At 36.5% G+C, this 72,089-nt stretch overlaps 1 protein-coding gene across 1 annotated transcript; it reads right to left on the bottom strand.

The window, feature by feature from the left end:
• Nucleotides 1-27,713: 27,713 nt before the first annotated feature.
• On the bottom strand, nt 27,714-59,480 carry LOC138074812 (uncharacterized). The gene is made up of 3 exons (XM_068966791.1): nt 59,466-59,480; nt 55,456-55,932; nt 27,714-28,115 (listed from the first exon to the last, which is right to left on the bottom strand). Exons 1-3 carry the CDS (start codon nt 59,478-59,480, stop codon nt 27,714-27,716), a joined length of 894 nt encoding a protein of 297 aa, XP_068822892.1.
• Nucleotides 59,481-72,089: the final 12,609 nt, after the last annotated feature.

Raw genomic sequence — 72,089 nt, 5'->3', positions numbered from 1 at the left:
TATCAATTTGTGAAAAGTATACACACAAATCATTATAATTTATGGGACTGAGATCTCCAAGAGCAAGAAAAATTACTTTGGCAAAGTCAAACTTGAAATTTTCAAACTGATTTGCTTTTTAAAATATTCAAAAATTTCAGATTTTAAAACTAGGGCAAAACCAGTGATTGGGATCAATCATTGGAAGGGAATCCACACTGAACACTAGTAAGAATCCTGTTTGGGAGAGAATTGAACTGATTTAACTACCAGAGCATGAAGACTTTATATGTACAAGCATATAAATGATGAGTGATATATCATTTATCAGTCAGACTGTATTTGATTTCTTCTTCTTTTACATAGTGACAGCAAGGAAGCTGGAATGACACCAAATCTTCAGTATGTTCATGAAAATTAGAATTCAAAATATGACTTCAAACATAATGTATATTAGAAGGAATATATTTAATGAATAAACAAGTAAAATAAGCGTGAAAAAATAATGTGCATTCCGCTGATATTGAGAAGAAGATAAAAACTGGAATTATCACAAAGAAAAGCACCAAGGAAGAAGCTTGAAAATCTGTTTTTGGAACAGTTTTCCTCAAAGAATTAGATTTGTCAGAGGCAAAAGGAAAACCACAGTTAGCAAGTTAAAAAAAAGTCAGAATTTGGTACGTGAACAAAAAGTAAAACTCAGACTTTGAAATAAGAACATCAGAAACTCAGGAAGATATAGGATCAACTTAAAAACAAATTTTGATCTTGTGGTCAAGAAAAAAATTCTGAGCTAGACAGAGAAAAGAGGATCCAACAAATTCTTTTAACCTACATGTGGTAAAAGAAGAAAGGGACCAAGTTAAGCAAGAGGTAAAATTTTTAAAACAGATAAACTTTCATAAAGAAGGTAGATACACACCATGCAGAAATAAAATGTAAGAGAAAGCTTTTGCTTTTATTTGAAAAGAGAGTGTGCCTAGGAGTGTTTATGCAGTTTCATTGTGAAGAATTTTTAACAAGGTCTTGGATATTCATGTTCAGAAATGTGTATCGAAGTACAGGGTAAGCATGTTATTCCTTACAGCTTTAGGTTGCATATCCTCAATTCAATAATTTATTATTGTGAATTCTAGACAGGAAGAGTTGGAGATTAAAAGTTGGGGATCTGTCTCTCGTAGATCAAATTTAAAGGCTGAAGGAACTTAGAACCAAAGAAGGAAGGCTTGCAAAAGTGTTAGTGGATGAAATAAAGTCAGATTTAAAGAGAACTTATTTGAAAAGTTGGTAAAATAAGTTGCAGATGACTACTATGGGAAAATTCAAGACAGTAACAGACAAAGACAATCTCTGGGCAGAAACTATATCCAAAATTCAGTTTTGAAAGTTGAAAATGTAAAGAAGAAAATAGGCAAAGAAAGGGAAATAAGAAGTTTTTATATTTAAGATAATACTGAAGAAAATGTTGGGAAATAACCTCAACATCAAATGCAGTTACATTCTGTCAAATAAATAATCGATATCAATGGTAAATTTCATCTTTGGATACAGAAAACATAGTGTCACATTTTTAAGTATTTGATGATAAATTGTTCCAAATGAAAATTGGGTAAATAAAGAAGCTAAACTTCTGACCTCTTTCTTGGTCTGCCTTCTCTATATATTTCTCCTCGCTTATCTTCTTTTTTTCTTTTGTTTTTCTTCTCTTCATTGCATATCCCATTTATCTGAAAGAACATTTATGGCATGTGATTGACAGATACAGATTTAATAGCAACATGTACTAAATTATAATAAACATATTTTGCCTGGAAATGATATTTTACATATACTATCAGGTCAGTTCAGTTCAGTCGCTCTGTCGTGTTCAACTCTTTGCGACCCCATGAACCGTAGCACACCAGGCCTCCCTGTCCATCACCAACTCCCAGAGATTACCTAAACTCATGTCCATCGAGTTGGTGATGCCATCCACCCATCTCATCCTCTGTCATCCCCTTCTCCTCCTGCCTTCAATCTTTCCCAGCATCAGGGTCTTTTCAAATGAGTCAGCTCTTCTCATCAGATGGCCAAAGTATTGGAGTTTCAGCTTCAACGTCAGTCTTTCCAATGAACACCAAAGACTGATCTCCTTTAGGATGGATTGGTTGGATTTCCTTGTAGTCCAAGGGACTCTCCAGAGTCTTCTCCAATAGCACAGTTCAAAAGCATCAATTCTTTGGTTCTCAGCTTTCTTCATAAGCATATGAAATTGTTTGATTGACTCGGATATTTCCAATATAATATTTTGATTTATTAGTCACTCAGTCATGTCATACTTTTTGGGACTGCATGGACTATAGCTCACCAGGTTCCTCTGGCATGGAATTCTCAAGGCAAGAAAACTGGAATAGGTAGCTATTCCCTTCTCAGGGGATATTTCTAATCCAGAGATTGAGATGGGTCTCCTTTATTACAGATGAACTCTTTACTGTTGGAGCCATCAGGGAAGCTCACATTTTTAAACAGATTAATTAATTAATTAATTTTAAAAAGTTATTTCTTGCCATCTACAATGGGACTTTTATATAGACACTGATATGATTAAATTCCATACAAACATTGATTTTTGTCACTTCTTCACTAGGAAGAAATCTGGTTAAATTATTAATCCAAACCTGTGGTGATTTTTCTAATAGTATGGTAGAGGACTATGAATGGTAGTATATTATATTATTTGGATTCCCTTATAAATTTCAATGAATATGTTTTAAAGTGCAGATTTGCATTTTGGTCCCTGTTGCAAGAGAACTGTCAAAAGAAGAAAACCAATAAATAAATAAATAAATAAAATACAATTAAGCATTAGCAAAACAAGATATCATTTTCATTATGGGGACTGGAATACCAAGGGAACATTTCATGCGAAGATGGGCAAAATAAAGGACAGAAATGGTATGGACCTAACAGAAGCAGAAGATATTAAGAAAAGGTGGCAATAATACATAGAACTATACAGAAAAGATCTTCATGACCCAGATAATCTCAATGGTGTGATCACTCAAGAGCCAGCTATTCTGGAATGCAAAGTCATGTCGCCTTAAGAAGCATCACTGCTAACAAAGCTAGTGGAGGTGATGAAATTCCAATTGAGCTATTTCAAATCCTAAAAGATGATGCTGTGAAAGTGCTGCACTCTATATGCCAGCAAATTTGGAAAACTTAACAGTGGCCACAGGACTGGAAAAGGTCAGTTTTCATACCAATCCCAAAGAAAGGCAATGCCAAAGAATACTCAGACTATCGCACAATTGCACTCATCTCGACACTAGTAATGTTCAAAGTTCTCCAAGCCAGGCTTCAACAGTACATGAACAGTGAACTTCCAGATGTCAAGCTGGATTTAGAAAAGGCAAGGAACCAGAGATCCAACTGCCAACATCTGTTGAATCATCGAAAAACCAAGAGTTCCAGATAAACATCTACTTCTGTTTTATTCACTATGCCAAAAAAGTCTTTGACTGTGTGGATCACAGAAACTTGTGGAAAATTCTTAAAAAGATGGGAATACCAGACCACCTGACCTGTCTCCTGAAAAATCTGTATGCAAGTCAGGAAGCAACAGTTAGAACTGGACATGGAACAACAGACTGGTTTCAAATCAGGAAAGGAGTACATCAAGACTGTTTATTGTCACCCTCCTTATTTAACTTATATGCAGAGTACATCATGAGAAATGCTGGGCTGGATGAAGCACAAGCCAGCCAGCATTAAGGTTGCCGGGGGAAATATCAATAACTTCAGATATGTGGATGACAGCACCCTTATGGCAGAAAGTGAAGAACTAAAGAGCCTCTTGATGAAAGTGAAAGAGGAGAGAGAAAAGTTGGCTTAAAGCTCAACATTCAGAAAACTAACGTCATGGCATTTGGTCCCATCACTTCATGGCAAATAGATGGGGAAACAATGGAAACAGTGACAGACTTGATTTTCTTTTGCTGCAAAGTCACTACAGATGGTGACTGCAGCCATGAAATTAAAAGATGCTTACTGCTTGGAAGAAAAGCTATGACCAACACAGCATATTAAAAAACAGAGACATTTCCAACGAAGGTCCATCTTACCAAAGCTATGAGTTTTACAGTGGTCATGTATGGATTTCAGAGTTAGACTGTAAAGAAGGTTGAGTGCCGAAGAATTGATGCTTTTGAACTGTGGTGTTGGAGAAGACTCTTGAGAGTCCCTTGGCCTGAAGGAGGTCGAACCAGTCTATCCTAGAGCAATTCAGTCCTGAATATTCATTGGAAGGACTGATTCTGAAGCTGAAACTCCAATACTTTGACCACCTGATGCGAAGAGCTGACTCAGTAGAAAGAACCCTGATGCTGGCAAAGATTGAAGGCATAGGAGAAGGTGACAACAGAGGGTGAGATGGTTGTATGGCATCACCAACTTGATGAACTTGAGTTTGAGGAAGCTCCAGGAATTAGAGAAGGATAGGAAAGCCTTAGTCTGATATGACTTAAGCAACTGAACTGAACTGAATCAACCAACCTTTCCTTTAGTTCCTAGTAGATCTTATCATCATGTATTTGAGTGAATTTCTCAGTTAATTGTTACATAAAACATTGGCCATATTTTATTTTACTAGCGTAGTACTCGCCTGGAAAATCCCATGGACAGAGGAGCCTGGTAGGCTGCAGTCCATGGGGTCGCAAAGAGTCGGACACGACTGAGTGACTTCACTTTTACTTTTCATTTTCATACATCGGAGAAGGAAATGGGAGCCCACTCCAGTGTTCTTGCTTGGAGAATCCCAGGGACGGGGGAACCTGGTGGGCTGCCTTCTATGGAGTCGCACAGAGTCGGACACGACTGAAGTGACTCAGCAGCAGCAGCAGCAGTGCTACTTCACATGCATAATCATCTATGGAAAATATTTGCATCCCTTGTTCTATGCAAAGAACAATAAGTAAAAATTTCATACTGGAATTTTATTTCCTGTTAATATTTGGTGAAAAAAAAGTTATAGCTAATTATAATTAAGTACAAGTATAATTAAGCCCATTGTACAGTGTGTGTATTCATTTTTTAAGAGCTTCTGTCAACCTCTACCCTATTGACATTTTGGATTAAATAATTCTTTCTGTGGAGGACTGCTCTGTGCATTGAGAAAGATCATCCCCATACTGGACTCTGTTATTGATGCAAATAACACTTCAACTTACGACAACAACAACAACAACAACAAATAATGTCTCTAGAAGTTTAAATGTTCCCTTGGGGATAGGATAACCCCTTTGCATTGATAACTACTGCTTTAAATTGACTGTGCAAATATCAGTTTTAAGTTTATAACATATTTGAAATAATAATGTGAGAGTTTCATTAAAAATAGCTATTTGATTTAGAATAAACATGTTTGAAGTCTATAAGTCTAAATTACTCTTCTAAAATTCTAATGAAAGAAGAAATCAAAAAATAAGAAAATTCATGTCAGCTCTTAAAAAACAGGGAATATCATTATCTGTTAGAATCTTTGGTTATTGTTTTGTTTGCTAGTTTTTGCTTTTATTTTGTAGAGGTTATGGGGCTCTCCCAGTACTCTTGCCTGGAAAATCCCATGGACCGAGGAGCCTAGTAGGCTGCAGTCCATGGGGTCACGAAATGTCGGACACGACTGAGACTTCACTTTCACTTTTCACTTTCATGCCCTGGAGAGGGAAATGGCAACCCACTCCAGTATGCTTGCCTGGAGAATCCCAGGGACGGCAGAGGCTGGTGGGCTGCCGTCTATGGGGTTGCACAGAGTCAGACACGACTGAAGCTACTTTCCAGCAGCAGTAGCATGAGGTTCTCAGTGGTGCTAGTGGTAAAGAATCCACCTGTCAATGCAGGAGATTCAAGAGACACGGGTTCGATTTCTGAGTTGGGAATATCCCCTGGAGTAGAAAGTGGCAATCCACTGTAACATTATGTCCTGGAAAATTCCAAGGACAGAGGAGCCTCACGACTAAAATCCATGGAGCCACAAATAGTCAGGCATGACTGAGTGACAGAGGACACAGGCACATACACACACACACACACACACACACTGGGTTCTTGTCTATTCTGAAAGTAGATTAAAGAAATCTTTTATGTGATATCTATTTGAGGTAAAAGTGAAAGTGATACCTAGCAGAATTTCACCAATACTATATAGAATAGAAGACCAGGAAATAAAAGCTGTCATAAACTAACTGGTGGTCATAAAAAAGACAGCTATTGATATATGAGGGATTTCAAATTACATGACAAGTTTCACCCTGCAGGAGTTTATTCTTAGTTTGTGTTCCACAAAAAGAGCAAGAGAAATAAGCAGATAACTTTATTATATGGCATGTATCAAATTGAGCAGGGTGTCAAATAGGGAGATAACATGTATCATCATACACACACACACACACACACAAGTCAAACTTAGACAAAGATGAACTTACCTGAGTAATAGACTTTTGTCCTACTCTTCCATTAGCCACTTGACCTCTTTTCTTGGAGTGAATTATGCTAATTCCATACTTCTCTTAATCCTTATATGAGATTGGTGTGTTTAAATAGAGAATGAAAAATATCACACAAGCTGTACATTAGTTCTTGACATTGTACAAGCTTAGGTCCTCATTGTAGGAAATTCAAAAAGAGAAAAATGACCATAAAAGAAAAGATGAAGTTATTTAAATTCATATGAGGAATTGGAGAAAACATTCCTTGCAAAACAGACATACTATAAGAAAGAGTTCCAAAATCTGGATAATAATTTTAAAACTTCCAATCTTCATTTGCTAATGAGATTTGAATGACAAATTATTTATGAAATGAGAAAAATCTGGAATCAGAAAAGATGGTATTTTTGCTAAAACTCATGACTTCAGTATCAGAAGGCATATTAGGGAAAACAGCACACTATGCTTCAGAAATTCACATCCTATAAATCCAGTCGAATTATAGCATATTAAAGTATAGTCTAGTCCAATGTTTCTCATTTGTCTCCATTCTCATATGCCTATCTTCCAGGGTAAGATCACCTTGTAGGTGAGCAGGTGTGTATTGATAGACTACAATCCAACTTTATCTCATTGGTTATTTACTTAAGTTGTTTAAAAGGGACTGGTACTAAGAGCTCACTTTCAGGATAAAAGTTTTCACAAACTGTTTGATTTTACTGCTTTTATATTGAGAAACTACTATATTTCATATATGTTGCTAGGAAGTGAGGATAGAAGAGCAAACAGCATATAAAATCTCTGTTCTTTTGCATTAATGTGTCATTGGGGGCAACAGAAAATAAAATTAATATAGACTACAGTAAGTCCCCTACATATGGAAAAGTTCCATTCCAAGAGTGCATTTGTTAAGTCTACTTGGTTCAAAAATCCAACAGAGTTAGCCTAGGTATCTGACTAACACATTTGGCTATGTACTACAGTACTCTATTGTAATAGGTATAATATTTTTCACATTTAATAATATATAAAAACAGAAAAATAAAGATAACATTTTTAGTCTTATAGGACAGCAGCTGGCATTAAGTGAACAGGAAAGAAGAGTTTTTGACTGGAGGGAGGAGAGGAGATGGGAGATGGTAGAGCGGAAGGATTATCAGCAATAGATGGAAGGCAAGTGCAGTTTCACTCACACCTGACATTGATGGCACAGGTTCTTTTCCTTGCTGGATTCAGTTCTATCTTTCCTCTTGCTAAAACAATCCAAAGATGGCTGGGTAGTGGCTCTCTTTTGCTCATCATAGATGACTCAGTGGCACTGGATTGCACTTGGAATGGCTGTTGTAACCTTCATGTACCATTCTAAGCTTTGGGTCTTGTGCCTCAAAAACAAACAGTGCCTCCTCAATAAAGAACATTCCTTTGCCATTTCATGCACTGTGAATCTCCTTGGTTCTTCAGTTACTTCTTCTTCTCTTTTTCTCCCTTGGTCTTTTCCCTGGGCATGTTCACATATTTGAAAGTTTGAAACTTAAAAGGTTTTTATGTAGGGGACTTACTGTATATTTATACCAATGTGGAAGGCTGAATAACATTTCCCCTCCCATCAAAAAAGATGTCCTCATGCTAATCTCTGGAACTTGTGAGTATGCTATCTTAAATCATAAAAGGAAATTTTCATGTATGACTAAATAAAGGATTTGAGATTGTGGTATTAACCTAGATTATACAGACGGTCCCAGTTAAACCACTGAGATCTTTAGAGAAGGAAGCAGGAAGGTCAGATATACAGAAATAGAAGCAAGCAGTTTGAGATAAAGAAGATGCTATGTAAGTGGCTTTGGAAATGGAAGAAAAAAAGTCCATGAGACAAGAACTGTAGTCAACCTCTATTAGCTGGCATGAAAGGTGTGGAATGGCTTCTCTCCTAGAGTCCCAGAAGGAATACAGACCTGACCATGACTAGCTTTCAACCCAGGAATACTAGTTTAGGTATCTGACTTCTGGAACTGTAAGATAATAAATTTATGTTGTTTTAATCCACTAAGTTTTTGGTGATTCATTATAGCAATAACAGGAAAGAGCAAAATTGCTTTAAATGTTGTTAAGAAAAAGTAAACATAAAAAGGGAATAGTGATAACTATTTAAATAAAATGAGTAAGCAAAAAATAACTTCCTGATGAGATATTATTTGTAAACAGGCAAGAATGTAGTGAAATAAATAAATAAATAGCTAAGACAGTACAAGGCCAAGAAAGTGTAAAGTCTGTGACCAGAGTATGTATTGGTTGAATTCAAAGAAGAGTAACAGTACTGTGAACAGCAAGGAATCTAGAAGAGGTACAATGGAAAAGGTGAGTGATCTGGATTGTTCAGGAAATCTGTGGACCAGAGCAAACTCACGGCTTTTATTTTAGGGATGATAAGAAAAGTTCGGAAATTTTGAGAAAAGCAGTAACATATTACAAAAAGGCTACAGCAACTTCTCTGTAAAGAAGAAACCATTATGTCCAAGAAGCCTATTACTCTTGTCTAGACCGAGATTATAGAACATGGTTGTAACATATGTAAAAGCACCTTTATTATGCTTTTAACCATATCCTGATTTAACAGCAAACTGAAATCTTGCATTAATAAAGGAAATATTTAATTTAGTAAGTAGAGTACAAAGTAAAATTCTGCTCTGCATATTTTTGTTGAGTTGTGTTTGAAAATACATCTCCCACATAGAGCAGAAATTCCATCAGTACATTAGATTTAGTGAAAGAGTTGATACATAAACAGAAACAAAAGAGAATAAACAGATCTCACACAAAACACCCACTTCATGTGCAGTAATTATTTTAGTGTGTAGTGAAGTATTCTTACTTTTAAAAGACAGAAATAAAAAGAAACATTAAAATATACTAAAATACTTACTTTTCTAAAATGCTGAAATGTTATAATCCTCTGAAAAATTATTTTACTCTGCATGCTTAATTTTTGAAATAATGTTCAAAGATCTCTCATTCAAGATGAATACGCAAAAAAAAAATTTTCCAAATTTCATGAATAATTCCTTTACATTCTTTTTAAAATATATGGATATGGAAATAACTATACAAGTAGAGAAAAAGATTTCTCCTCAAAAGAGGATAACAGATTAGAAATGAAAATAGTTTGTGCTCCAGGTAGATAAGCATAAACCTTTACCCATTGCTGTGGAGAATGGGCTGCCCAGGTGGTGCTAGTGGTTAAGAACCCGCCTGCTGATGCAGGACCATAAGAGACACAGATTCGATACCCAGGTCGGGAAGATCCCCTGGAGGAGGGCATGGCAACCCACTCTAATATTCTTGCCTGGAAAATCCCCATGGACTACAGTCCATAGGTCACAAAGAGTTGGACAGGACTGAAGCAATTTAGTAAGCATGCACAGATAATGGGACGTCTAATGAGACGGATACAGTATAAGGATTATATTTGGCAAAAAAAAAAAAAATGAAAAAAAGGTAGGGCTCACCTAGCTTGCACTGATTAGGATAACTATGGTAATTAAAGAATAATATTTTGTTCCAGTTGTGTTTTAGTTTCTAATATTAACCCAGAAATCAGAAAATATGCATATTTCTCTAATATATATGCCGCCAAGACCTCCAGATGTATATAACACAACTGTTTCTGGATATCTCATAGGCTTCTAAAAACTTAGTATCATCAAAAGAGGTATCTTGAATTCCCTCACAGCCTAAATATGCTCCAGCACTCCACCCCTGAGAGTTGGTACCAGTATTCCTTTTAAGTGCTAGTTGCTCAGTTGTGTCTGACTCTTTGAGACCCTGTGGACTGTAGCCTGACTCCTCAGTCCATGGAATTCTCCAGGCAAGAATATTTGAGTGGTTAGCCATCTTACTCTCCAGGGGATCTTCCTGACCCAGGGATCAAACTCAGGTCTCTTGCACTGCAGGCAGAATTTTTTTACCATCTGAGTATCCCTTTTAAATACCCCCATTATTGTGTATGTGTGTGTGTATGTGTGTGTGTGTGAGAAAGAGATTATTGTCCCCTTCTTCCAACAGAACAGTGAGTCAATCTTTCAACTTGAAACCCTAATGGGATCCATAGAGGTAAGACTCACAAAAATGTGGGAGACACTTATGACTATGACTCCCGAGAGTTTCTCACTGCTGAGTAAGTTGTCATTCAGTCTGCAGCCATTCCTTAAAATTACCATTTATGTTTTTCCTACTCAGCTCTCAGCTGTGTCTCTCTGGATATGCCTGCTTCTACAAATTTCTGCAAACTTACTTCTCAGTGATGGTTCCAAGAAAAATATATTAATTTCTATTATGTTTAGTTTTTTCTTGTTGTAAAGACAGGAGTGACAATTTCACACTTCCTTCATATTTCCAGCTTTAAAGTAGAAGTTTCTCATGTATTTTTTAAACATCATTTCCCTGATGTTAAAGATATAGAGCATATTTTGTATGGTTAGACAATTGGCAATGATTGCGTACATGTTTGTGTGTGAAGAAAAAAAGGCCAAAGGAAGATAAATAATATTTACTATACATATTAATAATTTGTATATAGAAAAAAGAAACTTTATAACTCCATGAGAATAAGAAAAATCCAATAAAGAATATGCTCTGATGTCATTCCTCTATCAATATTATTGACCATATATACAAAAGATCCCCTAAATCTATCCGGTTATCTTATTCTATACCCTTACCATCATAATCCAAAATACCATCATCCTTTACTTGAACATGGTAATTACATTTGTATTTAGTGTTTCTTCCAAAATCTGATATTCAGTGGTCATCCATAATTAAAGTGATTTTAAAGCATAAATATTTCACTTTCCAGCTTAGAACTTCCCAGTAGCTTCTAATTGCACACAGGATAATATCCATGTCCCTATCATAGTCTCCAAAGTCCAGAATGTTGTCACTCATCACTTCAACTTCTTATCTCATATCCTCATGTATTATGCTCAATCAGTTCTGACCTTCACTTTCTTTCTTATTGAGAGTGTGTCTGCCTTACATCATTTCCTCTGCCTGAAATTATCTCTGCACTGTGAGCACCTGCTTGTCTTTCAGGTTTCAGTCTAAATGTCATCTACTAAAAGAAGTCTCTTTTTAACCATTAAATTTAATATAAGCTTCTATATCAATATAAATGTTTATAGCTATAAGAGAAAGGCTTATCAATGGCTTAAATCATAAAAAGATGTGTAACTTCACTTGATAGCAAATTCTGAGTTAGGGTTAGCCCTGGATGTGATTTCTGAAATGACTCTGTGCCCAGTTTTTCATAGTAAAATAAGAATGACTATAATAATATGTATATCAGGGAAATATTGTATTTATTGAATTAGTTATATTTAAAACACTCAGAAGAGTACAGGGAATATATTAAGTACTGTATCAGAATTTACAACATTTTTAACTTAATTGAATGTTTCTTTTGCTTCATCCTCCGCACCCATACATATATTTACCAGAAAATAAATCCCAATAGAACAAGGATTTTATGTGCTTTTGTGTGGAGAAAGCATAGCAGGCCTGGAACTACTACACCCAGAAAGTCTGTTTGCAATTAAGATCTTCTCTAGTATTAGTAAACTTGGATATCAGGAGGGTTCCAATGATTTCCTAACTGATAAGAATAACTCAGGCATCCTAAACTGTGTGAACAATATGGCTTATGCTGGACACCAGCTTTCTTACATGGAATCTGAAATTTTTGTACAAGTTAGATATTGCTTTAGTGAGCAACATTCATTCATTAACATCTTTGTTATTGAATCTTTAATGAGCTTCCCTGTTGGACAAAATTTCACACATATTGTAAAAACTAATCACGTGGAAGCAGTGTGTACTGTGTGACTCTGTTCTGAGAGTGTGACTCTCAGACTCACTCTGTGCCTTAGACTCCTCTATCTGAGATTTTCCAGGCAAGAATATTGGAGTGGGTTGCTATGCCTTCCTCCAGGGGATCTTCTCCATCCAGGGATCAAACCCATATCTCTTATGTCTCCTGCATTGGCAGGCATAATCTTTACCACTAGTGCCACAAAATCTAGACTGGTGTCATACTCAGAGTGGATTCTCAAAGAAAGTTGAATAAATGGATTCAGTAATAAATGAATAATTATAATTTTCTATACATTAAAGAAAAGAGAAACTTCAGCACAGAGAAGAGGCTTGTTTCCAACTGAAGAGACTATGTTCTTTGATGTCTTTGTACCTAACACAATTTGTCATAGATAACTCAAATGTCCGAATGATGGGTCATAAGAAAACTGTGGGAAGGCATGACCAGTAAACCTACAAAATGTGCCATTTTGCCCACCAGCTGTGTGGCTTAGTACCGCAGGCATTAGCCTACAATTGGTGTAGATATAAAGGCTGGAATGTTATAAGAGAAGGCTACTAATAAAGACATGAGACATTATGGTTAAATTTGAATCTTATTTCAACTCCAGGAGAGTGTGGTGAGATAAGTAAGATAAATGGGAAAGTTTAGATAGTTTTGAATGTACAGAGTGAAGGAACAGGAAAAGAAAACCTGTATATTTTTCACATGCAAACAGCAGGGATTCTAGGAAGACCCATTGGAGCAGTATCAATGCTTTATGCCTGAGTCCTGCACACTCTCTCCTTTCCTTTCCACTTTGGAACAATCAGACTGTGCTGAATTTATATTTTATGTATTGTTTTTTTTGGGGGGAGGGTCTGGGCTTGTAAACTTTTGAGAGCTACCCATGAAATACTGTTTTATAATAATTAATTTGTTTTTCATTTCCATTCTTATTCCCTAACAAAATGCTTGACATCTAGTAAGTGTTCACTAGAAGAGCATTCAGAATTGTGTTGGCCATCTTGGAGGTTAGGTGTCTTTACAGAAAATTTCCAGGGCAAAGAACACAAGCAGAAGAAATAGAAGTATTTCTGGAGACTTACCATCATCTTTCTATTACTTTGTATCCCAAGCACCTACTGTAGTGTCTTGAACAAGTCAGAAAAGAAGTATACCCTGTAAAAATTTTAGATTGTCTAGTTTGGAAAACATAGAGACAGTAATGCATTGTGTGCTAAAAAAACGTTATTAGGCTGGGGTCAGAAGATGTCAATTCAGGTCCTGACACATTTGTGTGGTATTAATGAATAATTTATTTTCTCTTTATCTGTAAATTAGAACAAATAGAGTATTTAAAAGGTTTAAATGAAATAGTCTAACTTAAGAAAGCAATTTTACAAGCATTTTAGAAATGCTAAGCATTATTATTATAATCTAAAAAAGTGATAAAAGTTGAAAAGTAATACTTTGTCAGATTTTGCAAGGCCTCAAATGTTTATATGGTGGCAATGAAATTTTTAGCAGAATAGTGTGATAATTATTTTTTGTGACTGAACTGTAGAAGATTCTATTTTCTGTGACTAAATATTATCTAAGCCACTATAGTCTAGAAAAAAGCTACAAGTTTATGGCAGAAATTTAAATTAAATGAAATAAACATTGTTGATGATTATGAGTAGAAACAGAAAATTATGAGCAGAGAGCTTTAACTGGTCTATGTTTCTTCATAATTCTTACTAAGTTAGCCTTTCATTTTCAACTAAATGGGGCCTCACAAATTTATCAATGGTAAATAACCTGCCTGCAATGCAGGAGATCCAGGAGACACAAGTTCAATCCCTGGGTCAGAAAGATCCCCTGTAGTAGGAAATGGCAACCTGCTCCAGTATTCTCGCCTCAAAATTCCATGGACAGAGGGGTCTGGTGGGCTATAGTCCATGGGACTGCAAAGAGTCGGACGTGACTGAGCACATGCATTTCAACTAAATATTCTGATAATTAGTGTGTAGCCTACATTGCCTAGCATAATTGTATGATTTTTAAAATATTTTAAATTTGCAATTTAGGCAATTTCATCTACCATGTTTCAAGAATCTCTGATAATGATAGCTATCAGGTTGTATACCATTTGCTTCTTTAAATAATCTAGAGTTTTCCAGACTTTTCAGAGAATTACATACAATAAAGTATTGTTAAAAGCAGTTAGAAAATGAATAAATGAAAAACTGAATCACTGATGTTCTAACATTACCTAAGGGAGACAATCGATAACAATCACATTTTACCACTCCAGTAGATTTTTGTCTAAGTGATTTTTAACTCTTCCCTCCCGCCCCCTCCCAGGGAAAAGCTATATTAAAAAGTCTTGAGAAAAAATATGTGAATCATTTTTATAAAGGACTTTTATTTAAAATGTTATTTGAACTTTGATTATGTGTCACTATTGTTGTTGATTTTTCTGCATGTTCAACTGCTTGAAAAAACATTTCTTTCACTTAATTCAAATGGCCTCTGAAAAGTAATGAGATTTATTTGTGAATTACTTTATAATTGTCTTTTAACTACAGTATAATATTTGATAATGTCAGAATGATTTTGCTTTAGGGAAAGTGAGGTTTTAGCACCTGAAGAAAATGTAATACCTTTTCCTAAACAGCATTTTATATATTTTATATTAACTAAGAAAATATTTTTACGGTTAAATAATTTGTATTCTGACAACTGCAGAAATTTTTGAAGAAGAAAATTGCTTATGTATTCAGGACAGTTTGCTTATGCTAATATAGACACACAAGGAAAATATCAGATTCTTTAAATTGTACTTGAAGAAAAAGACTTATGATTATTTTTGAATCTAAAATATCAGAGTGGAGTGATATCAGCTCTATTTTGTGACCCAATATTTAATTTGCTTTCTTCAAAACCTTGTGCCAGGAATTGTGTTAGTCAGTTTATCAGATGCTCAATTTACTCTCAAAAATAATAAATCTATTTCTTCCTATGTTTTTATTTTCTAATGATCTTTTTCACATTAAACTCTCCAAGTTCTTGTAGATATAGGCATTAATAGATTTGTAGTCAGTAGGAAAAAATTAAGAGGAGTGATACAAACCTGTTCATGGTGGTTTAGTTACATTTTGGGGAAAGCAATGAAATGCAGGATGAGTAAGGTGAATATATATAAGCTTCTATTTTTTTTTACATTATTTTTACACTTAAATTACTTATCTCTCATTTCTCAGTAATTCATGTTATTCTAAGTAATTTGAGGATTTGAAAAATCATTTTGCATTTATGATTTATTTACAGTCTTTGAACAATGAAAACAAGAAAACTCCTTCTTTCCCAGGTCCTCCAAAAAAAGCTACCCATGGCAAACAAAAGTCATAACGTAAGTACATAAATAATTATGGAATAATTAAATATATAATTCTAGATTTACAGTGCATTCATGACATTCATGAAACACTATGATTACTTATATAATTTAAGGCTTGGTATCTATGTTTTCAACAAATAATTGTTGAGTGTATTTATGTGCCACGTACCATGCTAGATACCCAAGATGCCACAGTGAAGAGAACAGAACAGACACTTCAGGTTGGAGTTTCTTTTGTTAGTGGAGGAGGACCTTAGAGAAAAAAAATGTATGAATAAATCACTGAACAATATAATTGCAGACAATGATGAATTTCATGCAGGAAATAAAACAGTGATGAGAGGGATTGTGACAGACAGATTTAGATCATAGGATAAGGAGAGTCCTTTGAAGAAATAACTCATGTGAATCTTGAATGACAAGATGAAAATGCTAAAGAGTTAGAGGCCAATCATTTTGGCCTGAGGAAATAACCAAGTGCATTTGTTGTGGGACATAGTTCTAGGACATAGATATTAATAAACTGTAAATCAACTTGACTGTTCTGGAAATGGACTGAAGACCTCTGAATATGAGGAAGCAGAGGAGAAGCTGTAAGAGAAGAGACTGAAGTGAGAAAAGCTCATGAAAAATCTGGAATCCATGATAAAACTTTGAATTTTATTCTGCTCACTACCAACCTAGATAGCATATTCAAAAGCAGAGACTTTGCCGACTAAGGTCCGTCTAGTAAAGGCTATGGTTTTTCCAGTAGTCATGTATGGATGTGAGAGTTGGACTGTGAAGAAGGCTAAGAGCTGAAGAATTGATGCTTTTGAAATGTGGTGCTGGAGAAGACTCTTGAGAGTCCCTTAGACTGCAAGGAGATGCAACCAGTCCATTCTGAAGGAGATCAACCCTGGGATTTCTTTGGAAGGAATGATGCTTAAGCTAAAACTCCAGTACTTTGGCCACCTCATGCAAAGTGTTGACTCACTGGAAAAGACTTTGACGCTGGGAGGGATTGGGGGCAGGAGGAGAAGGGGACGACAGAGAATGAGATGGCTGGATGGCATCACTGACTTGATAGAAATGAGTCTGAGTGAACTCCGGGAGTTGGGGATGGACAGGGAGGCCTGGCGTGCTGCAATTCATGGGGTCGCAAAGAGTCGGACATGACTGAGCGACTGAACTGAGCTGAACTGATTGGGATGGGATGTGGAGACACTAGTGGTTTTTAAATTAAGACAGTGACATAAGAAGTTTACATTAAACAATTAATTTGAGAATCTCGGAAGAAGAGAGAAGAGCTGGGAAATCGTGGACACAGGGATGCCAGTTATGCGGTCATTGTAATCATCCAGATAAAAGATAATGATGGTAGCTGAGAACAAAAAATCAGATGGATTTGAAGTATTAGGTTTACTCAAATGAAATTGTCACTTTTCAACTTCAAAAAACATTGATCATCAGTTTCTTTACTGTAGTTCAGACTGATATATTTAATGATCTGCTGCTGTTGCTGCTGCTGCTAAGTCATATCAGTCGTGTCCGACTCTGTGCGACCCCATAGACAGAAGCCCACCAGACTCCTCCGTCCCTGGGATTCTCCAGGCAAGAACACTGGAGTGGGTAGCCATTTCCTTCTCCAGTGCATGAAAGTGAAAAGTGAAAGTGAAGTCGTTCAGTCGAGTCTGACTCTTCAGCCACCCCATGGACTGCACAGCCTACCAGGCTCCTCTGTCCATGGGATTTTCCAAGCAAGAGTATTGGAGTGGGTTGCTATTGCTTTCTCCGATTTAATGATCTAGCAAAGGTAATTATGGACAGACATGGTAGGTAAGGTATATTAAAAGAGAGCGATGGTGCTAAACTAAAAAGAATTTGGGTTCAATGGATTGGAGTGTGAAAGACCAGGGGCTCTATTTGGACACAATAATTGGGAATTATTCATTCAACTGAGATGTCAGGTAGGCCATTAGAAAATGTTATGTAGTACAGTAAAGAATGGAAACTGCAGAATGATGTCATCTCAGGGTTTTTCACCTTGTGTGATAATGGAAAATTCTTGTTTAATTTCACAATTTTTACCAGGTTATTCCCCCTTGCTTCAGTAGTGGAAGTTGATCATAATTTATTTACATTTTATGTTATTTTTCACTCCTTAAAAAATAAAGCCAAAATTATAAATTCTTAAGTTATTTCCTTTAAAAACATGAAATATCAAAACCAGGTTCACTATCAGGTTAATTCATGTTTACATTTGTGCTTCTTAACAGATGCCCATATTTATTTCTCACTGTTACTCTTCTAGGTAACAGAATTGTCTATAGTGTTATTCAACCAACTACAACAACATACTATAGTATTACAAATTAAATAGCAAATATTTCAGATATTCATAATTTTAAGTCACAAAATTATGTTTAAAATTCTAACCATGAAGTCTTCCACTGTAAAAATATTGAAAATATTGAAAAATATTGAATTTGGATAATTTAAAAGATAATTTTCTGTTTATGTGCTTATTCTCTTTAAATGTTAGACAATCAGAATAAAATTCTAGTTGAATTGCTAGAATTTTAAAATTATTGTTCATTGAAAATTATTAAAGTTCTTTTAGAAGCATTAAATATTTGAGATAGCCAGGAGATTTATTTGTTTTTTTTTAATGAGAGAATACTAATTCTTTTAGCATGTTACATTTGCAGTTTTTAGAATGCTTCAGTTATTAAATCAGAATGGTATTGTGATAGAAATAAAAACATTAGTCAGAAAAGAAATATATAGATGAATTTTATGATAGAGCTGAGATTTCAAATCATTAAAGGAAAAAGATGAATTATTCATTAAATTGTTTTGGGTAAGAAATGAATCTCAACCTCATGCTTTATTTTAAATTAAATTACATGTAGAAGAAAGCTTTAATGTTTAAGAAAGTAATTATAGAATTTGTTGTCAGATTGTCTCACAGATTAAGCCTGATGGTCTCCCAAATACTCACTCTGCATTTATTCCAAACATATAGCTATCCTGGTTGGGTTGCAGCAAAAACATCAAAAAGCAGATAACTCCATAGATCTATCTCGCCACTGGGGCGAGGGAGTAGGGGTGGAAATATATACAACAATTAGATTTGAATATGGGAAAAATTGAATTAGAGTTATGTTGAGGCAGTCCTGAGTTATTTTTATCCTAGGCCCTTTGTGGAGAGGACATGAGTCAGGTTCCATATAAACTTGGGACTTGGGTGAAGCTCTGTGTCCTGTGACAGAAAACAAGGGGGAAAACACACACACATAGTACATTCTCTCTGTCAAATATCATAATTGGTGCTCTCACATCATTCTGAAGGCTGAAACCCTGAATTACTAATGTAAGATCTGTTTGTGAACTAATAAGAACAAGAATTAGAGGAGAATAATTTAAAAACACAGCAGAAAAAAAAAAATCCTTGTAGCATTGACAATTAGTTATGCATTTTAAAGTAAGGTTTCACTTTTAAATATGTAGCCCTAACATTGGTGTGTATTCCCTTTTTGTTCTATTTACTAAAATCTGTGCTGCCTTCTCCCAGTCTTTCATGAACCCTCATGCTTCAGTTTACTGATTCATCCAGGTAGAGTTTATGTGTGTTAAGTTGCTTCAGTGTGTCTGACTCTTTGGAACCCTATGGACCATAACCCTCAAGGCCTTCTGTCCATGGGATTCTCCAGTCAAGAGTACTGGAGAGGGTTGCCATTCCCTTCTCCAGGGGATCTTCCTGACCCAGGGATAAACCCACGTCTCATGTCTCCTGCATGGCAGTCGAGTTCTTTACCACTTGGGCCACCTGGGAAGTGGAGACAAAACAGACTATTTTGAGGCAGAATAAAATAACAAGCTATGGTTTTTCCAGTATTCATGTATGAGTGTGAAAGTTAGACTATAAAGAAGACTGAGCACAGAAGAACTGATGCTTTTGAACTGTGGTGTTGGAGAATATGCTTGAATAATATTAGTCCAAGGGACTAAACAGAGATTAAACTAGTCAATTCTAAAGGAAATCAGTCCTAAATATTCATTGGAAAAAGAAGCGAAAAGCAAAGGAGAAGAGTAAAGATATAAGCATCTGAATACAGAGTTCCAAAGAATAGAAGGAGATATAAGAAAGGCTTCCTCAGTGATCAATGCAAAGAAGTAGAGGAAATCAACAGAATAGGGAAGACTAGAGATCTCTTCAAGAAAATTAGAATACAAAGGGAACATTTCATGTAAAGATGGGCATGATAAAGGACAGAAATGGTACGGACCTAACAGGAGTAGAAGATATTAAGAAAAGGTGGCAAGAACACACAGGAAAAGATCTTCATGACTCAGATAATCATGATGGTGTGATGACTCACATAGAGCCAGACATCCTGGAATGTGAAGTCAAGTGGGCCTTAGAAAGCATCACTATGAATAAAGCTAGTGGAGGTAATGGAATTCCAGTGTAGCTATTTCAAATCCTAAAAGATGATGCTGTGAAAGTGCTGCACTCAATATGCCAGCAAATCTGGAAAACTCAGCAGTGGCCACAGGACTGGAAAAGGTCAGTTTTCATTCCAATCCCAAAGTAAGGCAATGTCAAAGAATGCTCAAACTACTGCACAATTGCACTCATCTCACACGCTAGCAAAGTAATGCTCAAAATTCTCCAAGCCAGGCTTCAGCAATACGTGAACTGTGAACTTCCAGATGTTCAAACTGGTTTTAGAAAAGGCAGAGGAACCAGAGATAAAATTGCCAACATCTGCTGGATCATGGAAAAAGCAAGAGAGTTCCAGAAAGACTTCAATTTCTGCTTTATTGACTATGCCAAAGCCTTTGGCTGTGTGGATCACAATAAACTGAAGATTCTGAGAGATGGGAATATCAGAATACCTGACTTGCCTCTTGAGAAACCTGTGTGCAGTCCAGGAAGAAACAGTTAGAACTGGACATGGAACAACAGACTGGTTCCAAATAGGAAAAGGAGTATGTCAAGGCTGTATAATGTCACTCTGCTTATTTAACTTCCGTGCAGAGTACATCATGAGAAACGCTGGGCTGGATGAAGCACAAGCTGGAATCAAGATTGCCAGGAGAAATACCAATAATGTCAGATATGCAGATGACACCACCCTTATGGGAAAAATTAACAAGGAACTAAAAAGCCTCTTGATGAAAGTGAAAGAGGAGAGTGAAATAGTTGGCTTAAAGGTCAACATTCAGAAAACAAAGATCATGGCATCTGGTCCCATCACTTCATGGGAAATAAATGGGGAAACAGTGGAAACAGTGTCAGACTTTATTTTTTTGGTCTTCAAAATCACTGCAGATGGTGATTGCAGCTATGAAATTAAAAGATGCTTACTCCTTGGGAGGAAAGTTATGACTAACCTAGACAGCATATTAAAAAGCAGAGATTTACCTTGCCAACAAAGGTCTGTCTAGTCAAGGCTATGGTTTTTCCAGTGGTCATGTATGGATGTGAGAGTTGAGACTGTGAAGAAAGCTGAGTGCCAAAGAATTGCTGCTTTTGAACTGTGGTGCTGGGAAAACTCTTGAGAGTCTCTTGAACTGCAAAGAGATCCAACCAGTCCGTCCTAAAGGAGATCAGTCCTGCGTGTTCATTGGAAGGACTGATGTTGAAGCTGAAACTCCAATACTTTGGCCACCTCATTCAAAGAGTTGACTCATTGGAAAAATCCCTGATGCTGGGAGGGATTGAAGGCAGGAGAAGGGGATGACAGAGGATTAGATGGCTGGATGGCATCACCAACTCAATGGACATGAGTTTGAGTGAACTCCGGGAGTTGGAGATGGACAGGGAGGCCTGGCGTGCTGCAATCATGGGGTCACAAAGAGTCGGGCACAACTGAGTGGCTGAACTGGTCTGAACTGAAAGGAAATCAGTCCTGAATATTCATTGGAAGAACTGATGTTGAAGCTGAAACTCCAATAATTTGGCCACATGATATGAAGAACTGACTCATCTGAAAAGACTCTGATGCTGGGAAAAATTGAAGGCAGAAGAAGGAGACAACAGAGGATGAGATTGTTGGATGGCATCACCAACTCAATGGACATGAGTTTGAGCAAGCTCCAGGAGTTAGTGATAGACAGGGAAGCCAGGCGTGCTGCAGTCCATGGGGTCACAAAGAATTGGACACGGCTGAGCGACTGAACTGAACTGAAAATAACAAGAATCTTTCACCATTTGGAAAAGTTTGAGTGTAATGAATTTCTCAAAGCTTCCTACCTATATCATCCTTAGAAAGCAGAAATTACTGTTTACAAGTATATATATTTTTATTACTTTTTAATTGAAGTTGCTAATTATAATGTGTTAGTTTCTGGTATACAGCAAGGTGATTCAGATCTATTTATCTATCTATATAGACAGATAATATATATGCTAATACTTTTAATGTATTTGCTAATACTTTTACTGTTTTTGTAATTGTTGACCCCAAACTCTTAATTTATCCTACCTCCCGTGAATAACTTTTAATGAATGTTCCATTGTGTTGTACTCAAATAACATAATCATGTACCTGGAAAAAAAAAAAAAAAAAAGACACATCTCATTCAAGATAACATAAATACCTTCCACAGCAGAGGTGAAAAATAAATTACAGGAAAATAGCATAAAATTTCAGTAAGTTAAAAACACTATGCCAATGCATAGAAATAAAAGAGAAATCTAAAACTGATTTTGTAATAATTATTTTTCAAATTCCTCAAAGAGATAAATGACAGAATTGCAGTTAGAAAACAAGACCAATAGATTATCATAAAAAAAAAAAAAGCAAATGTGAAGATAAAATAGTACAAATTATAAAGTACAAGTACAATAGCACAAGCTTCATTCTCCATGCCCTGCTCCTGCTCTGGGAGAGTGTACTCCAGTCACCACTTGGCCAGTTCCCACCTGAACAGGCTCATGTGCTTAAGCTGCAGTGTAGGTGGGCTCTCACACCAAATGCTGCCTCAGAAGGCCCTTGGAGCAGATGTCAGTGGAATGCCCATGTGCACAGGTAGGGCTGAAACCACAACTGAGTCCCAGGGACTGCATGACTTAGAAAGCAGGGCTGAAATCTTTCTCTGCTGCAGCATGAGCCTTGGATTTACACCTCTAACATAGACTTTATAAATTCACTGCCTGTGGGACACCTGAATAGACAACAGCCTATTCAGGACAGACCTGCCTTAGCAGCTGTGGACTTTGTAGGTGTGTGCATGTAAGCACTAAGCTGGGCCAGGGTCTGAGATGCCTTCGCAGCTCCCACAAAAATTCTGCAGATGTGATTACTGTAGTCCTGGGACCTGACTTCAGTGGATCTGTGCTAGTGATCTTGTGAAAATAACACTTGAAGAGATGCCAGGGCCAATTGCTGCCATTCCCAAGATTGAACAAGAGGGTTGAGTCAGTACCAGCAACAGTTTACTTCATGAGCCCACACAGTGGATGAAAGGTGACATAGCAGAGCACTTTTATTGGTGAATAGCTCTGAAAGAGGAATACTCAGTGGCTACTCTCACAATGGGAGTACTCCAATCCTGTCTACCTCTCACACCACAGCTCAGAAACACAGCTCAGAAACAGATCTGGGGGCTTCTACTCCAAAAACTAGGGAGGAGACCCTGCCCCAGATAGGACAGTGACAACCACAGAGCGTAGAGGAGGCACTGCACACCATCCAGCGATGACTCTGATAACCACAACATCAGTCACACCTTCTAATAAGGGAATAATGTTCAGCAAACATTGAGGAAAAAGGTGGCAGACATCCATACTAAAAACTTCCCTTTTACCAAAAGAATTAAACCCACACAGGCTACATAGGGATGCTACATAGGGATGAACCCACATAAAAATAGCTCTCCCAAACCAAAGTGGTAATTGCTTCTTCTACTCATGGGGCAAGAGAAATATAAGTTAAATGAAGAAAAAGAGGAACCACTCTTAATTAAATGATCAAGAGAGTTCCCAAAAATGAACAATGGAACAGACTTCTTCAGTCCTATAGACAAAAAGTTCAAAAAAGGAGATAATGAAAAAAACTGAAAGATTAAGCAGACTATTGCAGAAGTGTGGATTACTGTGAAAAGGAACCAGAAAGTATATGGAGGAACCAAGAAAATTTTAAAAATTCACTTGCAGAAATAAAGTGGAAGTAAAGGCAATGAATAGCAAAAATGAAGCATTTGGGAAAATAAATGACCTATAAGATAGAATAATGTAAATCATCCAAGCAGAACTCCAGACAGAAGTTTAGTTCAGTTCAATCACTCAGTCGTGTCTGACTCTTTGCGACCCCATGAACCGCAGCACAACAGGCCTCCCTGTCCACCACCAACTCCTGGAGTCCACTCAAACCCATGTCCATTGAGTTGGTGATGTTATCCAACCATTTATTCTCTCTTGTCCCCTTCTCCTCCTGCCCTCAATCTTTCCCAGCATCAGGGTCTTTTCCAATGAGTCAACTCTTTGCATCAGGTGGCCAAACTATGGGAGTTTCAGCTTCAACACCAGAAAGAAAACCAAATGGAAAAAAAAAAAAAAAGAAAGAAAGTGAAAACAATATAAAAGACCTATTGGGTTACATAAACTATGACAATGTGCACATAATGGGGAACCTGAAAGAAGAAGAAAGAGAAAGGGGACTGAAAAGGTATTTGAAGAAATTACGGCTGAAAACTTGCCAAACCTAAAGAAGGAAACAGAGATCTAGGTAGAGGGAACACTGAGGGTCCCAAAGAATATAGACCCAAACAGAATTACACCAAGATATTAAAAAATGGCAGAAGTTAAAGACAAAGAGAGAATTCTAAAGGTAGCAAGAGAAAAATGAAAAAAATGTTATACAAGGGAACACTCATCAGTTCAGCTCAGTCCAGTCACTCAGTCATGTCCGACTCTTTGTGACCTCATGGACTGCAGCACGCCTGGCTTCCCTGTCCATCACCAACTCCCGGCCTACTCAAACTCAAGTTAGTCGAGTCGATGATGCCATCCATCCATCTCGTCCTCTGTCATCCCCTTCTCCTCCCACTTTCAATCGTTCCCAGCATCAGGGTCTGTACCAATGAGTCAGTTCTTCACATCAGGTGGCCAAAGTATTGAAGCATCAGCTTCAGCATCAGTCCTTCAATGAATATTCAGGACTAATTTCTTTTAGTATTGACTGGTTTGATCTCTTTGCAGTCCAAGGGACTCTCAGGAGCCTTCTCCAGCAACACAATTCAAAAGCATCAATTCTTGGGGACTCAATTTTCTTTATGGTACAACTCTCAAACCCATACATGACTACTGGATAAACCATAGCTTTGACTAGACAGATCTTTGTTGGCAAAGTAACGTCTCTTCTTTTTAATATACTGTCAATGTTGGTCATAGCTTTCCTTCCAAGGAGCAAGCCTCTTTTAATTTCATGGCTGCAGTCAGCATCTGCAGTGATTTTGGAGCACAAGAATATAAAGTGTGTCACTGCTTCCATTGTTCCCCCATCTATTTGCCATTAAGTGATGGGACCAGATGCCATGATCTTCATTTTTTGAATATTGAGTTTTACCATTTTTTCCCTCTCCTCTTTCACTTTCATCAAGAGTTTCTTCAGTTCCTCTTCATTTTCTGCCATTAGGGTGGTGTTATCTGTATATCTGAGGTTATTGATATTTCTCCCAGCAATCTTGATTCCAGCTTGTGCTTCATCCAATCCAGCATTTCGCATGATATACTCTGCATATAAGTTGAATAAGCAGGCTGACAATATACATGTTTGATGTACTCCTTTCTCAACTTGGAATGAGTCCATTGTTCCATCTGTGGTTCTAACTATTGTTTCTTGACCTGCATACAGATTTCTCAGGAGGCAGATCAAGTGGTCTGGTATTTCTATCTCTTTAAGAATTTTCCACAGTTTGTTGTGATCCACATGGTCAAAGGCTTCAGTGCAGTCAATGAAGCAGAAGTGTATACTTTTCTGGAATTCCCTTGCTTTTACTATGATCCAATGGATACTGTCATTTTGATATATGGTTCTTCTACCTTTTCTAAATCCAGCTTGTACATCTGGATGTCCTCATTTTATGTACTGTTGAAGCCTAGCCTAAAGGATTTTGAATGTTATTTTGCTAGCATGTGAAATGAGGGTAATAGTGTGGTAGCTTGAACATTCTTTGTCGTTGCCTTTCTTTGATATAGGAAAGAAAACTAACATTTTCCTGTCTTATAGCCGCTGCTGAGTTTTCTAAATCTGTTGGTATATCAAGTGTAGCACTTTAACAGTATCATCTTTTAGGGTTTGAAATAGTTCAGCTGGAATTCCATCACCTCCTCTAGGTTTGGTTGTAGTAATTAATGCTAAGAACCATTTGACTGCACACTCCAGAATGTCTGACTCTAGGTGAGTGACCACAACATCATGGTTATCTGGGTCACTGAGAATTTTTTGTACAGTTCTTTCATGTATTCTTGCCACCTCTTATTCTCTTTTGCTTCTGTTGCATCCTTGCCATTTCTATCCTTTATTGTGACCATCTTTGCATGAAATGTTCCCTTGATATCTCTCATTTCTTGAAGAAATCTCTAATCTTTCGCATTCTATTGTTTGCCTCTATTTCTTTGCATTGATCACTTAGGAAGGCTATCTTATCTCTCTTTGCCCTTCTCTGGAACTCTGCATTCAGATGGGTATATCTTTCCCTTTCTCCTTTGCCATTCACTTCTAAGGCCTCCTCAGATATTCACTTTGCCTTCTTGGATTTCTCTTTCTTGGGAATTGTTTTGGTCACCACTTCCTATAGAGTGTTATGAATCTCCAGACATAGTTCTTCAGGCATTCTATCTGCCAGATCTCATCCCTTGAATCTATCCATCACCTACACTGTATCATCATAAGGGATTTTATTTAGATCATGTCTGAATGACCCAATGGTTCCCCTTACCTTCTTCAATTTGAACCTGGATTTTGCAATAAGGGGGTTTCCCTTTTGGTTGGTAAAGAATCTGCCTGCAGGAGACCTCCAAGATACCCTGAAGAAGGGAAAGGCTACCCACTCCAGTATTCTGGCCTGGAGAATTCCATGGACTGTATAGTCCAAGCAGTCGCAAAGAGTCAGACACAACTGAATGACTTGCATTCACTTTGCAACAAGGAGCTGATGATCTCAGCCACAGTCAGCTCCAGATCTTGCTTTTTCTGATTGATTAGAGCATCTCCATCTTTGGCTTCAAATATTATAGTCAATCTGATTTTGGTATTGACCATCTGGTGATATCCATCTGTAGAGTTGTCTCTTGTGTTATTGGAAGAGGGTATTTGCTATGATCAGTGCATTCTCTTTTCAAAATTATAGCCTTTGCCCTACTTCATTTTATACTTCAAGGCCAAATTTGCTAGTTACTCCAGGTACCTCTTGACTTTCTACTTTTGTATTCCAATCCCCTATGATGAAAAATACATCTTTTTCTGGTGTTAGTTCCAGAAGTTCTTTTAGGTCTCCCTAGAACCATTCAACTTCAGCTTCTTCAGCATTAATGGTTATGGCATAGATATTGATTACTGCAATGTTAAATGGCTTGCCTTGGAAATGAACCAAGATACTCTGTCATTTTTGAAATTGCACCCAATTACTGCATTTCACACTCTTTTTTGGACTATGAGGGCTGTTCCATTCCTTCTAAGGGATTCTTGCCACACAGGTAGATATAATGGCCAACTGAATTAAATTCACCCATTCCCATGCATTTTATTTCACTGTTTCCTAAAATGTTGATGTCACTCTTGCCATATCCTATTTGGCCACTTTCAATTTATGCCTTGATTCATGAACTTAACATTCCAGATTCCTATGCAACATTATTCTTTACAGCATCAAACTTTACTTTCATCACCAGACATATCCACAACTGGGCATTATTCCCACTTTTGTGCAGCCTCTTTATTATTTATGGAGTTATTTCTCCACTCTTCCACAGTAGCATATTGAACAGTTACTAAGCCAGAGGCCATATTTTCCAGTTTCATATTTTGTAATGTTTTCATACTGTTCATGGGGTTCTCAAGGCAAGAATATTGAAGTGGTTTGCAATCCCCTTCTCTGGTGGACCACATTCTGTCTCGCCCAGACTAGCAGAGATGGGCCCTTCAGCTGCTCCATGAAGCCAGAGGACATGGCCAGTGCCCTGGTTGTGCCACTGCTGGTTCTCTTGAGTGTGTAAACCTTCACTGGCTGCTGGGTGCTGGTCAACATGCCACCTGGGGGCCTGGACAAAGGCCCTGCTGTAATTGTTGGCTGTAGCTGATAGATGTTGGAGAATGCCCAGGAGCAGAAGGTTTCCTGGTCTCTCTGCTGCCACTGGCTGTCCTGGGGTCTTATGCATCACCCTAGGGTCTCGAGGAGCAGAGGGTTCTCCAGCCTCACTGTTGCCTCTAGCCACTCTGGGGCCATACTTCAATGAAATTTAAATATAAATTGGTGCACAACCAGAAACTTGGTAGCATTGCTGTAAAATATAAAGGTATGAGGGAAAACCTACTAAGTATTCAGATGACAAATATTATGAGTGAAAGAAATGAAGATGACTGCAGGCTTCTTGCAGTAAATACTGATGTCAGGTGTTAATAAAAATTTCTATACTTGACACCCAAAAAGTCCATTGAATTTCTACAACAGTACACCAGCATTTTTGGGAGGAGTGAATTTACTATTAAAAATTGCTACCCAATGACATCATCAGAAATGAATTCAAAGAATATCAAGATAATGGAAAATAAAATAACAAGACAAAATGGTGGGAAGAAAGGACAATAATGAGCTATCTAATTAGGAAATTAGGTTGGTAAATCCAACTTTATAAGATAACTAAGAATTTTTTTCTGTCTGAAAATGAAATCAATATTCTAACTTGCAATAACATGAAAGGGTAGACAAGAAAGGGGAGAGACTCTTAAAGATGTCGGCATGTTAATTTGGGTGATCTGGCAAGAGGAAAGATGTGCTGAATAAAATTAGAATGCATTTGCAAAAACATAAGCAAGCATTTTCAAAATTTATGGTTAAATTCTCAGGAAATATATGCTTTCTTTAATTTCTAAAACATTCAGCTGCAAAAAACAGAAAAAATAACTCTTTTGAATTGGGTACATTAAATATGTGTGTTTATAATACATCAATAAAACATTTTTAAAGGTAATTAGACAGAAAAAGCTAATGGAGGACAAAATAATTGTGGGTGTGTGCACATGTGTGTGTAACATTTATAACATCAGAAAGGATTAAAAGATGTGTAACCAAATGTAAGAACAGCAATTAATAATAAAATGTGAATAATTTTCAAAATGATAAAATATGCATCAACAAGATTAAGAGATATTAAACAGTAACAAAGAAAATACTATACTAAACTCTTATTAGATTGGCAAAAATTTAAATATTGATAATAGTAAGTGCTAGCAAGGAACCCAGGAAAGGAAAGCATCTTAAATATTGATGGGTGGAATATAACTTTGTGAAGTATTTTCAAAAAATCCTGTGTCATTATCTAATGAAGCTAACAGGCAATCAATAATTACTGAATCTGTTATAAAACATGGTTGTTAAATACTGGAGTTAAGTGAAATCAAGGGAAGAGTGAAGGAGGGGAGGTGCAGTCTCCTTGCTTTGTTTCACTGGTGGGGTTAAAATGAGTACAGAAGTGACTTTAAGTGTGGCTAAATTTCCAAGTTTCTCATATTTTCTATCAACCAGGCTAATAAGGAGCCTAAATAAAAAGGTCAGAGATGCACCTTGAATCATGGACTGAGAAGGAGCCCCACTTTTGCAGATATACTAGAAAAGAATGACCTGTGAAAAGATGGCATTTAGACAATTAATTTACATGTGTAATCCTTGGAAGTTTATTCCATAAAACACTGAAAACATGTATTTCTACTGCTATTCTCCTCCCATTTTCTTTTTTGAATATTTGGCCGTTTTATTTATTTATTTTTCTTGAGTATGAGTGCTTTTATTTCCAAGTATAATAATATTTGATAGTCTAAATATTGCATTGTTAGCTCCCCCAGTCTTGCTTAATTTGAGAGTTATAATTAGCCTCAATTTTCTTGAACAGAGTGAATGCAAGTGCATTGGATTTTAATTTAAAATGCTATTTCATAGTTGATTTAAGTACTAAAATGTAATACACAAATTGCACTTTTAGTCAAATGACTCTGAAGTATTTTTTGAAGTGTATAATTAAAATATTCAAATGTGTACTGATAAGTCACTTTCAGAAGCTCTGAAGTACTCTTGAAGGTGACTTGGAAGAAACCCAAAACCAAACTTCATCTGTTCCTGTTTTCCACACCACCTGATAGACACTTTGAATAATTTGTTTTTGAAGTGTTTTTCAATAAGATGCTTTTCACTTTTTGTTAACATAACTCAGTAGAGTTAGTTTAGTTTGCATTTTATAGGCATTAGAAGTAGGACACATTTTTAAATGACTGCACCTCATTACCTATAATAAGAGCAGCCTCATGTTACTGCTATGGAAGCTATTCACAACTTCATTGGCATGTGTGATCTAAGAAATGTGTTTATCTTATGCATATGATCATTGCCATCTCATCATAATGAAACCTTTTAAGCCCTTGACTTCTCTTCAGTACAGCCTATTCTTAAATATATATATATATGTAAAATTCTTAAATATATATATAAATAACTTGGATAATTTGGACAATTTGCTGTGTTTACTTTCTGCAAGTTCTTAAAGAACTCAAATTGCCTGCAAGATACTGTTTTTTTCATCTAAACTACATACCCAGAGCTGAAAAAGGGAAACAGACATTTCACTTTGTCACATGATAACAGTAAGTTTGAAAAATAGTGGTGACATTTCCTTTCCTCTCTAAGGAAAGTAGTTTGCTATGTTATATGCTATATGTTATATGTTATATGCTGTGTTGTATCAGTGACTTCTTTTACAATATATACTAACTGCAATATTTCACTCTGTGGATTGAAGTTTATCATACATCTGTAGAAGCTCATAAATCATATCCTGTTTCCCTGATGCCAACACAATTTGAACATCCAAATTATATTTATTAATGTGAAAGCGTTAATCTCTTAACTGTCAAGTGCAATGTAAACATTTTCCTCTTTTAGAACAGATAAGAGCACACTTGGCATACTATGAGACTTTATTCCACAGGCACACTATGCACACCAGTCTTAACTCTGACTCTCACTGTTGCTTCCAAACGTACTACCAAGATCCAGAACAAGATTGAAATTTATAAAACAATGCCCCCTTCCCTACCAAAGGAAAATCCTTGTTTATAAATGAAGTTTAGATCAAGCATAATAATATTTAGAGGAAAAAATTAATTACACAATTGACAAAGTGAGTTTAAAAATTGTAAGTTATGGACATTCTGTATGGTTTCACCAAAATATAAAATGGGCAGTGTTAGATGTCAATGCAGCATCACCTATGAGTCCTTACAGCTTTGTGCAAACTTCAGAAATAGGAAGCTAATACTCAAACGTGATGATTTTTCAAATTGTGATCACTGGTCACTTTGAATCAGGATCTCCTGGGAAATTCAATAAAAATGCCAGTGCAAGTTTGATGTATGGTGCTGGGAACCCAAAGCCAGTGCTCTATGACAACCTACAAGTGCAGGATGGGGAGGAAAGCAGGAAGGGGTTTAGAGAGAGGGGACATATGTATATGTATGAATGTGAGAGTTGGACCTTAAAAAAGGCTGAAAGCCAAAGATTTGATGCTTTCAAATTGTGGTGTTGAAGAAAACTCTTGAGAGTCCCTTGGGCATCAAGAAGATCAAACCAGTCAATCCTAAAGGAAATCAACCTTGAATATTCTTTGAAAGGACTGATGCTGAAACTGAAGCTCCAAAACTTTGGCCACCTGATGCAAAGAGACAAGTCATTAGAAAAGACCATGATACTGGAAAGGATTGAAGGCAGCAGAAGGGAGTGACAGAGGATGAGATGGTTGGATGGTATCACCAACTCAATGGACATGAGTTTGAGCAAGCTCTGGGAGATGGTGAAGGACAGGGAATTCTGGAGTGCTGCAGTCCATGGTGTCACAAAGAGTCAGACACACCTGAGCAACTGAGAAACAAGAGCAAAATGCCGATTCATGTTGATGTGTGGAAGAAACCATCGTAATATTTTAATTATCCTCCAACTAAGAAAAATAAATGCAAACTAGTTGGATACTCTTCAGGGCTATAAAGTCAAATATCTGTAAGGAAAACTCTTTTAGCTAACTAGCTTGGTGATATCGATGTGCAGTGAGGTCTGAAGATGACTCTGTTCTGTTGACTCTGCTTTGTGAGTGGTTTTTTTCTTTCATTGCTGTCTCCCTTACTCTGCTTTCTGAAAAACATCTGGTGGGATGTGGGTGATTGACGATGAATGAGAAGCTTGAATCCTGAAAGAATGAGGCCATAGACAGGGCAGAGGGAGAAAGACACAGCAACCAGGGCATTCTAGTGAGTGATTTTTCATGGACTCCATCTGCCAGAAGTGTCAGAGAGCCAGATTGCAGGGCTCAGATAAGAATTTCTCTTGGACCAGCAGTCTTCACTGTGTGAAAGCTGCAGCATCTGAATAAGAGCTTTGTACATTAATCTGCCATCCAGCAGCAGGTTTATGAAGATTTGCACATCATTTAAGTGAATAGAAAGTAAGGTAGAAAACACACACACACACACACACACACACACCTATCAAACAACACAAGGTGAAGGCCTTTTCTATTTCTAATACATTTGAAGATATGTTAGAAACATCACTGCAAGTAAGTAAGTAAATAATTATATAGGACAGGCTTGAAAACTAAAATACTGCAGAGCAAAGAAAGGAGCACCATGCTGAAAACTGCCAGGACAGTCAGGCTTTGGAAAATCACTTCTATAGAAATTGAATCATCTGACATCCTCTCTGAGATAGGAATCCACCACTGCCAGGTAGGGAGAAGAAAGGCTTGGAGGACACACATGTAACACTCCTTGCCTTCAGTGAGTCTCTTGGACATGCTCCCCTAATTATGGGTGCTAGAGTTTAAGAAGGAAGCCAACCAGACATAAATGCTGACTCTAATGCTTCGGTAACAATTGGCATTCTTGGGGGCAGGTTGGACTTGATGAAACCCCACAGCATGAAGCATCTCGTGCAGGCAAGCATATCTTTATTGGGTTCCTCAACACTAAAGCAGGCACAACAAATAAAACAGGTTTTGAGAGGCTTCTAAATTAGGTAACTATGAAACACACTGTATCTCAATAAATAGAACCACTCTGAAACATCATTAGAAATAAATATATATTTCTGTTACATAAAGAGATGCATTGGGCTGTGTTAGTCACATCAGACTCTTTGTGACCCGATGAACTTTAGCCCACCAGGTTCCTCTGTCCTTGGGATTTTCCAGAGAAGAATACTTCAGCAAGTTGCCATGCCCTTCTCCAGGGGATCTTCCTGACTCAGGGATCAAACCAAGGTCTCCTGCATCAGCTTTATCAGCTGTGCTACCAGGGAAACCCACATAGAAAAGGAGAGCCTTTCAGAAGTGTACAGTTTCTGTTTTACAAGATTTATAAGCCCTTTTATTTATTAAACTACAACAATTTCCAGGAAGAAAAGACTCAAATTGGAAAATGTGTGATTTGAAGATATAGCTACAGATCTCAAATTTTGTATCATGATAGAATGACTTTCAAGTGTGATATAGAATTTGATAAGCAAAAAAAAAAAAAACAGAAAGAGTATAAGATAAGCAGATAAGTGAATAGATTTTTGTTAATAAGAATGATGTGCATTTGTGTACTTATTGGTCATTTTATTTTCTGTTAAAATTTTCATTTCCTCAGTCTATATATGTTTACATTCACCTTTTAAATGTGTTCATTTTATTTGTAAAATAAATAAATCTTTTATTTATAAAGGAGCCAGTGGAAAATGTTTCTCTCCTGTGTTTCCCAGTGATCCAGTTCCATTTCTCAGAGCAAACACTGTTGCCAAATTCTTAAGTAACTTGACAGGAAAGTAATATGTTTATATAATAAATTCTATGAGTTAATGTGTATATATGTGTATGTGTATCCATATCTATGTCTATGTCTACTTTTGATTTTCCCAACACAGATTGCACCATTCAGCAGCAATTGCTTTATAAAATTTGTTTATATTTATTGGATTTGTTCCATATCAACAAGTCAATATATTTTAAGATCAACATAATATTTCCCTAAATAAATGCATCAGAACTCATTTAACTAACTTCCTACTAGAAGACATTGAAGCCGTTACCCATATTTTGATATTACAAACAATTACTGCAATAATATCTGTGTACATAAGACATTTTGCATATTTATGAGTGCATCAATAGTATATGTTTGTTAATTCGTTTATAATGTCAATTCCTAGAAATGAAGGTTTTGTTATTTTATAACCCCAATAGCAAAAATATTTATGCACTCATCCTTTGATGTATATTTATTTTTTTTTGATGTACAATATATTTAAAAACTTGAATTCTGCTAATATGACAGAGAAATGATTTCTAAGTGTATGTTAGTCTTTTGTTCTTATTTTAAGTTTGCTTAAGCATATTTTCACATGTGTAAGAGCTATTTTTTTTTCTTTTCTTCTTTTCTTTGTGCAAATTGTTAAAATTAAACAAAAGTTCACAGGTATTTTTATAGTTTATAATTTATAGTTTGCCTTTGGTTATTATTTATTCTATTTTATTCTGTGTAATCTTTCCTTTGTACTTCTAATGTTAAACCAAACAAGTGGTTGGTTGCTGCTCTAGCCAAAGTGTACGCTACAAAACAACTTTGGTTTCCCCCCCAATCCCTCCTCCTTACATAGTAATGTTGTCTTAGCCATTTTCATAGCTCTATAATCAGTAATCTATCTGATACACAGGATGTGTAAAGTAAGAGGTTCATAAAAGTGTGTTAGTCTAATCATTAAGATTCTCAGTAATTGAATGATTTGATAATTTTCAAGCTCATGGTGAAGTTGATGGAATAATACACCAAATATTTAAATACTCTTACTCCATATAGTGGACAATGGCACCCCACTCCAGTACTCTTGCCTGGAAAATCCCATGGATGGAGGAGCCTGTTGGGCTGCAGTCCGTGGGGTCGCTAAGAGTCAGACATAACTGAGCGACTTCACTTTCACTTTTCACTTTCATGTATTAGAGAAGGAAATGGCAACTCACTCCAGAATCCCAGGGCCGGGGGAGCCTGGTGGGCTGCCGTCTCTGGGGTCGCACAGAGTCGGACACGACTGCAGCGACTTAGCAGCAGCAGCACTCCATAAGGACAGGGAGGACTGGCATGCTGCGATTCATGGGGTTGCAAAGAGTCCAACACCACTGAGCGACTGAACTGACTGACTCCATATTCACTAACTTTAACATTTTGCCACATTCTTTCCATTTCTATGAAAGTGAAAAAAAACAGAAAGCGTTAGTTACTCAGCTGTGTCTGACTCTTTGTGACGCCATGCACTGTAGGCTGCCAGGCTCCTCCATATGTCGTTATCTATATGTACTTTGATGTTTATCACTATAGTCATACACAGTCACGTCCCTTTTATTAATTTATCTTAAGGTAATGTGAACATACCATAACAATTTAGCTCTGTTTCCCAAAATAATGACATTCTTCCTTAAAACCAACATCATCATTCATCGTCTAAGAGAATCAATATTATTTCAATGCCATGATCTAAGAAAATGCTTATATTCTGGCTTGCCAAATAATTTCAATATAATCCCCAGTTGTTTTTGTTTTTGTTTTTTTTTTTAATCTAGAATCCATTTAATATTCACACATTTCTTTCTTTTAGTGTAATGCCTCATCTCTCAAGATCGAGAACACTCTCATTTCTATTTTTGAGACGTTCAGACCAGATTTCTTCAGAATATGTACTTTTGGATTCAATGGACTGCTTCTACTTGATTGTTGTTCTTGTTCAGTCTCTCAGTCCTGTCTGACTCTTTGTGACCCCAAGGAATGCAGCATGCCAGGCTTCCCTGTCCTTCACCAATTCCCTGAGCTTGCTCAAACTCATATCCATTGAGTCAGTGATGCCGTCCAACGATTTCATCCCGTCGTTCCCTTTTCCTCCTTCCTTCGATGTTTCCCAGCATCAGGGTCTTTTCTAATGAGTCAGTTCTTCGCATAAGTTGGCCAAATTATTGGAGCCTCAGCTTCAATATCAGTCTTTCCATTGAACATTCAGAGTTGATTTCCTTTAGGATTGACTGGTTGATCACCTTGACATCCAGGGGATTCTCAAGAGTCTTCTCCAACACCGCAGTTCAAAATCAATTCTTCTGCACTCAGCCTTCTTTATGATCCAAATCTCACATCTATACATAACTACTGGAAAAACCATAGCTTTGACTAGAAGGGACTTTGTCAGCAAAATAATGTCTCTGCTTTTTAATATGCTGTCTAGATTGGTCATAGTTTTTCTCCAAGGAGCAAGTGTCTTTTCATTTCATGGCTGTAGTCACCATCTACAATGATTTTGGAGTTCATGAAAATAAAGTCTCTCACTTTTTCAATTGTTTCCCATCTATTTGTCATGAGGTGATGGGAGTGGATATCATGATCTTAGTTTTCTGAATGCTGAGTTTTAAGTCAACTTTTTCACTCTTTTCTTTCACCTTCATCAAGAGGTTCTTTAGTTCCTCTTTGCTTCCTGCCATAAGGTGGTGTCATCTGCATATCTGAGGTTGTTTCTATTTCTCCCAGCAATCTTGATTCTAGCTCAGGGTTCATTCAGTACTCTGCATGTATGTTAAATAAGTAGAGCAACAGTATACACCCTTGACCTACTCCTTTCCCAATTGTGAACCAGTTTGTTGTCCTAAGTTCAATATTATTGCTTCTTGACCTGCACACAGGTTTCTACTTGATTAGATCAACCTAAATAATTTCCAGCAAAAGCACTACATGTGATGCATACCTCCTACTGCATTACATTACAAAAGCAATGCTAAATGTCACTACTTAATTAAGACCATGACATGAAATCTCCACATTGTAAATACACATTTCTTCTGTATAATTGAGATGCAATCAGTGCAGTGATGCTTTAAGATGGTGAGAATAGTGTTTTCCAACTTTTGCTCATTAGTGTTAGCATCCATTGGTGAAACTGCCTGATACAATTATTACATGGATTATTACAAAAAGGAGATTTAGTTTTAATGAGCTAAAAATGTCTTTATGTGGGCTTCAATTCATTTAATAAAAGATGCAAAGTTTGGATGATATCTATATCATTAACAATGACAAATCATAATAAAACTTTAAGCCTTTGTATTAAAACTCATGTAAGCCTCAAACCACCAAAATCTACCTCCAATAAATGTATTCATTTAAAGTTCTTAAGTTTGTTTTAATATGAACTATCGGTGTTTGTTCTAATTATATAGATTTTATTTTTTACTTTGAAACTAAACTACAGAATTAAGTGCAATATCTTCTTAGATTCAGACTGAACTAAGACAATTCACAGCATTGATAATGCCATGTGAATGATCTATTACTTTCAGTCGTAATCAGAAAAGAGTAACATCATGGCAGTAGAAGGAGAGTCATGAGAATTTTCCCAGGGATAGGCATCATTGAAAAATGTTTCAGAAATGGAGAACAGCTTTAGGAAAACAGAACATTAAGGTATCAGATTTAGAGGTGAAGAAAGAGGGATGGATCAATGTGATACAAGATGTTAATTAGTCATGTTTCTATGGGATGTAAATAGTCTTTGCAGTTCTGTAACTGAATAAGCAGAGACGGGATGATTTGACATCATTCACTTCTTAGACATTGATTTATTCCATTTTGCTAAAATTGAATGGCCAGAACATAATTCTTAGCTTGATCTTCTCTTGTTTAACAAATTGAAATACTTAAGTTAGTAAGTAGCCATGTGAAAAGCTCATAAATATTAATGCAATATTCTGAAAGGTTATGTTTATTGTCCATGAATAGTAGTGAAACATAGTGAAAGAAGTTGATTGAAAATAAGCCTTAAACCTCTATAATAAAGACACACTTCATTGGAAATATTCCTGTAATGTCAGGTTTTATCTTTTGTTATTCTTTTTCATCAGTAATATAGAGAATTGCAGGGAGGGTGACTGAAAAATAAAGGTCTGAGACTACCAAGCATAGCAAAATTCATTGCTTACATGAGGTTTAATGATCCCTACATTTGTTAAGTGTTTGAGTGTATATACAATTCTTTATCATATTAAGAAAAATATAATATTATTTTAGATTCACAAAGAGTTTTTAAACTTGGGGAAAAATTGCAATTGCTGACATAAACTTATTTATCTAATATCTGGAATTTTTCATATTAACTAAATTTATACAAGTTAATGATCTATAAACATGGTATAGCAAGAATTAAGGTTTTAAAGAAAATCATGTAGAAGAAGGCAAATGTGGATATATTAAATAGTCACATTTATTTTGATATAGTTTTCCCCTATATGCCACAGTTCTATGCCTTTTGTGAAAATGAGGGTCCAAATAAGATATGATTGGGACTTTCCTGGTGGTCCACTGGTTAAGAATCCACCTTGGAATGCAGAGGGCATGGGTTCAATCTTTGGTTGGGAAACTAAGATCCCACATGCTGTGAAACAACTAAGCCTGTGCACTGCAACTACTGAGCACAAGCATTCTGGAGTCCGTGTGCCCCAACTAATGAAGCCCTTGTGCTCTGGAGCCCATACAACACAACTAGAGTGCCTATGTGTTGCAATGAAAGATCCTACATGCCACAACTAAGAACCTATGTAGCAAAAATTAAATATATATATATATATATATATATGTGTGTGTGTGTGTGTGTGTGTGTGTGTGTGTGTGTGTGTATATATATATATATATATATATATATATATATATATGATTTTAAAAATAAAGATATGACTGAGGTAGAAGCTATAATTTTGATCCATGTTACCATTATCAGAATAACACTGCTTAAATGTCTAACACATGAGCTTGATCTTACAGGGCGTCATTTTCACAGCAATCTATCACAAAAAATGCCCTTGCCATCATAAGTAGGAGTGTCTGAGCAATGGTTATACCCATGATTATTATCAGGAACACTTGAATTTCATCCTTCCTCAAACTGTTTGTTAGTCATAGATGTAATAACTGTGGACTGTACCATAAAACTCAAAGCACAAATCTCAGAGTACAATAATTAAAATTCTTGAGTTAATAAAAAATTGTTCTCAATCCACAGTTTAAAATAATTAAGAATGCCATTATCCCCTTAGGAGATATTTCACTTTTCTCTTCCTGAAAAATGCAAGGACCTTATGCTATCCAAAAGGGGTTTCAATCTCACTCCCAAAAACAAAGTGGGAAAGCTCTCAGGTCTAAAACAAAAGATTCTGCTACATATTGTGATACATACTATCAGTGCTAGGTCCAGATAAACACTGAGATGAGATTTTTCTAAAGCAGTATTTTATTCTAGTGAAATGAAGGAAAATTGCTGTGACCTTGAATTTGTTAGAGATTTCTCAGAAGAGCTAGCAAAATAAAATTTATTATATATATACATACATATATATATGAAGTAAAAACCATACCCAGTTGTGGATATGACCAGTAATGGAATCAAGGTCTGATGCTGTAAAGAGCAATATTGCATAGGAACCTGGAATGTTAGGTCCATGAATCAAGGCAAATTGGAAGCGGTCAAACAGGAGATGGCAAGAGAAACATTGACATTTTAGGAATTAGTGAATTAAAATGGACTGGATTGGGTGAATTTAACTCAGATGACCATTATATCTACTCCTATGGGCAGGAATCCCTTAGAAGAAATGGAGTAGCCATCATATTCAACAAAAGAGTCCAAAATGCAGTACTTGGATGCAATCTCAAAAATGACAGAATGAACTCTGTTCGTTTCCAAGGCAAACAATTCAGTATCACGGTAATCCAAGTCTATGCCCCGACCAGTAACGCTGAGAAACTTAAAGTTGAATGGTTCTATGGAGACCTACAGACCTTCTAGAATACCCAAAAAAGATGTCCTTTTCACTATAAGGGACTGGAATGCAAAAGTAGGAAGTCAAGAAACACCTACCGTAATAGGCAAATTTGGCCTTGGAGTATAGAATGATGCAGGGCAAAGGCTAATAGAGTTTTGCCAAGAGAATGCACTGGTCATAGCAAACACCCTCTTCCAACAACACAAGAGAAGACTCTACACACGGACATCACCAGATGGTCAACACTGAAATCAGATTGATTATATTCTTTGCAGCCAAGGATGGAGAAGTTCTATACAGTCAGCAAAAACAAGATTAGGAGCTGACACTGGCTCAGATCATGAACTCCTTATTGCTAAATTCAGACTTAAAATGAAGAAAGTGGGGAAAACCACTAGACCATTCAGTTCAGCTCAGTTCAGTTGCTCAGTCGTGTCTGACTCTTTGCAACCCCATGAAGTGATTATGATTTTATTATGATTATATTCTTTGCAGCCAAGGATGGAGAAGCTCTATAGAGTCAGGAAAAATAAGACTGGGAGCTGATGGTGACTCAGATCATGAACTCCATGTGGGCAAATTCAGACTTAAATTGAAGAAAGTAGGGAAAACCACTAGATCATTCAGGTATGACACAAATCAAATCCCTTATGATTATACAGTGGAAGTGAGAAATAGATTTATGGGACTTGATCTGATAGACAGAGTGCCTGATGAATTATGGAATGAGGTTCATGACATTGTACAGGAGACCAGGATCAAGACCATCCACAAGAAAAACAAATGCAATAAAGCAAAATGGCTGTCTGAGGAGGCTTTACAAATAGCTGTGAAAAGAAGAGAAGAAAAACAAAGGATAAAAGAAAAATATATCCATTTGAATGCAGAGTTCCAAAGAATAGCAAGGAGAGATAAGAAAGCCTTTGTCAATGATCAGTTGAAAGAAATAGAGGAAAACAGAATGAGGAAAAGAGAATGGGAAAGACTAGAGATCTCTTCAAGAAAATTAGACATATCAAGGGAACATTTCATGTAAAGATGGGCTCAATAAAGGAAAGAAATGGTATGGACCTAACAGAGGCAGAAGAAATTAAGAAAATGTGGCAAGAATACACAGAAGAACTATACAAAGAAGATCTTCATGACCCAGATAACCATGATGGTGTGATCACTCACCTAGAGCCAGACATCTTGGAATGTAAAGTCAAGCGGTCCATAAGAAGCATCACTACAAACAAAGCTAGTAGAGGTGATGGAATTCCAGTTGAGCTCTTTTAAATCCTACAGATGATGCTGTGAATGTGCTGCACTCAATACACCAGCCAATTTGGAAACCTCAGCAGTAGCCACAGACTGGAAAAGGTCAGTTTTCATTTAAATCTCAAAGAAAGGCAATGCCAAAGAATGCTCAAACTACCGCACAATTGCACTCATCTCACATGCTAGTAAATAATGCTCAAAATTCTCCAAGACAGGCTTCACAATACATGAACCATGAACTTCCAGATGTTCAAGCTGGTTTGAGAAAAGGCAGAGAAACTAGAGATCAAATTGCCAACATCTGTTGGATCATCGAGAAAGTAGGAGAGTTCCAGAAAAACATTTATTTCTGCTTTATTGACTATGCCAAAGCCTTTGACTGTGTGGAGCACCACAAACTTTGGAAAATTCTTCAAGAGAAGGGAATACCAGACCTCCTGACCTTCCGCTTGAGAAATTTCTACGCAGGTCAGAAAGCAACAGTTAGAACTGGACATGGAACAACAGACTGGTTCCAAATCAGGAAAGGAGTATGTCAAGGCTTTATATTGCCACCCTGCTTATATAACTTATATGCAGAGTACATCATGAGAAACACTGTCCTGGATGAAGCATAAGCTGGAATCAAAAATCCCGGGAGAAATATCAATAACCTCAGATATGCAGATGACATCACCCTTATAGCAGAAAGTGAAGAAGAACTAAAGAGCCTCTTGATGAAAGTGAAAGTGAAGTTGCTCACTCATGTCCAACTCTTTGCGACCTCATGGACAGTAAACTACCAGGCTCCTTCGTCCATGGGATTTTCCAGGCAAGAATAGTGGAGTAGGTTGCCATTTCCTTCTCTAGGAGATCTTTCTGACCTAGGGATTGAACCTGGGTCTCCCACATTGTAGGCAGATACTTTACCGTCTGAGCCACCAGGGAAATCAGGAGAGTGAAAAAGTTTGCTTAAAGCTCAACATTCAGAAAACTAAGATCATGGCATCTGATCCCATCACTTCATGGGAGATAGACGGGGAAACAGTGGAAGACTTTATTTTGGGGTGTTCCAAGATCATTGCAAATGATGACTGCAGCCATGAAATTAAAAGACGCTTATTATCCCTTGGAAGGAATGTTATGACTAACCTAGACAGCATATTAAAAACAAGAGACATTACACTGCCAACAAAGGTCCATCTAGTCAAGGCTATGGTTTTTCCAGTAGTCTTGTATGCATATGAGAGTTGGACTATAAAGAAAGCTGAGCACTGAAGTATTGATGCTTTTGAACTGTGGTGTTTGAGACGGCAGTTGAGAGTCCCTTGGACTCCAAGGAGATCCAATCAGTTCATCCTAAAGGAGATCAGTCCTGGGTGGTCATTGGAAAGACTGATGATGAAGCTGAAACTCCAATACTTTGGCCACCTGATGTGAATAACTGTCTCATTTGAAAAGACTCTGATGCTGGGAAAGATTGAAGGCATGAGGATAAGAGGATGACAATGGTAAGGTGGTTGAATGGCATTACTGACTCCATGGACATGAGTTTAAGTAAACTCTGGAATTGGTGATGGACAGGGAGGCCCAGCGTGCTGCACTCCATGGGTTGCAAAGGGTCAGACACAACTGAGCAACTTAACTGAGCTGATATATATATATGGGGAAGGAAATGGAGCCTACTACAGTATTCTTGCCTGGAGAATTCAATGGACATGGGCACCTGGTGTACTGCAGTCCCTGGAGTCAGAAAGAATCAGTCATGACTGAGTGACTAACACACACACACACACAAGCATGTATGTGTGTATATATATATAATACATATATATACATTATATCATTAATATAAAAATTTCTACTGCTTGAAGGACACAGTAAAAATCAAAAAATAAGCTAAAACCTGGGTAAAATATTTGCAAACTATATATCTGATGAAATGACCTCTAGCCAAGATACATGAAGAGAAATCACAACCCCTTAGCAAAGCAAGTAGCACAATGAAAAACCAAAATGCTGAAGTATCCTAAGGATTTAAACAAAAGATATATTGGAAAATAGACAGCCAACACAAACACGAAAAGCTGGAAACTTTTCTGCTAAATTCTGGAACAAGACAAAAATGCCCACTCTCACCACTTCTATTTAATATAGTATTGGAAATGCTGGCCACATCACTGCAATGAGAAAATAAAAAGAAATAAAATGTATCCAAATCATAAGGAAAGTGGTAGAATTGTCACTCTATGCAGACAACACGATACTCCATATACAAGTCCCCAGAATTCTACATAAATATATTTGAACTGATAAATGAAGTCTTCAAAATAGCATAATACAAGATTAATATATCAAAGTCTCTTGCATTTCTTTACATTAGCAAAGAAATATCAGAAACAGAAAGTTTAAAAAATCCTGTTTAAAAATCTCATTAAAAATGCATGAAATACTTAGGAATAAAGCTAACCAAGGAGGTGAATTCTTAAACACTGAGAATAATAAAATATTAATAAAAGAAACTGAACATGATTCAAGGAAAGAGGAAGATTTTTCATGGTATTTGGGTATGAAGACTTAATATCATTAAAGTATACTACTACTACTACTATGCTACGATAAATACTATACTACTACCACTAAAAAGTAGTATATACTACTACTGCTCTACTACTAAAAACAATCTACAGATTTAACATGATTCCTATCAAATTTCCTATGACAGTTTTCATAGTGCTAGAGTAAATAACCCAAAAATTTACATGGAACCTCAGCAATCCAGAATTGCCAAAGCAATCCTGAGGAAAAAGAAGAAAGCAGGAGGTATAAACCTCTCAGACTTCAGACAATACCACAAAGTTACAGTAACTAAAACAGCATGATATTTGCACACAAAAAAATAAATAAATAAAATAAAAAGCCTTATGAATCAATGGGACAGAATAGAGAGCTCAGAAATAAACCTGCCCATCTACAGTCAATTAATCTTTGATAAAATCAAGAATATACAATGGAAAAAAATACAGTCTTTTTAGCAAGTTGTTTTGGAAAACTGAACAGCTGCATGTAAATCAATGAAGATGGAATACTCCACATCATAAATAAAAATAAAATCAAAATGACTTAAATAATTAAATATAAGACATGATACCATACAATCCCTGGAAGAAATCATAGGTAAAACATTCTCTAATGTAAATCATAGCACCATTTTCTTAGGTCAGTCTTTCAAGACAAATAATAGCAAAATAAACAAGTGGAACCTAATCAAGCTTATAAGCTTTTGCATAGCAACAGAAACCATAAAATAAAACAGAACAAAAAATAGCCTATAGACTAGTATAAAATATTTGCAAATGATGTGATTGACAAGGCTTCAATTTCCAAAGTATACAAACAACTCAATTGTAAAAAAAAAAAAAAATCAAAAAAATGAGCAGAAGAATTAAATGGACATTGCTCCAAAGAAATGAGCAATAAGCATATGGAAAAATGTTTAACATCACTGATTGTTAGAGAACTGCATCAAAACTACAATGAAGTATCACCTCCCACTGGTTAAATTGGCCATGATACAAAAGTCTACAAATAGTAAACGCTGGAGAGGATTTAGAAGAAAGGGAACACTTCTGCACTGTTGGTGGAAATGTACATTGGTGCAGCCACTAGCAGAACAGTATGCATGCTCCTTAAAGACTAAAAGTAAAACTACCATATGATCTAGCAATTCCACTGCTGTTCATATATCTGGAATATATGAAAACTGTAACTAAAAAAGATGCATACACTCCTATATTCATCACAGCATTATTAATTAATACAATATCCAAGACATGGAAGCAACCTAAGTGTTCCTTGGCTGATGAATGAATAAATAAGATATGATATATATACATATATATATATGTATATACATATACAATGTCATATTACTCAGCAATAAGAAAGAATAAAATTGCCATTTGTAGTGACATAGATAGACCTAGAGAGCATCATACTAAATTAAGTATCAGACAGAGAATGTCAAATGTTTTATAGGTGGATTCTAAAAAGCACATAAATCACCTATATGTGGAATCTAAAAGTAGCACAAATGTACTTATTTACAAAATAGAAACAGGCTCACAGACGTAGAAAACTAACTTATGGTTACCAAAGGGGAAGGAGAGGGAAGGTTAAATTATGAATATATGATTAACAAATAAGCACTATCAAACAATATGTATAAAATAGATATACAATAGGATTTTCTGTATAGCACAGAGAGTGTATTCAACATCTTAAATTATAATGGCTAATAATCCAAAAAAGAGTATATATAGATATATACTTATATAGATATTACCTATTTACATATCTCCAATTCACTTTGCTGAACACCTAAAACTGACATAACATTGTAAATCAACAGTACTTCAACATTTAAAAATATATATATATACATGTGACAATGTAACATATTTAAAATGTTCAATATCATTATTCATGATGAAAATGTAAATTTAAATCAAAATGAGATAACATTCATACTATGCACATTAAAATGAATTAAAACAAATACATAAACAAAAATTTGGCAATATCAAGTGCTGGTGAGGTTGAAGAACAATTAGAATTCATGTATATTGTTGCTGGGAATGGAAAATGGGAGAGTCACTTTGGAAAATAATGTGTCAGCTTTTTACAACATAAAATATGCTTAAGAAACAAGAAGGAGGCCCATGCAGTTTCTAAATATTTTAAATAAAAGACTAGTAGGAATATGAAGACAATGTCCTCCAGTAATTCTAAGCAAGGTAGATGTGTATATTGAAGGAAATGGAAAAAATTCTAGATGTGCTTTGCAAAAACAAGATATAAGATTGTTTAATTTACTGCCCTATGGACAATGATCAGGAAAGGTGGTGGTAAGGAGATACCCTTCTTCCAAGGTAAGAAGCAGCAGCTGTGCTTTGCTGGAGCAGCCGTGAAGACATACTCCACGCCCCAGGTAAGAGAAATCCAAGTAAGATGATAGGTGTTGCAAGAGGGAATCAGAAGGCAGACACACTGAAACCATACTCACACAAAACTAGTCAATCTAATCATGCTAGGACCACAGCCTTATCTAACTCAATGAAACTTAGCCATGGCTGTGAGGAAACCCAAGAGAGTCAGGTCATAGTAGAGAGGTCTGACAGAATGCGGTCCACTGGAGAAGGGAACGGCAAACCACTTCAGTATTCTTGCCTTGAGGACCCCATGAACAGTATGAAAAGGCAAAATGATAGGACACTGAAAGAGGAACTCCCCAGGTCAGTAGGTACCCAACATGCTACTGGAGATCAGTGGAGAAATAACTCCAGAAAGAATGAAGGGATGGAGCCAAAGCAAAAACAATACCCAGCTGTGGATATGACTGGTGATAGAAGCAAGGTCTGATGCTGTAAAGAGCAATATTGCATAGGAACCTGAAACGTCAGGTCCATGAATCAAGGCAAATTGGAAGTGGTCAAACAAGAGATGGCAAGAGTGAACGTTGAAATTCTAGGAATCAGTGAATTAAATGGACTGGAAGAGGTGAATTTAACTCAGATGACCATTATATCTACTACTGCAGGCAGGAATCCCTCAGAAGAAATGGAGTAGCCATCATGGTCCACAAAAGAGTCCAAAATGCAGTACTTTGATGCAATTTCAAAAACAACAAAATGATCTCTGTTCGTCTCCAAGGCAAACCATTCAATATCACAGTTATCCAAGTCCAAGCCCCAACAAGTAACACTGAAGAAGCTGAAGTTAAAAGGTTCTATGAAGACCTATAAAAGCTTTTAGAACTAACACCCAAAAAAGATGTCCTTTTCATTATAGGGGACTGGAATGCAAAAGTAGGAAGTCAAGAAACACCTGGAGTAATAGGTAAATTTGGCCTTGGAATGAGGAATGAAGCAGGGCAAAGACTAATAGAATTTTGCCAAGAAAATGCACTGGTCATAGCAAACACCCTCTTCCAATAACACAAGAGAAGACTCTACACATGAACATCACCAGACGGTCAACACTGAAATCACATTGATTCTATTCTTTGCAGCCAAAGATGGAGAAGCTCTATACAGTCAACAAAAACAAGACCAGGAGCTGACTGTGGCTCAGATCATGAACACCTTATTACCAAATTTAGACTTGAAGAAAGTAGGGAAAACCAATAGAACATTTAGGTATGACCAAAATCAAATCCCTTATGATTATACAGTGGAAGTGAGAAATAGATTTAAGGGCCTAAATCTGAGAGACAGAGTGCCTGATGAACTATGGAATGAGGTTTGTGACATTGTACTGGAGTCAGGGATGAAGGCCATCCCCATGGAAAAGAAATGCAGAAAAGCAAAATGGCTGTCTGGGGAGGCCTTACAAATAGCTGTGAAAAAGAGAGAGGCTAAAAGCAAAGGAGAAAAGGAAAGATATATGCATCTGAATGCAGAGATCCAAAGAATAGCAAGAAGATATATGAAAGCCTTCTTCAGTGATCAATGCAAATAAATAGAGGAGAAGAACAGAGTGGGAAAGACTAGAGATCTCTTCAAAAAAATTAGAGATTGATAAAGGACAGAAATTGTATGCACCAAACAGAAACAGAAGATATTAAGAAGAGGTGGCAAGAATACACAGAAGAACTGTACAAAAAAGATCTTCACAACACAGATAATCACGATGGTGTGATCACTCATCTAGAGCCAGACATCCTGGAATGTGAAGTCAAGTGGGCCTTAGAAAGCATGACTATGAACAAAGCTAGTGGAGGGGATGGCATTCCAGTTGAGCTATTTCAAATCCTGAAAGACGATGTTGTGAAAGTGCTGCATTCAATATACCAGCAAATTTGGAAAACGCAGCAGTGGCCACAAGACTGGAAAAGGTCAGTTTTCATTCCAATCCCAAAGAAAGGCACTGCCAAAGAATGCTCAAACTACCGCACAATTGCACTCATCTTACATGCTATTAAAGTAATACTCAAAATTCTCCAAGCCAGGCTTCAGCAATATGTGAACCATGAACTTCCTGATGTTCAAGCTAGTTTTTGAAAAGGCAGAGGAACCAGAGATCAAATTGCCAGTATCCGCTGGATCATGGAAAAAGAAAGAGTTCCAGAAAAACATCTATTTCTGCTTCATTGACTATTCCAAAGCCTTTGACTGTGTGGATCACAATAAACTGTGGAAAACTCTGAAAGAGATGGGAATACCAGACCACCTGACCTGCCTCTTGGGAAATCTGTATCCAGGCCAGGAAGCAACAGTTAGAACTGGACATGGAACAACAGACTGCTTCCAAATAGGAAAAGGAGTACGTCAAGGCTGTATATTGTCACCCTGCTTATTTAACTTCTATGCAGAGTACATCATGAGAAACTCTGGACTGGAAGAAACACAAGCTGAAATCAAGATTGCCGGGAGAAATATCAATCACCTCAGATATGCAGATGACACCACCCTTATGGCAGAAAGTGAAGAGGAGCTAAAAAGCTTCTTGATGAAAGTGAAAGTGGAGAGTGAAAAATTTGGCTTAAAGCTCAACATTAAGAAGACGAAGATCTTGGCATCCGGTCCCATCACTTCACGGGAAATATTTGGGGAAACAGTGGGAACAGTGTCAGACTTTTTTTGGGGGTGCTCTAAAATCACTGCAGATGGTGACTGCAGCCATGAAATTAAAAGACGCTTACTCCTTGGAAGAAAATTTATGACCAGCCTAGATAGCACATTCAAGAGCAGAGACATTACTTTGTCAACTAAGGTCCGTCTAGTCAAGGCCAATGTATTTCCAGTAGTCCTGCATGGATGTGAGAGTTGAACTGTGAAGAAGGCTGAGCGACAAAGAATTGATGCTTTTGAACTGTAGTGTTAGAGAAGACTCTTGAGAGTCCCTTGGACTGCAAGGAGATCCAACCAGTCCATTCTGAAGGAGATCAACCCTGGGATTTCTTTGGAAGGAATGATGCTACAGCTGAAACTCCAGTACTTTGGCCACCTCATGTGAAGAGTTGACTCATTGGAAAAGACTCTGATGCTAGGAGGGATTGGGGGCAGAAGGAGAAGGGGACGACTGAGGATGAGATGTCTGGATGGCATCACTGACTCGATGAACATGAATCTGAATGAACTCTGGGAGTTTGTGATGGACAGGGAGGCCTGGCATGCTGCGATTCATGGGGTCGCAAAGAGTCAGACATGACTGAGTGACTGAACTGAACTGAACTGATGGACAATGATCAGATTTTGTATGGCGAAAATAGATAGGAGTCAAGGTATGCTGGCAAGTGAGTGAAGAGAAAGTTGCTCAGTCAGATCCAACTCTTTCGGACCCCATGGATTTTACATGGAATTCTCTAGGCCAGAACACTAGAGTGGGTAGCCTTTCCCTTTTCCAGGGGATCTTCTCAACCCAGAGATTGAACCCAGGTTTCCCGCATTGCAGGTGGATTCTTTACCATCTGAGCCACAAGGAAGCCCAAGAATACTGGAGTGGGTAACCTATTCCTTCCCTTCTCCAGTGGATCTTCCCTACACAGGAATTGAACCGAGGTCTCTTGAATTGCAGGCCAATTATTTACCAATTGAGCTATCAGGGAAGGAGGACACGTTTAAAGTTTCTCCAACTAAAATAAAGTACTAACTTTGCAAAAATTACCACTGAAACACAAAATGCTCCCAGAACTGAAACTGTTACAAACTTTAGAGGCCTAAACTTTACTGTTTGCCACTGCTGGGTCTGTCTCATATTTGAAAAGAATATTGGGTGTTGCAAACATAACTGAAAGGGTAAAACTCTCAAACGCTCAAACTCAAACTGTGATTGGTTAAAAAACAACAACAAAAAAAAATGAAAAAAAAAGTTCAGTGGGATATGCTTCATTAGATACTGAGTTTATTTGAATTTGTAAAGTAATTTTACCAAGTAAATTTAAAACTGAAAAATCACATGTAATAGTCCTGTGATTTTTGATATCTTTGTGTTATAAGGCTTCTGTTCACGTAAAAGAAGATAGTCTATACTAGATTATTTTTCTATAATAACTTGAAATTTGAGTTTGTTTATATTTTAGTTTCCCCCTAACCAGTAAGTAGCCTTCCATTAATGAGGCTAAAAAGATACAATACTAGATAGCCCCCTTACTAATTCCTTTAAAAACACCTTTTTTATTTTATGTGTAATTAATTGCCCTTTTAAATACAGATTAAGGTTTGTGAACACACTTATTCTGAGAATCTGGGATATAGAAATATGGTTGCATGATTTCTAGTGCTACTTTGGGTCTGTTGGGAGGAAAGGGGGGTGGTCTGCATTAGTTAGTTGGTGTAAATATAGGCCACTATCCACATATTTACTTTAGGAAAATTGGGAAGGCATGAGGTACAAGGGTTTTACCTTTTTTTTTTTTTTTTTTTAGTGTATCTTGTCTTGATATCTTCTTATAATTCTGCACACAGGATGTATAATCTCATTTAAACTGTATGTAAAGGAATGAGAAATCCATGGACAGCTGGTTTTCAAAATTATCTGTGCTGAAATTGATCACCTCTCATTTGACAAAATACTTTAAAATATTGATAACTGCTGCTAAGTGATTTAAACATTCTAAGACAAGGGCCAAGCAGACACTAAGGCATACAATCCTAACTCTCCATGTTTTCAGTTAATAAGTAGAAGGAAAATATTACACTTCATGTGTCCCTGAAACTCACTGCATTACAGAAATTTCTAAATTAGAAGAGAATTAAACCCTCATTCCCTTCACATTCCCCCGCCAAAGTAGTTTATTTTTCTTTACTTTGGAGAAAAGTTTGTGATGCCCATTAAAACAGCATTTGAATAAGCATGGTACTAACAGAGTGCTCAAGAACAAACAATGGTGAACTAGCCTCTTACCTTCTGCCAGTGACCCATGAAATGTTATTGCTTATAGAATCAGAGAACAGATGACATTTCACATTTTCTAAGACACTATGGTGTATAATTTTCAAGGAAATGAATAACTAATATGATGATCTTTTATTGCCAACCTAGACAGCATATTAAAAAGCAGAGACATTACTCTTCAACAAAGGTCTGTCTAGTCAAGGCTACTGTTTTTCCAGTGGTCATGTATGGATGTTAGAGTTGGATTATAAAGAAAGCTGAGCACCAAATAATCGATGCTTTTGAACTGTGGTGTTGGAGAATACTCTTGAGAGTCCCTTGGACTGCAAGGAGATCCAACAAGTCCATCCTAAAGGAGATCAGTCCTGGGTGTTCATTGGTAAGACTGATATTGAAGCTGAAAATCCAATACTTTGGCCACCTGATGTGAAGAGCTCACTCATTTGAAAAGACTCTGATGCTGGGAAAGATTGAGGGCAAGAGGAGAGGATGACGACAGAGGATGAGATGGCTGGAAGGCATCACTGACTCAATGGACTTGGGTTTGGGTGGACTCCGGGATTTGGTGATGGACAGGGAGGCCTGGGGTGCTGTGGTTCATGGGGTCACAGAGTCAGACACGACTGACTGACTGAACTGAACTGAAAAGGAAAATGATTAAAGTTCACTTGTTACTTTCCTGGCACTCAGGATGGACAAGAAACATTGGCTTATTGCAAGTGACTATAGAGCTAAGAAGAAAATATTTGAATCAGCCCCTTAAAAAGTGAATCAAAATTTCCAGTAATACCAATTATGAAGCCATAGCAACTCTGCTTAATATCCCTTTGCATGTGGCTTTTTTTTTTTAACTCAGAGTTAGAATCTTTTTATCTTCTGGTGTTCTAAAGTTTCATAGTAATAACTTCAGTGTAGACCTTATATTTTCATTAGATCAAGTGTTTGGGAGGATTTTCTAATCTGAACATATCAGATTAGAAAATTTCTAAACTGATATAAAATTATCCATCCTTATAATTTTTTTGGTATGATTTATATTTTTTCTTCAAAGAAGACAATGACACCCCACTCCAGTACTCTTGCCTGGAAAATCCCATGGATGGAGGAGCCTGGTAGGCTGCAGTCCATGGGGTCGCTAAGAGTCAGACGCGACTGAACCACTTCATTTTAACTTTTCACTTTCATGCATTGGAGAAGGACATGGCAACCCACTCCAGTGTTCTTGCCTGGAGAATCCCAGGGACGGGGAGCCTGGTGGACTGTCATCTATGGGGTCGCACAGAGTCAGACATGACTGAAGTGACTTAGCAGCATATTTTTTCTTGTCTAACTTCTGCCTAGGAAACTTCTGTTTTCTCTGCTGTCTCTTTCAGGGACCCCTTTTAGATAGACTTCTAGACTGAACCTTTAATTTTCATATATTTCATATATTTTTTTCTTTCTTTCTATGTGTTCTTTTATTTTTAATTTCTGAAAGATTTCTCTTTCAAAACTCTATTGATTTAATTAATGTAAGGTATCATATTTTCAAATAGCTTTTTTGATGATTTTCTGATTTAATCTTTATTATTATGTTAGACAAGTCTCTCTTCTGTATTACATGTCTATCTTTGTTTTCCCTCAAATAAATCTAACAATATCAGAAAATGTACATGGACCATAACTTATAGGAAGCACCATTATTGTATCTTAACTTTTAGTTGATAGTTTACAGTTATTTTTCAGCTTCCAAATCCCTCTGCTTACAACCTTCTACTGTGTCACATCTATAAAAACCAGAATAATTTCACTGATTAGCCTATGCAGATTGAGTCATCTTCACGAGTGACTTCTATTCCATGTCTTCTGCTTAGGATTTGGCATTATTAATTCTCATTCTTTTATTCTACTGTTCTTTAAACTAGTGACTATTAAAGAATGCCTATTGCTTACTCAAAATATTTTCTCACTGCTGCTTCTAAAAGCAGATATTGGGATAGGAGCAGTATTAAGAACCACTATGAGTGATTTACTTTTTTTTTTTTTTTCTGTCTTCACCATATCATTTTTCAAACATTATGCATTTTTACAACGGTATTTCTGCTAATATTTTCTCTGAATTCTGCTATTTCTAATGCAACTTATTTAATTTGTATTAGTACAGATATTCTGAGATTATCATTTCTCCATCTTTGGTTAAATAGAAGTTTGTGTTTAACCAGAAAACCCTAAACTAGACATTTTATCCACACTCTAAACCTAACCAAAGATGATGACATAAACCCACTTCCAAATAGGAACTGTTAACAAATTTCCTTAGACTTTGTCAGATTTAAATAATCACACTATGTGTCAATAGCAATTATCAGCAAAACAACTCATAAAAGTTTAAAATTTATCTGTAACCTTGAAAAAATAAGAACACAGGGCATTATTATTGCTAAAAATCATACTGCATAACAATTAGAATTATTACAGAAGCTTATTACATTTTTTCCACTCTTAAACATTTGCCAAAGCTTACAGTAATCACACCTACAAAGGGAGAAGTACCACCATATTAAAATCTTAAAAAATATAATTAAACACATCACATTCAGACTGATAAGGCAATACTAACAATGCATTCTGAAGAGAAAAAAAAGTCTTACTATATATACAGATTAAAAGAAAAATTAATTATCTACTTTGAAGATGTTATCATAAGCAATTATGTTTGAAATTCTGAACTCTTTTATCTTTGTTATTGTCATTTCAGAGTCAAATTTATGTCTAATTAATTCACACAATTACAGAAAATTTTGATATTACAAACATCCAGTTAGAATTGAACTTCCTATACAGAGAAAGAGAAAAATAGGATACATGCCTATAAAGAGTGATTCTCCATCACTGATATTGAAAAATTTGTAAGTCTTCATAGATAGCTATATGTTGTTACATATGTCTTAGTGTCTAACAACGGCAGGCCAGTTAGGGAGATGTATACAAAGTTGTTAGAAGACAAAGAAAACTCCCCTCTTTTCCTTGACTGATCTGTGTGTGTTAGTTGCTCAGTCATGTCTGACTCTTTGTGACCCCATGGACTGTAGCCTGCAAGGTTCCTATGTCCATGGAATTCTCCAGGTAAGAATACTGGAGTGAGTAGCCATTCCCTTCTCCAGGGAATCTTCCTGACTCAGGGATCAAACCCAGGTCTCCCACATTGCAAGCAGATTCTTTACCCTCTGAGCCACTAGGACAGCCCCAGATTGACTTATCCTGTAGCAATTTTTCAAGTAGTAGCATTCTGCCTCCTTGTACTTTTTTCAAGTTTACTAGCTTATATGCTGATTAGGACACATAGGAATACAATTCTATGTCTTTATTCATAAATTTTAGTGAGATAATATGCACAAACTAGAAAAATTATTCTACATGATGAAAGGAATGTGATTGATAATTATACATTGCTTGAATTATTGATCAGTTTTGATATCCAACTGTTTTCTTTTCTTATTCCTTTCAAATAATAAATTACATAACCTTAGCTCCACTTTTGGAGAAGGCAATGGCACCCCACTCCAGTACTCTTGCCTGGAAAATCCCATGGATGGAGGAGCCTGGTGCGCTGCAGTCCATGGGGTCGCTAGGAGTCAGACACGACTGAGCGACTTCACTTTCACTTTTCACTTTCATGTGTTGGAGAAGGAAATGGCAACCCAGTCCAGTATTCTTGCCTGGAGAATCCCAGGGACGGGGGAGCCTGGTGGGCTGCCATCTATGGGGTCGCACAGAGCCGGACACGACTGAAGCGAATAAGCAGCAGCTCCACTTTATGAGTCATTATAACAACTGTATGTTTGATAGTTATTGATTTTCTAATTGAACACAAAACCAGAAAGTAACATATATTCTCTAGTGAAAAGAAATGTCTTCTCTTTTAAAAGATGTGTCCTTTGCTATATGATATTTAATAACTGGAGTGGTAGTGGAGATGCAGGCAGCAAGGAGGTTGACTTTTTCCATTTGGGAGATAGCATGATGGTTTGTCACTTTATCATTTTATATAGGATGGGAGACCATTTCATTTTTTATGGTATTTGAATGTTTCTTAAAATATGCCAAATATATATTTTGTATCTTTCACAGCCAGCAAAGAAAATCCTGTGTAAAGAATAATATAAATTCAACTAGTAAATCACTTTCAGCATCAAGTCAGTCAGTCAGTTCAGTCACTCAGTCATGTCTGACTCTTTGCAACCCCATGAATTGCAGCACGCCAGGCCTCCCTGTCCATCACCAACTCCCGGAGTTCACTCAGACTCGCGTCCATCAAGTCAGTGATGCCATCCAGCCATCTCATCCTCGGTCGTTCCCTTCTTCGCCTGCCCTCAATCCCTCCCAGCATCAAAGTCTTTTCCAATGAGTCAACTCTTCGCATGAGGTGGCCAAAGTACTGGAGTTTCAGCTGTAGCATCGTTCCTTCCAAAGAAATCCCAGGGCTGATCTCCTTCAGAATGGACTGGTTGGATCTCCTTGCAGTCCAAGGGACTCTCAAGAGTCTTCTCCAACACCACAATTCAAAAGCATCAATTCTTCGGTGCTCAGCCTTCTTCACAGTCCAACTCTCACATCCATACATGACTACTGGAAAAACCATAGCCTTGACTAGACGGACCTTAGTCGGCAAAGTAATGTCTCTGCTCTTGAATATGCTATCTAGGTTGGTCATAATTTTTCTTCCAAGGAATAAGTGTCTTTTAATTTCATGGCTGCTATCACCATCTGCAGTGATTTTAGAGCCCCACAAAATAAAGTCTGACACTGTTTCTACTGTTTCCCCATCTATTTCCCATGAAGTGATGGGACCGGATGCCATGATCTTCGTTTTTTGAATGTTGAGCTTTAAGCCAACTTTTTCATTCTCCTCTTTCACTTTCATCAAGAAGCTTTTTAGCTCCTCTTCACTTTCTGCCATAAGGGTGGTGTCATCTGCATATCTGAGGTTATTAATATTTCTCCCGGCAATCTTGATTCCAGCTTGTGTTTCTTCCAGTCCATCATTTCTCATGATGTACTCTGCCTAGAAGTTAAATAAGCAGGGTGACTTTCAGCATAGTTTGCTTTAACAAGAAAGTTTCAATATTAACATCTTAGTGTCTGGGCTAAAGTAATGTCAGTGCATTCAAGAAATTCAGTGCATTTTTGAGATATGCCCTTTGAGTAAACTACTTGAAATAATAGAAATGATCTTTGGAAGAGCAATCAAAAAGTCATTTGTGGTCTCATTTTTTTTTCTGTTTTTTTTTTTTTTTTTCCTATATTTTTCCACATTTTAAAGTGTGAACCCCTTTTCTCTGAAAATCAACTGCCCATCCATGTGAATTTAAAACCATCATCTCTTTTCTCTTTCACTGCACAAATCATGAGAGACAATTTCTTCATATACAAATTATTTGACATTTCAGTCAATACTGAAACAAAATATGGAAAAATGAAAATTGTTTTCTGTTTTGAATAAATATTGTTTAGTAGCCATTTTATTGCATTTTTATTTTCATGGCAACATTTTTTCTGCTCTCTACATTGTTAATTCTCTAGTAGTACTAACTTCAATTGTCTATTAAAATCAAGTTAAATGGAAATTTCCCTCAATGTAATGAAGCTCCACAGAGACAAAGACATTCTTAAACAGATTTACCTTGTGTATTTATCACTTCTATCCAAGGAACTGTTTTGTACTTTACATACCAGAGGTTTAATCTGACTATAAAGCAAAATATTTACTACAAATGCATCAATAACTGTTCTTACAGATTGTATGTCAGTAAAATTATAGAATGTAAAATAATGCCATTTGATAAGCAGATGTTTTTCCCAATAAAATATTATGTTTCTTTTTCAAACAAAAAGTATGATACTTTTTTATCAAGTTTGTGTTCAGTGTTCAAGCATCTCAAAAAGAGCTTAAGTTATGCATTTCTATGTCTTTTATTTTCCCTTGGAAAATATTCAAATTTTATATGGAAAATAATTCATGGTTGTTCTGGAAACAAGTTGTATCACCAGAGAGATCTTTTACATAAAGAAAAAAAAAAATTTAGTATTTCTCCTTTTTCTGGAAAGAAGGATCGTTTAATTAAAACAATAACATGGATTCAATTCTGCAGGCCAAACAAAGTCATAGAATCATTTAATATGTATATTTATCAAGTTATTCTAAATTGAATGCTTATAGTAATATTTACATCTTTAGTTTCCTGTTTATATTTTTTTTTAGAAAATTGGAAAAGTACATTAATCAAAGTGCATATAGACAGTTTTAAAGAGAAACACTTTTATAGCAGCCAGATATAAAAATATGTTATATATAAATGAATAAGGTTTATAACTGACAACAACAGAATATATGTAAGCTAGAGATGATGGAAAAGCACTTTTAAAACACAAAGAAAAATAAGAAAATCCATCAACTTGGAATTCCAAACACAAAAATGTCTTTCAAAAATGAAAGATATTTTTCTGCAAACATAAGGTGAGAAGTAAAACAGAGCTTTTTCCTGACAACAAAAGCTACATACCTTCACTACTAAAGGAAATTCTGTAAGCAAAGGAAAAAAATATAACAGATGAAAATTTGAATTTATATAAAGAAGAGAGAGTGCCAGAAATGTCAATATTTAAGTAAGTATAAGAAATACTTTATTTTGTGTAAAAATCATTTTAGAAGTTAGTGGGAGGTATTCTGACCATCTAAAGAAATGGCAGAAATGTAAATCTGATGTTTTCAGGTTTTGTCCCCCAAAAAACAATGAAAACAATTTTAACATTGCCATAAAACAGAGTTCAGAAGCAAAATCACATATATACAGTAAAATTTTTTAACAAAGGTACCTATATAGTTAAATTGAGCAGCCATTTAACAAAGAATGCTAGATAAAAATCAGAATGCAAGATAAAAATGTCTCATCAGAAAGAGAAATTAAGTTTTAATACCCTATCTAATGTAGAAAAATAAAAATTGAATAGACCTAAATGAAAGCCAAAACTATAAAACTTTTGAAAGAGAACAAAAAAAAAAAAAAAATCTTTGTAACATCATGAGAGACATAAATGTACCAGTTAACACAAACAGGACAAACAATCAATGAACTCTTAAGGAAATGTATTTTGTAAAACAAGTTCTCACAGAAAATCAAAGTACTCTTCAGAGTAATTCATTTAGCAAAAATAAAAATTAATTCACAAATGCAAAAAGCATATTTGTCATGCATATATATGATAAAAGATTTATAACCAAATTATATCAGAAAATTTTGCAATTCAATAATAATACAAAAAAAAAAAAACCTGATCCAAAAGTGATTAATATATTTGAGTAGAGTTCTGATTATAGTAGAGTGATTATATGCCTTCTATAATCACTGTGAATGCTAATAAATCATATAGGATCACAAGTACTTCAAATGAGTCTTCTGGAACTGTTTCTTCTTTCACACTATGATTCCATAGCTGCAAGATAAATGTGTATAAAATAATATGTGTGTGTGTGTGTGTTAGTCGCTCAGTCATGTCTAACTCTTTGCAACCCCATGGACTGTAGTATGCCAGGCTTCTCTGTCCACAGAATTCTCCAGGCAAGATACTGTACTGAATAGCCATTCCCTTCTCCAGGGGATCTTCTTAATCCAGGGATCGCAACAGGGTCTTCTACATTGCAAGCCAATTCTTTACTGTTTTAGTCACCAGGGAAGCCCACAATAATACATATCTCACATTATATATACATCATGCTTGGACTACATAAACAGTTGAACCTTGAACAGCATGGCTTTGAGCTACGGAGTTTCACTTATATATGTCATTTTTTTTTTTTCAATAAATATGTACTACATGCTTGCATGCTCAGTCATGTCTGACTCTTTGTGACCCTGTGGACTGTAGCTTGCCAGGCTCCTACATCCATGGGATTCTCCAGGCAAGAATACTGGAGTGAGTTGCCATTTCCTACTTCAGGGGATCTTGTTGAACCAGGGACTGAACCTGCATGCCCTGTTTCTCGTGCATTGGCAGGCAGAGTCTTTGCCACTGAGCTACTTGGGAATGGTGCCATATGTGTGCCTCTGTCCGTGGGATTCTCCATGTAAGAATACTGGAATGAGTTGCTATTCCATTCTCCATGAGATCTTCCCAACTCAAGGATTGAACTCAGGGCTCCTGAGCTGCAAGAAGATTCTTTACCATCTGAGCCACCAGGTAAGCCCTATTATAGTACTACACAATTCAAGATTGGTTGAATCTAAAAATGCAAGACCTTGGATAGAGGATTCCAAATATAGTTATGTTTGACATTTGACTGTGCAGGGCTCAACATACCAAACCCTCGTGTTTTTCAAGATTCAAATATATATATATATATAATGTTATATTTATATATTGGGAAATTATTAAGGAAACTGTATACTGCATGCCATACTAGCTATACAAATTTACATTCATATCAGCTTGTATAAGGATTCCCTTTATTCCACATCTTCACTGACACTTGCTTCTCTTTTAGATAATAGCCATCCTAACAGATTTGACTATGGAAAATTCTGAGAGAGATGGGAATACCAGACCACCTGACATGCCTCTTGAGAAATCTGTATGCAGGTCAGGAAGCAACAGTTAGAACTGGACATGGAAAAACTGACTGGTTCCAAATAGGAAAAGGAGTACGTCAAGGCTGTATATTGTCACCCTGCTTATTTAACTTCTATGCAGAGTACATCATGAGAAACGCTGGGCTGGAAGAAACACAAGCTGGAATCAAGATTGCCGGGAGAAATATCAATAACCTCAGATATGCAGATGACACCACCCTTATGGCAGAAAGTGAAGAGGAACTAAAAAGCCTCTTGATGAAAGTGAAAGAGGAGAATGAAAAAGTTGGCTTAAAGCTCAACATTCAAAAAACGAAGATCATGGCATCTGGTCCCATCACCTCATGGGAAATAGATAGGGAAACAGTAGAAACAGTGTCAGACTTTATTTTGGGGGGCTCCAAAATCACTGCAGATGGTGATAGCAGCCATGAAATTAAAAGACGTTTACTCCTTGGAAGAAAAGTTATGACCAACCTAGATAGCATATTGAAAAGCAGAGACATTACTTTGCCAACTAAGGTCCATCTAGTCAAGGCTATGGTTTTTCCTGTGGTCATGTATGGATGTGAGAGTTGGACTGTGAAGAAGGCTGAGTGCCAAAGAATTGATGCTTTTGAACTGTGGTGTTGGAGAAGACTCTTCAAAGTCCCTTGGACTGCAAGGAGATGCAACCAGTCCATTCTGAAGGAGATCAGCCCTGGGATTTCTTTGGAAGGAATGATGCTACAGCTGAAACTCCAGTACTTTGGCCACCTCATGCAAAAGACTCAGATGCTGGGAGGGACTGGGGGCAGGAGGAGAAGGGGATGACAGAGGATGAGATGGCTGGATGGCATCACGGACTCGATGGACATGAATCTGAGTGAACTCTGAGAGTTGGTGATGGACAGGGAGGCCTGGTGTGCTGCGATTTATGGGGTTGCAAAGAGTCAGACACAACTGAGTGACTGAACTGAACTGAACTGAACTGAACAGACTTGAAGTGATTGTCATTTTTAAGTCTTCTTTGAAAAGAAAAAGGGTTGGGATATGTGGCATTTTTATTTTTTAGTTCTCAACTTGCACAAAATTTTCATCTGTAGCACATTTATATAAAATTTATAACATAAAAATATTGAGGAAAAAGAACTGTCAGCAAGAGAACAGATCAGTAGAGTCTCAAGGAAACAATAAGTTCAATGACATTTGAATTCCTTATTGTGGCTGGCAAACATTGTAGATGTAAAAATCACATTTCTATATAACAACTGACATATAATATGTGAGCACTTAAAAACCTTTGTAGGATTGTGTGTAAATTAAAATGTAGCACACGGATAGGGTTTCACCCAAGGCCACAGATAGCCTTTTGAAGCCAAAATATTCAGCTCAAAATGCATTTTTAAAAATAATGCCTGCATTCACCTAACTAGTAAATGAACAGTATTTCTCTAAAATCATTTCCTCTCTTACAAATTGCCCACATCTGACTTACTCCCCTGAAATATATGTGTATATATATATATATATATATATATATATATATATATATATATATATATATATATATATATATTTGGTATTAAAATTTTCCAAGTTTAAAAACAACCAGTCCTTAAAAATCTCTCCATTTCATGATCATTTATATAATTATTTTTTTCTTTTTGAACCTGTTTCTCTCACTCCCTACCCCTATCTCTGATAACCATCAATCTGTTCTCAGTACATATGAGAGATCATTCAATATATGACTTTATGTATGTGGCTCAAATGCTAAAGAATCTGTCTGCAGATCAGAAGACCCAGGTTCGATTCCTGGGTCAGGAAGATCCCCTGGGAAGGGGGATATATATATGTGTATATATATCCATATATATATATATATATATGTATATATAATTTCATTACCCATTCATCCATCAGTGAACACTTAGGTTGTTTCCATATTGTGGCTATTGTAAATACAATGAATGTGGAAGAGCATATATCTGTTTGAGTTACTATTTTTATTTTCTTCAGATAGAAATGTAGAAGTGGAGTTAATGGACTGTGTGAAGTTCTAGATCTTCCCTGGTGGCTCAGTGTGGGTAAAGAATCTGCCTGCAATACAGGAGATATAGGTTTGATTCCTGGGTTAGGAAGATCCCCTGGAGGAGGGCACGGCAATTATGCTCCTGTTACTGATTTCAATTTTTATAAAATTTGGTCAGATTGTGGTCAGAAAATATACTTAATATGATTTTTGATATCCTGAAATTTTTAAGTTTTACTTTACAGCCTAAAATATGATACATCTTAAGGAATATTTTTTGTGCTCTTGAGAAGAGTATGTATTCTGGTGCTATTGCATTGGAGGTTCTCTATAATCTTTAATGTCCTTTCTGCCTATAATTTCACTGTTTCCTCATTGATTTTTTTGTTTAGGTAATCTATCCAGTTAGAAAGTGAGTTATTGATGTCTTCTACTATTATCATATTTCTGTTTCTTTCTTCCTTCAATTTTGCTAATCATTCCTTTAAAGAAGGAGGTGATACAATGTTGGTCAGATATATATTTACAATTGCTGTATTCTCTTGATGAATTCACTCCTATATCACTATATAGTGACCTTTATCCCTTGTGACCAATTTTGACTATAAACCTATTTAATCTAAGTGTAGCTGCTTATGTTCTTTTGATTACTATTGCATCAGTTCAGTCACTCAGTTGTGTCAGACTCTTTGCGACCCCATTAACTGCAGCATTGCAGGCCTCCCTTTCCATCACAAACTCCTGGAGCTTACTCAAACTCGTGTCCATCGAGTAGGTGATGCCATCCAAACATCTCATCTTCTATCGTCCCCTTCTCCTCCTCCCTTCAATCTTTCCCAGCATTATTCCCAGCATATTTTTTCCATTCCTTCGCTTTCAATCTATAAGTGTCTTCAAAACTAAACTGAGTCTCTTGTAGTGTTAGATCATGTTTTTTTTTTTTTTCCCATTTAGCCACTCTGCATATTTTGATTGCACAATTTAATCAATTTACATTTAACATAATTATTATTGATATTGTCATTTTTAAATTGCCATTTAAAAATTATTTTCTGACTTTTTAAGTTCCTTTACTCATTTTTTCCACTTTTGACATTTTCCTTTGTTATATATTTATTTATTTTAGTTGCATGATTTAGTTACTTTCTCTATAACTTTTATGTATTTAACAGACATTTTTTCTTTCTAGTTATCATGGGGCTTACACAAAGCACATTATAGATATGACAGCTTTTTTAAAACTGATAATAACTTATATTCAACTCATAAAAAATCTCTAGATTTAACTTTTCATACCCACACATCTTATGCTATTGATGTCATAATTTTCATCAAATTATTGTAGCTATACCTACATTTAAAAGTATTATCTTTTAACTTTTATGCCAGAGATAAAAGAGATTTATGCACCATCATTACAGTATTAGTGTAGTCTGAATTCAACCATATTTTACCTGTACCAGTGAGTTTTATACTTCTATCTTTTCATATTGTTACATGGCATCCTTTTATTTCAACTTGAAGAGCTACTTTTAGAATTTCTTGTAAGTCAATTCCTGTTGTGATGAACTCCCTTATTTTTATCTGGGAATGTCTTGAATGTCTTAGTATCTCCTTTATTTCTGAAGGATAATTTTCCTGGTATGGTATTTTTTGTTGTCTTTTTCTTAGCACTTTGTATATATCATCCCACTCTCTCTTGGCCTGAAATGTTTCTCCAGAGAAACTTGCTGATAGATTTCTATGGGGGTAGGAAGGTTGCTTTGTACGTAATGAATCATTTTTCTCTTATTGCTTCCAAACTTTCTCTGTTATCTTTGACTTTTAATATCTTGATTACAATGTTTCTTGGGTTAATCTTTTTGAGATAACTTTTTTTGGGGTCTTTTGAGCTTTCTACTAAAATTTAATATCTAAGTTTTCAGCTGCTATTTCTTTAAATAAAAAAATGTTCCCCTTTCTCTCTCTCTTTTCCTGGGATTTCCATGATGTGAATATTCATTTACTTGATAGTCCTATTACTCATGGAAACTTTCTTCAACTATTTTTCATTTTTTCTCATTTCTTTCCTCTTCTGTTAGTTTCAGATAATCTGTCCATGAGTTTGAAGACTTTTTTTTTCTTCTGTGTGATAGAGTCAGTTGTTGAAGATCTCTATTGAGTTTTTCCATTCTGTCATTGTATCTTCTGCTCCAGGATTTCTGTTTTGTTCTTTGTATGGTTTATATTTACTTATTACTTTTCTCACCTTGTTCATGCATTGTTTTCCCTGCTTTCTTTAGTTGTTTTCCTGTGTTCTCTTGCATTTCATTGGCTTACTTTAAGATGATTGTTTTCTATCTTAGGTAAAATTCATATATTCAATTCTTTCTTGGTTCGCTATCAGAGTTTTATTAGTTTCCTTTGGTGCATTATATTTCCCTGATTTTGTGTGTGTATGTGATTCACTTAGCCTTGCAATAATAAAGATCTCTTCAGTCTTTACAGATTGATTTTGATAAGTAAACACCTTCTGTCAGTTCCCTGGGCTATTGAGATTACTTTCAAAATTACAGTTATGCTGGACTGAAACCAGGCTCTGAAATTGTTACTGAATTTTCAGTAGGAGGTACAGTTTGTAGGTCTGTTATCAAAGAATTGAATCTGTCTGGTCCCCATGTGAATAGGACTTCCTTTAAGACCTTGTTGAGTAGAGTAATGCTTTGTCTCAAGGCCCACTGTTGAATCTGCAGCCAGAGTGTGTTGTCAAGTGCACAGATATGTGTGAATCCCCACTAGTTCCCTGGGAGGGCTCCTAATGGTTGGTTCCTTATCCATGCAAGACTGGAACCAAGACTGGACCAGAACCAAATCCCAGGTGTGCTTCAAGGACTTTATTGGGTCTGAGGTATGCAGCTCTGTTTCTGGGAAATGGGTGGATATGTCTCTAGTCAGGTCTTGAGTAGCCAGAATTGATCCCTGACTAAGGATAGGAGGGATTAAAGCTGTTATATTGTTGTTTTAGGATAAACAGTGAGACTGTGGTCGTCAGGCTTACCTCCAGGTACATGAACACATGTGTTTTCTGGTCTCTGGGTAAGCAGGGCTATGTGTGGACCAGAGCTTGGAAGTGTTGGAGCTGAGCACTTAATCATGTCCGTACCTGCTCTTGGACCCATGCGGACTGGTCTGTCTCCAAGTGCTCTGACAGGTCTGTCTCCCTGAAGAAATTTGGACTATTAAGACTGCTTAAGGACTGCAGTTGGGAGGAGATGGAACCAACTATAGGTCTATTTTAGGATGTTTGGGATATAGGCATGAGTGTTTATGGTCAGGTCCCTAGGCCAGCAGGAAAAATCACGTACTGCATATAGAAGAAGTTATAATACAGTTACAAGGCATTTAAGAATCTACTGTCAGAACAACTTCCACAGTTGCCTCCAGGGGCTCCTAGACTGCGCCAAGAGGGACTAAAGCTTGGTCATAGGCCTACTTCAATGTCAGTAGCTGGGATCAAATCTGCAAGCCTGTCGCCTGAAGCTGACTCTTCCAAGGTCCTTTGATATATTGTTCTGATGGCAGGACAAAGGCCAAGTAGCTGAGTTCACAAAAGTATGAAGCTCTTTCTGAATCTGCAGCTGTGAATATGGTTTGTGAGTCAGCCAACTGAACACAGCCTGCATTCTCAAAGTGATGCTCTCTGGTCCTGGACTCCACCGCAGTTTTATCATCTTCTATCTGGATCCCAAAGCTCCCACAAATGCACTTTTGTCTGAGGACAATTGCCAAATTAAAGTTACTTAGGGGGAATAAAGTCAGAGACCTTCTATTCTGCCATCTTGCTACATCACCTTAATTTCAGTTTTCAACTTTTGATAGTGTTTCCTTCCACCAATGTAATTGCTTGATGCTGGTTTGTATGATGTTTGAATACATAATTTTTCCATAAGTTTGAATATATTTCCTCAGCAATTTCACATTTTAATCACTGACATGAATTATAAATGTATAGTACAATAAAGTAGAATAAGATGAATCTTGACAACTAAAAAAATTATCACTGTAACATTACATTCAAAGAGACCATAAAGTTTCTTAGAGAAATGAACAGGCTGGTATACTCATTAAAAGCTCTTAATTAACTAGCTTCCTTCAGGTGACATTCTTGCACACTAATTTAAGGCAGTGTACAAATGACAAAGATGCCACTGGAACATTGGGAAGGTTATTTGATGAATGCCCAACCAAATAAAGTACTGTATGAATCATTTAATTGGATATGTTGCATAAACAACTAAGGTTTGTTTTTTTTTTTCCCCCACTTTTTGTTGTCAGGTGCAGAGGTGACTTTCATTGCTTTTCTGTTATTATTTTAATAGTGTATGGAAGGATCGATTTAAAATTGAACAGTCACCTCTAAAATGCTAATTCCCCTTAGTCCTCAAAGTAGTTTTGAATGTGAGAAAGTACATTATTTTTCTCTATTTGTCATTTATTTTATCCATTGCTTTTTACCTCATTTAAAAAAAATAATGTATCTAGTCATTAAATCTTGCTTCTGAAATATAATTGTTTACAAATCTGATTAATTTCAAAAATATTATAGAAAAGAGGATGAAAAATATGATGATAATTGGCAGAAATTTCTTTTTAAGTGGCAATAGCTGATTTGAGATGATAGTATAGTGTGCAGGGATAAGATTTATTTGTTCTGAATATGATTTCCATCAAGTTACTAAGATAACTAAGTTGGTAACATCTACTTTATCAGTCCCAGCAAGGATAAAAGTTGTGTCTAAAAGTTTTTTTTTTTTTTTCCTACAAAACAATCTTTTCTATCAAATTACATTAAAAATCAGTCCTTTCACTCCAAGTAACTGTCTCTGATAGACTGAATTAAATATTATGATATTAAAAATCAGTATCATGTTATGTTAGATTTGGAAATAGTAAATAAAATACATAGTTTCCCTTTATTTAAAAGATAAACATGCTATAGTAAGTATCCCTGATGATTTTGAGACAGGAGATTTGGGGCCCCAGGTTAAGCAGCTGGAGTTTGTTCCCAATGGACAGAAACTTCAAAATATCAATATCAGAATAACTGGGAGAAGAGTCTGGGCCTGCCAGATAAGAGATAAGAGACCACATATTTCTCATTCTTGAAATCAAGGAAACCTTTCTCACTTGAAAGCTCAGACCAAAAGGGGAGTTAAGTTTACCTTTAGGCCTCTTTGGTGCAATCCTTCTTGACTGAGAAATACACGAGCATATTGGAGGATCCTGAGATATACCAAATAAAGATTCAGAACTAAGCAAATAAAAATGATTGGTCAAAAGAAATCCAGAAGAAAATGCCCTATATAAGTGATTTAAACTACCACAAGGGCACAACTCCCTCTCTGAGTCCATCTGTGTGTCTAGCCACTAGTACTGTTCTCTTTTTAACTCTACTCTTTATGTTATGCAGAAGCCCTGTAAGTTACAATTTGCCCCGCACTCTCCCCTGTTCCAGATCCTAGATGTAGCCCAAAGGGTGATTAACAGTCAAGAACAAACTGAGGAGGAAGAGAGAAAACAATGTGAGAAAAGACAGGCTGGGGTCTTATGGAACTGACAGTTGCTGTCAGTCATGCTTTGCAACCTCAGAATAACAAAATGGGGCCAAGAAAGTTCAACAATTCATCTAGAAGTAAGATTAATAATGGGGGAATGCTAAAAATGCAAGTAAATTGACTATTGGGCCTGAATTGCCAGCAAGAGCCTCTGGGGCTAAGCCCAGTCTGCAAACAAACAGGTCATCAGAAGAGGGACTGTCCTCAGTCCTAAGGGGGAAAGGAAGCTCCCACCTCTGAAATGGCCCTACTGGATGACTGAGATGGCCCAGGGATTCTGGAAGCTCCCCCTCCCCTCATCCCCACTCCAACAAGATATCTATCTCCATTGAGGAGCCCTAGATGGTCATGCACTTGGCAGATAAGAAGATTGATTTTTTAATTGATATGAGAGCCATTTAATTTGTCTTAAATTTCTCACACTGGACATCTTTCCTCCAAAAGCCATACTGTGATTGCTGTCACTAAAAAGCCTTGTACCATGATTTTACTGGACCTCTCACTTGCCAATTTGAGCAGCAGTTGATTTCACTTGCTTTTTTTAGTTGTACCTGACTGTCCCATCCCACTTCTGGGGAGAGACCTTCTGAGCTCCCTTGGGGCCATACTCTGACTAAGAGATCCCAAGCAACACTGATTTTGACTCTAAGACAAACTAGCCAGAAGAGCAGAGTCTTATTTCCAGCCATATTCTAAAAGCAGTGGATCCTTTAGTATGGGACAAAGGAATTCCTCGAAAGGCCATAAATTCCCTATCTCTAAGAATTAGCCTTAGGCCAGAAACTCCCAACACTTGTAAGAGACACTATCCCATAAAGTTGGAAGCTAAGAATGGTTTATAATACTTCTTAGATAAATTCTTAAAACATGGCCTGTTGATGCTTTGCCAGTCTTCATGCAATATTCCTATTCTGCCAGTTGTTAAGCCAAATGGGGAATATAAGATGGCACAAGGCCTTAGAGCAGTAAACAATGTGCTGGTCCCTGTACATACCCTTGTGTCCAATCCTTAAAGAACATTAGCCCAGATCCCTGAGGATGCTAAATGGTTTATTGTGCTTGATCTCAAGGATGTCTAGTGTGTGTGTGTGTGTGTGTGTGTGTGTGTGTGTGTGTGTTTCATCTCAGGTCATCCTTAATAACAATATCTGTTTATCTTTGAGTGGACTGATCCCAACTCAGGGCATATGTGACAATACACCCTACTTCAGAGATTTCAGGATAGCCCACACTTGTTTGCATAGGTCCTAGGAAAGGAACTAAAGGAAAAACACCTAAAAGACGGTGTTATCCTATAGTATGTAGATGAAATATTAATATGTATTCCCCCATGGTGGCCTCAGATCAAAATACCATTGAAGTTTTTAATTTCCTTGGGGCCCAACGTTACAGAGTCTCTCAGACAAAGGTACAAATCTCAAAGCAACAAGTTAAATATCTGGGAGATATTGCAAACCCCACTTTGAGCTAAGGACACAAGATATTAGTTTATTCTAGTTCTACAGCAAATTATTTTGAATATGTTTTTATGTGTTATAATAGCACTAATTTGGGGAACAGAGGAATTTTTTGATCACTTTTATTTTTCTTTAGTTGCTTTTTTCTCTGTTCTGCTTTACTCCCACAAATGTGAAATTCAACTATTCTTCATTCAATAGTGCAATGCAATTATATATTCTTTCATTTTGCCTCCCTGTGTTTCAGGGTGTATGTTTCCTTCTGCCCTATCTCTAGTTAATTGATTACTCTTTTCATTCTAAAGGCAAATAACTGCAGCATTTTTGATAGGCAAATATAATCATCCTACATATATTACAACCACTTAACAAATACTTTTGTCATTTCTTGCATTTCCTATACACGAGGTTTTCTTATTTCTTCCATTCTCAACAATATGATCCTTCCATATTTTGGTAGATAATTTTTCAAGAACTTTAGGTTGCTTCTTTCTATTTCTATCATACTCATGAGACAAAATGATTTGGTAAATAAATTAACATCTCTAGTAGAGTGGTTCTTCTACACTGCTTCCTGAGTTGGGGACATATGCTCAGCCTACTTTGTTAAAGAGAGTTCTCCAATTGCACTTTCATTTTTTGTTGTCGTTGATAGTTAATATTTACCTTAGTATGTTTCCCAGGAATCTTTTCTCTTTTAATCCATAATTTGAATATTTTTTAAAAAATAAGAAAAACAAATACTCTGCCATTTGTAATTGCCTTCTCTGGTGTGTGCTATGTGTTGTTTATTTGTTTCTGATATATCTTATTTTTGGATTGGTTCTTTCTCTTCTCCATTGTATCTGCCAATTTTATTTTTTATGCTATTTATTTTTCCAAAAATTCATTAGTGTTCTTTTTTTTTTTTTTTCTCTTGCCCAGGTTTGTGAGTTTATTATACTTGTTCACATCTTTCTACCATTTCAATCGACCTTGGAGTAAATGGGAGATAGAGGAATCTTTTCTCTTATTCATTCTAATAAATAATGACTGTGATCTATTCCATGTCAGACATTATTCTAAGTGCTGGAGATATAATAATGAATAAAACTAATTCCCTGATATGATTGCCCTTAACAATGGATGCATGTGTGTGAGAGATACATATAACTATGTAGATAAATATTTAATATTTCAAATACTGTGTGATTATTTTACAAAACATAAAACACTATATCAAAAATTTGCAGAGATGTAAAGCAGGGAGATGTTAGTGCAGATAAGGCAATCTGAATCAGGGAAAATTTTTCTGATAGGCATGATTTTCTCAAGTACTAGAAGTAGGTGCGTGTGTTTAATGGTTTGCTTTTGAACCTTCCAATGGACAATAAATACAGCTGACTAAGGCTCATCCATTAATTCAAAAAACTGAGGAAATTCAAATAAGATATATTAACAAAGCACATATAGATCACACAATTTATTTTGTCTTTAATACAGAATATTTTCACCTTAAGTATTTCCATAATGTCTCTGACACATAGTTCTATCTATATTCCTATGAATAAAATTAATATTTGAAAGGAATAATCCAAGAGATGTTTTTCCCTGAGGTCAGTGGAGGAGGCCTAGAGAAGCGACCCCATGTCGAAGGAGTGGTGGCTGTGTGGGTGCAGGAGGGCGGAGAGGAGCTACTCCACGTTCAAGATCAGGAGGGGTGGCCATGAGGAGATATCCCTTGTCAAAGGTAAGGAGCACCAGCTGTGCTTTGCTGGAGCAGCCGTGAAGAGATAAACCATGTGCAAGGTAAGAAAAAGCCAAGTAATACAGTAGATGTTGTTACAGGGCATCAGAGGGCAGAAACACTGAAACCATAATCAAAGAAAACTAGCCAATCTGATCATGTGGACCACAGCCTGGTGTAACTCAATGAAACTAAGCTATGCCATGTGGGGCCACCCAAGCAGGAGGGTCATGGTGGAGAGGTCTGACAGAATGTGGGCCACTGGAGAAGGGAATGGCAAACCACTTCAGAATTCTTGCCTTGAGAAGCCCATGAACAGTATGAAAAGGCAAAACGATAGGATTCTGAAAGGGGAACTCCCTGGGTCAGTAGATGCCCAATATGCTACAGGAGATCAGTGGATAAATAACTCTAGAAAGAATGAAGGGATGGAGCCAAAGCAAAAACCATACACAGTTGTGGATGTGACTGGTGATAGAAGCAAGGTTCGATGAAATAAAGAGCAATATTACAAAGGAAGCTGGAATGTCAGGTCCATGAATCAAGGCAAATTGGAAGTGGTCAAACAGGAGTTGGCAAGAGTGAATGTCGACATTCTAGGAATCAGCAAACTAAAATGGACTGGATGGGTGAATTTAGCTAGATGACTGTTATATCTACAACTGTGGACAGGAATCCCTTAGCATGGTCAACAAAAGAGTCCAAAATGCAGTACCTGGATGCAATCTCAAAAACGACAGAATGATCTTTGTTCATTTCCAAGAAAACCATTTAGTATTATGGTAATCCAAGCCTATGCCCCAACAAGTAATGCTGAAGAAGCTGAAGTTGAATGGTTCTATGAAGACCTACAAGACCTTTTAGAACTAAAACCCAAAAAAGATGTCCTTTTCATTATAGGGGATTGGAATGCAAAAGTAGGAAGCCAAGAAACACCTGGAATAACAGGCAAATTTGGCATTGGAGTACAGAATGAAGCAGGGTAAAGGCTAATAAAGTTTTGCCAAGAAAATGCACTGGTCATAGCAAACACCCTCTTCCAACAACACAAGAGAAGACACTACACATGAACATCACAGATGGTCGACAACAAAATCAGATTGATTATATTATTTGCAGCCAAAGATGGAGAAGCTCTATAAAGTCAGTGAAAACAAGACCGGGAGCTGACTGTGGGTCAGATCATGAACTCCTTATTGCCAAATTTAGACTAAAATTGAAAAAAAAAAGTGGGGAAAACTACTAGACCATTCAGGTATGACCTAAATCAAATCCTTTATGATTATACAGTGGAATTGAGAAATGGATTTAAGGAACTAGATCTGATAGAGTGCCTGATGAAATATGGATAGAGGTTCTTGACATTGTACAGGAGACAGGGATCAAAACCATCCCCATGGAAAAGAAATGCAAAAAAGGAAAATGGCTGTCTGAGGAGGCTTAATAAATAGCTGTGAAAAAAAGAGAAGTGAAAAGCAAAGGAGAAAAGGAAAGATATAAGTATCTGAATGGAGAGTTCCAAAGAATAGCAAGGAGAGATAAGAAAGCCTTCCTCAGAAATCAATGCAAAGAAACAGAGGAAAACAACAGAATGGTAAAGACTAGAGATCTCTTCAAAATAATCAGAGATACCAAGGGAATATTTCATGCAAAGATGGGCTCGATAAAGGACAGAAATTATACAGGTCTAGCAGAAACAGAAGATATTAAGAAGAGGTGACAAGAATACACAGAAGAACTATACAAAAAAGTTCTTCATGACCCAGATAATCACGATGGTGTGATCACTTACCTAGAGCCAGAC

This window comes from Capricornis sumatraensis, chromosome 1 (genome assembly GCF_032405125.1).
Source record: "Capricornis sumatraensis isolate serow.1 chromosome 1, serow.2, whole genome shotgun sequence".
Taxonomy (NCBI): domain Eukaryota; kingdom Metazoa; phylum Chordata; class Mammalia; order Artiodactyla; family Bovidae; genus Capricornis; species Capricornis sumatraensis.
Note: the sequence above shows the minus strand (reverse complement) of the source record. Positions and strands in the feature narration are given on the sequence as shown.

Excerpts from the sequence above, each read along its gene's own strand:
- LOC138074812 (XM_068966791.1), bottom strand. Across the intron at positions 28,116-55,455 it reads GTTGGACTGTGAAGAAGGCT|TATGGCCCCAGAGTGGCTAG; the intron begins GAGCACCGAAGA and ends ATTTCATTGAAG.